Here is a 72,089-nt window from a genome sequence, read left to right on the forward strand (position 1 = left end):
ATAAAATTATAAAAAAAATGAATTTATTGTAATTAAGTGTAATTTACTTAGATGTGATTAAAAAATAATTGAATACTATGTACAGCAAAAAATTAATATTATTGAAGGATAAAATTAAAATTTATTTCTATGTATTGTTTTTGCCCCAACGTTTTCGTCCTATTTAAGTTCCTAACGTTTAAAATCGCCTCAATTTTGTCTCGTCGTCAATTCTATTAACGGATCCCTAATGGTAGGACAACATTAAACCAATTTTAAAACGTTAGAAATTTAAATAGGACAATTAAAATATTAGGAACAACTTTATTTAAAACTTACCCCAAATATTGAGAATAAAAACGATAGTTTACTCCATATATATAATTATATTTGCAATATAGATCTTTACGATCGAGGATATAGTTCTCAATCCCACTCTATATTTCCTCACAGAGAGATCTTTGTACTTATTTCACATTCTCACAGGAAAATATTTCGCACCATTCCTATTCCCCTCTTAAAATATTTTCACGAATATCTACGTCTTCAATCACCTGGAGACATCAGGCAAGCACACAGCAAAAACAAAATACACGCATAGAAGATAAGAGAAGACCATATCTAAGTTAAAAGATTAAGGAATTAAACAAAAAAATAAAATATTAAAAATAAGACATAAAGAATAAGAACATAAAAATTAGTATTTTTGTATTTTATTTGGTGATAAGTTAAAATAAATTATAAGAATTTAATTTATTTTTTTAATTTAAAAAATTAAAAAAATAATAAAAAATTAACAAAAATAATAATAAAAAAAAGTTATATTTCTTATTAGTATCTTTATATTTTGTTAGAATAGATATAAAATATACTAATTTAATATCTTTATATATAATATCTTTGTTTATGTCTCTGTTAAACATGATTTTATGTCTCAATATTCTGACAAACCCAACCTAAGTTTACATATAATCAACTTAAGTTAACCAAATAAACAATGCAGCAATTCATTGGTCAGCGACAAACTCTTAAATAGAGCTCAGTATCGCGACGGATTAGTTCTTGACCTACCGAATTGGGAGATACCGTGAGAAACCAAAAAAACAATTTATATACCTATTTAAACAAATATCAAAAGTTTAAAAAAATTTTAGGCCTCTCAAAAATTTTTCCTAGGTAGGCACAAGAACTAAATGATGAGTACATTTGGGCCAAGCCCACTTATGTAAGGTCAGAATGGGCCACTAACAACTGCATTAGATATGGCCTCATTAAAAGTAACTCAGAAACGGAGCCCAAAAAGAAATGCAGCAAAAACAAAAAAGCAACGTCATGATCTTTGTTGGTGGCGAAGTAGAATTGAATCGATAGAGATACCACAATCGAACGTTCCGTTTGTGATCGAAACTCTGTTTTCCGATCACTGCCTCAAATCCAAATTCGTAAGTCACATCTTTCGCTCTGATTTCTAATTCGCACGCATCATCGCATCAAAATGCTTCATGATGATTCTTTTGGCCAGTAGCGGTTTTTGTTAAGGAGATTTTTAAGATGTTCAATCCATCTGAATTGCGATCTAGGGTTTTTTTTGTTTGGTTTAATTTTTATTTTTTGATGGGGTTTTTGTTCTTTTCGATTTATCTTAGGAATCATATTTTTGGTTGTGGTCATCAGTGTTTTGCTTGCTTCATTACAAGTATAATAACCCGGAAGTGATTTGCCATTGTCATGATTCTGATTTTTAGTGTGTTCTTAAGGATAGTCGGTAAGGGATCAATTGTTGTTGAAAATCATGCCTTTAATTATGTCTGTTTCTGTACTCCGTGTGTGGATAATTAGTAGCTGGCACCTTTCTAGTTAGAGATTTATCTTTTTGGATAAATGTAATTATTGAGAAGAAAATAGGTGGAAATTTTCATGAAGAAAGGACAAGAACAAAATCTAGCTAGAAGGGGGAAAAAATGAAGCATAGCTTTCCAGTCTCTCAATATGAGACAGGAAATTTTCCATGAAAACACTGTGTGCTCTACATTAAATAGCTATCATATAATGCTATTCCAAAAGTTTCTTGTCTAAAAAGCTATCATATTTTAATGGTGGAGAATCTGTTTGAATCATGTTGATTTATCATTTATGGTTGGATTTCTTGTGGTCTGACTATGATTTGTTTCACAATATTGGCAGGTTTTAATTGTAGCTTTCTGTTTAGTCAAGTGGTGAAATTTTAATTTAGGTTTCAACTCCATAAAGCCATGAGTTTTGTATTCCGGGGAACAAGAGCGGACATAGAAAATGGATTTCCAGGATTTATGCCTGAGCGACGTGCATTGGTATGTAACTTCTATACCAATTATCTGCATATGGATGTCAGTGAAGCTGACTATTGTGATGATTTTTTGCGTCTTTGTTTTTTGAATAAAGGGCTGTCTCATTTTTTATAAAACATTAACTGAAACCAAATATTAATTCCATTTTTTCTTCAGCGTGTTCATCCAGCACGTCCTAGTAATTCCAATTCACTCACTTTCCTCGTCACAGGTACTAAACTTCTGTCATATTATGCACATGTTTTTCTTTTTTCCCTTTAATTATCTGTGTACTGTGTCCTCATTATCCTATTCTGATCATATTGCCTACATTATTCAGTTCTCTTGTTGTTCATGATACTTAACTCGCACCAGATGTCACCAAATTTTCTGGTATGATCTTCTAGAATCTAGATGATAAATACAAATGTTTTCCATGTAAACTCTGATTTTAAATGATTAAAGTGATTTATGCCGTCTTCTATTAATTTCTGTCTGCAGCTCTGGCTGGTGCTTGGTGTTTTCTTAATGGCTACAATGTTGAGGATGTATGCAACATGTCAACAGCTTCAAGCACAGGCTCAAGCTCATGCAGCAGCAGCTAGTGGGCTTTTAGGCCACACTGAGCTGCGGTTGCATATGCCGCCATCAATTGCCCTTGCCACCAGAGGACGCCTACAAGGCCTCAGACTTCAACTTGCACTTCTTGATCGGGAGTTTGATGAGCTAGGTCGTGAAATTTTATTCATTTTTCCACTTAGCTGTTTAGAACCTTTTGAATCTAATTCTGCGGAACTTTATCAAGGTGTATATTTCACATGTACTAGAGTTATGTAGAATGTTTTATTCATGTAATTTTTTTTTTTACTTTGTACAGATTATGAAACACTAAGGGCTCTTGATTCTGATAATGTTCCTACTGCACCTTCCATGACCGAGGAAGAGATAAATGCACTTCCTGTACACAAATACAAGGTTTCTGGTCCACAAAAGTAAGTAACGGTCAGATTAATTCTATCTCTAAGAGTAATTCTAATTAGATGAGAACCCCAGTTGTGATAACGAATTATTATTTATTGCATTCTTCAAAACTGCACCAATTGTTTTCAAAAAAAAAATTTCTTCTAATCTTTATATTTTTATTATTCACCAATTTAAAGGAGCCTGTGACATGATTTTGCAAGATTCTATATACGCTTCTTAGAAATTATAAATTTATAATTCTGGTTTCTTGACAAGAAGCTGCATTTGCTTACAGCAGTGGCACTGGTTCCTCAATGCAACAGGGGTCATCTTCCACTCCTGCGGAGGTAGCAACTACATCTTTGGTTATTTTGTTTTATTTTGGCTAATTGGCTTAAACAAGTGACATATATTGCATCCGTTGACAATTCCACTTTTTTCTAGGAGTGTTCATACTTAATATTAGTGCTTGCCTTTCCTGTGCTTTGACTATATTGCATTACCATTATGAACACATCAATATCCTCACATTTGTCATTATTGACAACTTTATTTGCCAATTTCTTTAGATAGGTAGTATTTCGTGTATATAAAGTTATTAGGGAATGAAAATCCACTGCCTGTATTGTGTATCAGTCTATATGATGCAATATGTTTTGTTCTCTTAAGCAGATCTCTTGTTTGATAGATGTTTTTATATTTTTTATGGGGAGCTGATAACAAAAGCTTCTGATCACATGCTTTTCTAGCAAATCTCTATGGTCTGAGCTTAGTGTAGAGTGACAGATTGAAATAACTTATTGCTTCATTTTATTTGTGGCAGAAGAAGCAAGACAATTCAAATGTAGCTGGAAGCATGAAAGCCGCTGATGATGAGCTGACTTGCAGTGTATGTTTGGAGCAAGTTAACATTGGGGATGTACTTCGTAGCTTGCCCTGCTTGCATCAGGTTTATACAATCATCCCATATCTTTAGTTTTTATTTGCATAGAAAATTTTTTGTTTTCAATTGTAAGTGTGTGAGTTTCCAAGAGACAGAGAAAATGAGCAATCGGTCAAGGAGAGAAAATTCTGATCAACTGAAGCTGGTACTTCAAAAATCTTGTTAAGAGTAAAGACTTAGTATGACAGGTTGCATTATTTAGAAGTGGAAGCTCACTCATCAATGGCATCATTGTAAACGGTCTCTCTGTAGACATGATACATGACAGAGCACAATGGCGTCATTTGATTCATGTAGCCGACCCCACTTAGTGGGACAAGGCTTTGTTGTTGTTGGAAGCTCACTCATCAATTCTATATTACAACCTGAGCTACTCCTAACTCCAAAGTAGCTACTATACTAGACTAGGTGTTATGTACAGCTGGTGTAGAATGGATACTTAACTAACTATAACAGAATACAACTGCTACTTTGGCTTCTGATCCTATGTTGCAGGCATAATAATGCTGAATAGTATGAGTTCCAAGACCCTGAGTCTATAAACCAAACAACAGCCTTGAGTCTGCTTTAATTTAGTTAACTCCAACCAGTCACCTTGACCTTTATAAGTTGCTAGAATAGGCTTTACATGTGGCCAACAATTATAATTGAGATTGAAAGTATATCTGATCTTACCGATGGTTGAAATTGGATATCTTGAATTATGTTGCTGGCATGACCCTTGTTATATTGCTGAGTTTTTTCAATTTGAGCTGGGCCATTTAGATCGAGACATGGATGCAATTAGGTTAGCACCATATTTATATTGCTGGCATCTGGGCATGTTACTTGCCTTACTTAGATTTGATGTCCAATTTGTCTTGAGAGTTATTTTACTAGGAAGAAAAATCATTTATGCAAAATTTCATTGAAGTTTATAATCTTTATATATATCTGAGGCAATCTGACTGATGCAAAGCTTGTTTTTGAAGTTTCATGCGAATTGCATTGATCCCTGGCTGCGACAACAAGGAACATGCCCCGTCTGCAAATTCAGAGCGGGATCTGGGTGGAATGAAAGTGGAGCTAATGATATTGCAGATATGGTTTGATGTCCTACTCTAATTTTTTTTTGTGAATGAGGTTCTGATTGTTTTAAACAGCTGTAACTAACGTGAATGCATCAAAACAAGTGGCTTTATGACTAGTAGTTTTGTAATTACAATAGTAGGGATTTGAGGGTTAGCATGTAACAACTATATAATATGAATCTTATGCTTGCCACTGAAATTACCAAGTTTCTTGGCCTGCTTTTGTACAGCATATTTTTTACAGTTATTTTTTTCTTCACCTTCCTGGGATCTCTTTTTACGGTTGTTCGGTTAGAAAATTGAAATATACTGATGTGGGACACAAATATGCTTAGGCTATGGAGACTTGTTTTATCTTTTGTGTCTCTAAAAAGTGAAGACAGTTATGACAATATATATACCGTAATATCATGCCATACTGTTGACATCAGCAAGGTTTTGAGCCGCTGATGACTCTCTCTATCTTGTGAGAGTTTTCTTTATATAAATAAATAAATCTCAGTTTAAGTATTCCTAACTTTACAAACTTATTTTTATTTAAACAGAACGTTCAGTACTTTCATATTTTATAATATCAAACACTCTTTATGTATGATTAGTAAATTTAATTACAGTTGTGTGATGCTAAATATTTGTGCAAAAAAAAATAGAAATTTAGGTTTAAATTTTCACTCGTTCGTCATATGCATATTTGTTTTATGAACTTTTACATTATATTTTTTATTAATTTTTGTAATAATATAAGGTTAGATCAGGTTTTTTTTTTTTTGTTAGGAAAATTTTAGGAAGAAATTTTTTATAAACAATAGTGATAATACATCTTTATATTCTCTTCAACTTTTGTTTGTGGCAAAAGCTTATTAGAAAACGTAGAAAAACTGTTTATTTTTTCTGCCCTTTTTTCAGAAACTTTTTTTTTTTTTTGGTTTAAAGAAACACTTATTTTATTCTAAAAACACAAACAACTGAGGTCATTATGCATTTTCTTACTAGTAATTATTTGACTCACATCTTCCATTCTTTCAAAAGTTTTGCAAATAATAAATACGATTAATTGTTTAAAATAAAATCATTTTAACAAATTAAACTTTAAAGAAATACAACCAAGATGGAAATGGAAAAACCAAAATACCAACTTCATTCCTTTGTTGTACCTAAATTCATAGTATACAAAGAAAGATATTATATGCTTAACCGACTGGATAATCAACTCAGCAACAGAGCAAGGAAAATTATGCTATAGGATCTTTTAGAATACTATTGCAATAAGAAAACACGTCATTTAATGATGATTATTGTTTTTGTTCATTCTAAAGTACCAAAACCTATAATATTTTGTATCATTAATGTGGCATTTGATTCCTACATTGTTCAGTATAGACTCATGGGTAAGGGATAAAAGACACTAGTAGCTATTTGATTAACACCCTACTTTCCTTTCCCTTTGCCCTTTCCTTTCTTGGATTCTAACTTGGCCTGCACACGAGCAGCAGCCGCCGCCTTTGCTTCTTCTCTCTTCTTCTTCTCTTCCTCCTTCGCAGCAGCCGCCATTTCTCTTTGCTTCTTTATCTCTCTTTCATTTTCATGTCAAATAATAGACACACCAAATTACTTTCCAAGAAAAACTAGCATACATCCTAGCAAAAATAGAAAGAAAGAAAAACAACCCTAAACTTTTGAGAAGTTCAGATGCAATAAAATGGTTGGTGTAACATGTGCTACTTACTCTAGCCTAGCCCTCTCCTCTGAAACACTTCCGAGGCTTGATCCCTTACGAGGTCGACAGGAAACTAGCTCAACTTCGAAGATGAGTGTCGCACTGCGATGCAATAAAAATAAATCATAAATTTGCATTCACAGTTAGGTGCAACTTCTCATGATAATCAAATTTAGATGAAAAACCAAGCTGTAAGAAATAACCAACTTTCTCTTGAATCATTGCAGCTTTTTCATTTCTGAGTTAAATATTTCGTTAAAGAAAATATGTAACAATAATTATGTACGGGAGCAAAAACAATTTAAGCATAAAATGAGGTTAGTACCCAGGGGGAATATCCGGTGGCGCTCCTGCACTGCCATACGCATACTCTGGCTTGCATGTTATTTTTGCAATTTCTCCAACCTAGTAAAAACCAGCAAAAATCATAAGATGATGAAAAGTTTTTATTTAAAGGTTACACCTCATGAAAAGTGTGTTTGGTTTAACCTTCATGGTTCTCACAGCAATGTCCCAAGCCCTGATAACACTGGCACTTCCAATCTCAAAAGTGAAGATAGAGTTATCCTCATGTGTTGTGTCAAATACTTCACCAGTATCAGCAAGTGTGCCTTCATAATGCACTGGCATGGAAAACAATATTACAAAGGTGCTCTAATAATTTTACACTCGACAATCCGATAGAATAGAACAAGTTATAAAAGTACATTGCCAAAACTGCTTCTAAGGATGACAATTATAGAAATAGAGAATAATCTCATCCACAGAAGCACATTAACCATGAGATATGTCTAGACCAATTATTTAGAGTAACATTATTAATCATCAATCATCCAATATTGTAGTTGATAAAGTATAAAAGACAGAAAATCACTCATTCATCACTTGATGAGTGGAACAAGGCTATGAATCAAGTATTAACATAACATTAACAGGCACAAGCATTACCATCAACAAGAGGAAAATCTTCTGTTGGAGACACAGCATCTAGCTTGCTTTTTATCAGAATGGTTTTAGTGACTCCTCCATCACCAGTCAAATCAATTGCATCACCCATGGTTTACACACTATTAAGATCACAAGAAAAAGAATAAAATAAGATAACAACAACGCATGGATAAGTTATGCACTCTCTTGCCCCTTACAAGAATTACAAGAATTACAAGAATTTCATCCCAAAAGGTAAGCTCAAAGAGGGAGGGTTATCCCTATCACACTAAGCACAAATCACTGGGAATCATGCAAGAAAAAACAAAGGAAGAAACAAATGGAGAATCTCAGAGACAAGGGGATGAAACTTATCTACAGCATAGCAATTTTAACCATATAAGAATATCCCTAATTCCCAATGAACTACATTCATAATACAACTAAACTGCGCCACGCAATTAACTCTAAATAATAATAAAAACAAGAACATCATGCAATTGCAATCCCTCACAAGACAAATTAAAACTAATAGACATTAAACCTGTATTCCTATTCCTATTCCTATTCTAATATTATATTCTCCACCAAGATTACGCAACTTTCGATTCCCAAATTTCAAAATTGAACACGAATTTCACCATTCATACACTAAAACGATTCAATCTTTGCAGCATACCAGAGCCATTCTCGCAAAGGGTAAAACCAAACAATTCTCAAGAACCATTAATAAAATATGACAAGAATTTAGCAGAGTGGCGAAGAGTCAACGATACCGAGAGTGATGAACCCCTTCTTCAGCTGAAGGAACAAGAAGAAAAAGAAGGAAACGAAGAAGCCTCTGAAAGGAACCGGGTTACCGAATCGACGTTGAGTGATGAAACTGAAGAGTTTTGGAGAAGTTGTGTGGCCATATGCGTTCTTTGAAGCTATATACGAAAATGGAGCAAGGATGCCGTTAAATACCGCATTGGGAATCAGGGAATCTAGATTCCTCACGCGCATCATCGGCGCGTGAAAAAACAGAAATAGAAAATACATTTTATTTTTATTTTTTTTTATAAAATCTTTAAGATATTAAATGTGAAAGTGATATTCTTCAACTAACGAAATAGTGAGAAATAGTGAGACAGGAAGAGCATACATTATTTTTCTATAATTTTAAGAGAATACAAAATAATAATAATAATAATAATAATACACAATTATTTTGCATCTCTATTACTAATTTAACAATTAAACAAAAGTAAGTGGCTGAATTTAGAAGTTAATTTTTTTGGATATTGAATAAAAATTGGTATAATTTTTTAATATTGGAAGTTATGGTGTTTTACAAAATTATGGAGGTTATAGAATTCGCAGAGTGCGAATTGTCGGATCAAAATTTTTTTAATTTATAAAGACAATATGCATATTGCGTATTGTATTATTTTAATATTAAATTACAATAAACAGTTTGCGTATTGTAAAAACACAGATTGTGTATTGTCAGTGCAATACGTATTCTGCGTATTATGCTTACACAGAACAGCGCTTCCAAAACACTGTAAAACTCTATTTTTTGTAATATTAACGTAAAACTCTATTCACTCTTCCCTATTAAAATAAAAAATCTGAATTTAGAAGGACAAAATAGAAAAAATTTTTACGTTATTTATGTAATAATTTTCAACGGTTATCAATAAAATTTTTGTTAAAATGATTTTTCGAACACAAAATAATTATTGAATATATTTTAAAGTTTCTAATTACAATTATTTATGTAAAAATTTACTTGAGACCTTTTTGATAATTGTTGAGAATTTAAAAAATAAAATTAGTTTGATGGACTATGAATATAAAATAATTATATATATTTAATTATATAATATTATATTAATAAAAATAATTATTTAAAAGAATAAATATATAAAACGCTTTACTCTTAAAAATTATTTATGAACTCTTCTTTATAATTTAAAAATAATTTCTATTTTCTAGTAATAACTTAAAATGAGAAATACAATAAACAATGAGGTATTATACTATTATTGCTTCCAGTATATTTCTTTTTCTGTAAATTATATTCACATTGGTTGGATCCCATAAAAATCGTTTAACACATTTCAACAAGTAATAGTATAGCTTTGAAAATAAAAACAATGAGCACCGTTTAAGTAACCCATGATCCATGGAAATGGCAAGATTGTGAGAATCGAATGGGTCATTAAATTAGTCAAGTGACTAATTGAATAATTTAATTGGAATCAAATTGTAGTTAAACTGATTTAATTAAATATATAATAAAATTATAATAAATTTTAATATATAATTTTAAATATTTAAATTTAGTAATTTTTAAATTAATAAAATTTAAAATTTGATAATTTTACACAATAAATTTTTTATAATTTATGTTAAAATTTCATAAATAACTTTAAATATTAAAGTTTATAACTAAAAAAAAAATCAAAATCCATATAAATGTTTGAAATTTTTGAATGACATTATCTTGTAATTGTTGATCACTCTATACTTGTTCCATCTAAATTACATACAAATTACAAATTACATACAGCAGGCATTATAATAATTTCAGCAAAATCTAAAATTATAGAATGATTAACCAAATAAAAAAATTAACTGAATTCAAATCAGTGGACTAAATTAAAAAAATAGAATTATTGAATAGCAGAAGAATCCTACATCAATTCATATAATTAACCAAATAAAAAAATCAATTGAGTTCAAATCAGCGGACTAAATTAAGAAAACACAGAATTACTAAAAAATAGAAAAATTCTGCATCAATTCATATAATTAATCAAATAAAAAAATTAACTGAATTCAAATCAATGAACAAAATTCTTTACTGCAGCAACCAGCAATTCATATAGTTAATTAACAAAATAAAAAAATTAATTGAAAAACCATTACAACTCATCGCGACAGAAAGCAGAGAAGGCATCTAGGTCACGACGGTAGAACAGATGTCTGATGACATTGACAGAGAATCTTCAAACGACCAGACAACGCCGACCAGGGAAGCTTCGTAGTTCAGACGAGCAGACAACGACGCCGCTGACAGCAGCTTCGATCCGCAACGGTGAGTTCTTTCTGCCCGTTGGAGTTCCTTCTGCCCGGTGACAACAACTTCGATCCAGCATCGATTATGGTAGGGACAGTGGCCTTCGTTTGAGTTGGAGAAAGACTGGAAGAGGAAATTAGGTAGTGTTTGTTTTGAGGTATTGAGACAGAGATTGGGAGATTGAGACTCAGTATCATGATTGTTGGTTCAGAGATTGGTACTAAAACTGTCTCTGTCTCCAAAATTTCAGTATTTCAGTACCTCCAAAAAGTGGGGATACAGGGGACTAAAATTTTTAGAAATGGAGACTGAAACTTTAATAACATTTTATACCTAAAATACCCTCATTTCAATTAATTAATTATAATTTTACCCTTTGTGCAAATTAAATTAGAGTTTCATTTTTATTTCAATTTCTATCTCCCATTTTACACCAAACAGAATATTGAGATTTATTTCAATCTCTGTCTCTTAGTCTCTGTCTCTCTGTCTCAATCTTTCTGTCTCTATCTCTCCACCAAATGCTATCTTAAAGTTGAGGTGTGATGAGAGCTCTTCGCAAAAGGGGTTGGATGACTTGGGTCAGCTATGTGGGTTCCGAAATGGGTTTTCTTTTTTCTTTTTTTTCTCGCATTAAAATAACACTGTTTTGGAGCAATAATAAAAGACCGATACTTTTAAAAATTTGTCCGATTTATTGATTAATTATCGGTTCAATTGATTTTTTATTATTTTTTTACAACATAATTTTGGAGTCAACTGAATTAATCAAATGATCATATTTAATTAATCTAATTAAATCGATCGATCCAATCCAATTTTTAGAACCTTAGTAATAAGATTAGCTATTCTCTGTGTAAGCATTTAAATGCACGCTTTGTAAACCACGAACGAGGAACGAAGCATCGTTATATCAAGTTATCAGGAATTATATTCATGTTAAATGCTTGATATTTTATATTTAAACTTTTTATAGTCTGATAAAATAATCACTTTTACTATATTTCAAAAACCGAGATTCTTTTTTCTTATAAAAAAAATTTTGTTTTTATTTTAATCAATTGATGTTTTTTTTTTCTTTTGCCTCTAGGAGTTATTCGAATAAAATTTGTAAAGAAAGTAGGTTTGAAATACGAAATTATCATCATTTTTCTATTCTGAATCAATGTATTGTGTTTATTATTTTTACAGTAAGAATTGTACCTGAAAAAATTTCAACGCTCAAATTAGTACAGATCATGAGAGGTATTAAGCTAAAAATCATATCTGAGTGTATATATTTAAAATAATACATATTTCACGAGGTTATATCTTATAATATTACGAGTTCATCTCTTTATATCATTCTGATATTATGAATTACTTTTTAGATTTAGTTGATTTAGAAGAATGAGTTATCTTTTCATAGGTTGCTTGATGTTTTGTTGGGTATCATATGAGTCACATACATTTCTGTAAGTGTATATATAATCAATATTGTAACATTGTTTTAAGAGGGAAATAATAGATATAACGTAGCCATTAAACTCATAAAATAAATTATTAGGTATTATGTCAATTGATGAAGAATTACCATCATCCTTGTATCATCTTCTATGTAATCTTCTTAGAATATGAGATAATAATCGAAAATGATTTCTTAAGACTTTATATACTCTTGAACTCGATTCTTAGTAATAATTGACTTAAAAAAACATTTTAGAACAAACTCCCAGATTTAGTATGTCTTTCTTTTAAGAAAGGCTTTTTGAGTTTCAGATCTCAATCAAAACGTCTCATTCTTTAAAGTGAAATTTTTTATTTTGCTCATTTTTCTTATAAAGTTCGAACTCTAACGGTTACTTCTATCAATCATAGGTTACTACTTCAATTTATGAATTTAGGAGTTGGATTTTGAATCAAATTTTGCAAAGGGTTATTATAATTACTTTTTTCGTCCCTAACGTCTTGGGTCAAAATCAAAATCTTCCCCCACTTTTTTTTATTATTAAAATTATCCTCAATGTTATTGAATGTTTTAAAATCATCCTTTTGAACATAATAATTTTTGAAATAACATAAATACCCTTTTCTTATTATCACTACTCAGTACTCACCCCACCCAACCATTCTCCCATCCCTTCCCAGTTCCCACCTAAAACAGAAAAACCAAAATGAAGAAAGGAACAAAAGAGGGAGAAGAAAGAAAAGGAAAGAAAGAAGATGGAGGTGACGGTAGGAAAGAGGGCGGGGATCTTCCAACGTCGGCGCTGGCTTCTCTCTCCCTTTCTTGCCTTGCCAGCTGCACCTTCCGACGTTGGCGCTAGCTTCTCGGCACTACCGTACGACGTGATGGCGAAAATAGCGGCGTCGTTTGATGACCCAACCCTGAAGGTAGCGTCGGTGGTGTGCCGGTCGTGGTGGGAGGCATTACGGCCACTGAGGGAGGCAATGATGCTGCTCTGATAGGGGAAGAAGTTCAAGCACGGAAGCCACAGGGGAAGCAGAACGTAGAAAAGGCACTAGAGTCGTTCGAGAAGGCAGCGTCGCGTGGGTTTTCACTTGCCATGGTGGACGCTGGGCGCATGTATTGGGGAGAGGAGAAAAGCAAAGACCCCTTGATTTGTTCCTGAAATCTGCAAAACTCAGAAACTATGCTGCAGAGTGCAATGTAGGGATTTTGTATTTACAAGGTATTTCTTTTTTAAACTAATTTTAAGGTTGAGTTTCTAATTGTGGATGGATATTGGATAAAGAATATTTGTGTTGTTCATAGTGTGTTGACTTTAACTCAAACTAGATTAGTTCATATTTAATAACTTAAAATACAATAGAAAAAACATGGGAATAAACGCGGAAAGATTGGAAATTAATTGCATTGTTTATAGACTTGGGTGCATTATCATTACCATTTTAGGCTTTTGCTGTGGAACAAACTAATGAACACGTAATTTAGCTCACAGGTGCCTTTGTTTCCTTAACCAACAGGTGGTTCAACTGTTCAAGCCTTGGTCAGATATGCAGCTATGTTAAAACTTAAAAGGCGAGGCCGGTACCAATAGAGGAAGAGTTGAGGTTACTGATGGAGAGGGAGAAGAAGGTGGAGAAGGAGGCGGAGGCAAAAGTAGTGGGGTGGCAGAAAGGGAGAGAAGAGAAAGACCAAAAGAGAGTGAAGAGATACGGGAGGGTAGGGGAGTGTTTGTTTTGTTTTTTAATATATTTTTTAATATTTTTATTTTTCTGAAAGGGTGAAATTGTCTGAAAATTATTATTTATGAATAAAATGATGATTTTATAACGTTTTGTAACATTAAGGATGATTTTAATAAGATAAAAAAGTCAAGAACGATTTCGATTTTGACTCAAGTTGTTAAGGACGAAAAAGGTACTTAACTCTTTTACATATTATGATTCTAAGATTAAGAGTTAACGTTTTTATTCCTTGAATTTCAGATTGAATTTTTTTTTATTCTTCGATTTTACAAATTTTTCGTAATGAGTACCCCCAACTCGTAATTTGTAGACTCAAGTGTTTAAGTTTTCAAAATTTTAATGGACACATATAAAAAAAATTCAAGTTGTTAGAATTAATAATTAATAAATTTATTATGCATAAAATAGTAACTTAATTGCAGAATTTGAGTTTAAGATAAAGAAATTATGTTCTCTTATAGACAATTGTATATGAATTTTATTCATTTAAATGCAATTTATCTAAATAATTTTTTCTATCAAAAGCAACTACGTAAATAATTATTGAATTATGAAAATTTTCAATTTAGATTAGTTGTTGATTCATGAATTTTTCTCAATAAAAAATTATCCAAAAATTATTTCTTTACTTCTACGATTGTACCACAAATTTTTATATATATATTTTTTAAATAATAATATGCTTAAAAATATTTTATGCAAATTTAATTAAAATAAATCGAGATAATACTCAATTTGGTCCCTAAACTTACACGCGAGTCTCAATTTAGTCTCTGAAGTTTCAATTGTCTCTATTTAGTCCCCAAACTTTGTGAACATAACTCATGTTAGTTCTTGAAACAATTTTCAACGTACAAACGTTAACGGAATACTGTCGTGACAGCCGGATGCCACACTAAACTTTATAAAATGATGTCGTTTTGGTTTTGGCACTCAAATAACCTAAAAACATCTTAAATGATGTTTATTAAAATTTTACCTAACAAAATAAGTAACACGATGCCATTTTTGAGCTATTTAAATGTCAAAACCAAAACTGTATCATTTTACAAGTTTTAACGTGACATGTGATAGTCTACAACAGCGCTCTATTAACGTTTTTATACTAAAAATGGTCTCATGGACTAATATGAGGCACATTTATAAATTTCGAGGACTAAATAGAGGCAATTAAAATCTTAAGAGACTAAATTGAAACTCATGTATAAGATCAGGGATCAAATTGAATATTATCTCAAATAAATCATATCTTTACGTGTTTAAGTATAAATGTGGTTCGTCTTTAAAATGTTTAATTAAGATTTTTGACGTTATTCTTTATTGGTAGAGAAAGTTTTTATCTTTTTACTTTATAAGCTTCAATCTCTTGGTGTCAAGTAATATATTTTGGAGAATTCATCCTCTCAATTTTTTTTCAATTATTTGATAAATTATAATCTCTCATCTTACATTCTTTTAATGAGATAAAAAAAATTATAAAAAAAGATATTAAATAATAAAAAAGTATACCTTATTAAATAATTAAAAAAAATTGAAAGAAATTCTTCGTAGTAAATGTGCAAAAAAATCTTTTTGATCGATTATTTATCAGTCTAGTAATTAGAAGCCTTTGACGTATACAGTAGTCATATAATCACAAATTTAAATTTATAAACCCTTTTACTTTTTTAATAAAATTTTTGTATCATGTACTTTAATGTTTACCTTTTTATGACCATGCATTTTTTGTTTTTTATTAACTTCCTTGTTGTCATAATTTATTTTGAGCTGTTATCATTTGCATTTAATCTACTACTTACGAATAATTTTTAGCATTCAAATGTATTTTCACTATTTTGAAATCTTCCCATAATGCATTTTTATTACTAAATACAAAGCTGAGATAATAATAAATGTCAATAATTCAAAAATATAACAAAATAATCAATTAGTTTAACAGCTACCCTTCATATATTTTAAGGGTTTTTTTTTATTATATAACTTTAAGACATATATTAAATTTATAAATTAAAAATTTGTTTATTAAAAATATAAAAAATTTAAATTTTTAATATATTTATTTTGCTTTTATCAAATAAAAATATTTAAAATTTTTTACACCCTAATATATGTTAGTTAAATTTATATTTTAATGGTGACATTATAGGTTTAAACTTTAAAACCTTCTTACACCTACACCTTCTAGAAAGCAATATTAAATAAAGAGTAATTACTCAAATCAGCCCAAGGATTTTAGAATCAAACATTTTAGTCCCTAAGAAAAATTAATACACAGATCAATCCCAAGGTCTTACTCCGGCAGATAAATCAGTCCCCAGTTCATTTTTCGGCAGAATAATTACCCAGATTAGTCCCCAAAGATTTTAAAAACGGACATTTTAGTCTCCAAGAAAAACTAATGTACAAATCAATCCTCAACGTTTCTCTCTATTAGACATAATAGTCCTCCGTCCAAAAATAAAATAATTATTATTATTAATTGCACAATAATATTGTACTATATTTTTTGTATTTTTTGGATAAAAATAATGATAAATTTATTCATTAAATTCTTTTATATATATATATAATATAGTCACTTAATAATAATAATAATAATAATAATAATAATAATAATAATAATAATAATGATAAAATTATTAGAAATTATTTTACAAGAAATTTAAGGTTAATTAAAACATTTGATATTTTTGTATTTAATATAATCAAAAGATGTCCTATGTAAAAAAAAAATATATGTTTGTATTAAAAAATATGTATTAAAAGAAAATATTTTAATTTGTACTTATATTAAATACATATTTTTTAAAATAGTACATCTTTTTATTATATTAAATACAAAAATATCAAATAATTTTAACTTTGAATTTCTTGTAAAATAATCTCTATTATTATTATTATTATTATTATTATTATTATTATTATTATTATTATTGAGTGACTATATATATATATATATATATATATATATATATATATATATATATATCTAATGAATAAATTTATCATTATTTTTATTTAGAAAATATAAAAAATCATGGTATAATATTATTATGTAATTAATAATAATAATAATAATAATAATAATAATAAATAAATAAAATTATTAGAGATTATTTTACAAGAAATTTAAAGTTAAAATCATTTGATATTTTTGTATTTAATATAATCAAAAGATACCTATATAAAAATTTAATGAATAAATTTATCATTATTTTTAGGGTAAAAAACCTAAACAAGCCAAAGGGATATCAAATTTACACAAATAAGCCAAAGCAAAATCTGATTCATCAATCAACCAAAGGACATTTCTATATAGTTCGAACCAAATAGATTCGAACTCACTTTCCAAGTAATTCGAACCAAATAGGTTCGATTTACACGTAAATTAATTCGAACCAGCTTGGTTCGAATTACACAGACCATATTTCGTACTAGCATGGTTCGAATTAGTGAGGAGGAGAGCTGTATATATATGGTGTGAAGGTGAGTTGCTATCATTAGAGTGGGGTTACATGGCTAGTGAGGAGAGTTTCGCTGTGTTGGTTCACCACAGAGGATCCATTAAGAAGAAAACTCGTTCCGGTGTGAAGTTCACTGATAAGGATCCTCTCTGTATTATCGTCATGCCTACGACGAGGTATGAGGACCTTGTTAGCTCTGTACTGCTGAAACTCGGTCTGGAAGGTGTGAAACGGGTTAAGAAGTTTTTTTTATCGATTTCCAATCACGGTGCTCCAGAACACCGTAAAGTACGATTGTTTCACGATCGGGAGTGATGAGGACTTGCAGGTCATGTTTCCTTATTGCCGTCAGTTTCCAGAGGTTAGGACACCAGAACTGTTGGCAAAGTTGGTTGACGCGGTGTCCAGCTCGGGGGTTCGAACCGGAATACCACCACTTTAGCCACGGTAGCCGGTTCTAGCTCCAGACCTGCCGTTGCATCTTCCTCCGTCCCTGCGTACGAGCCACCCGTCCAACCTGTCGCCTCCCCTTCGTTCGTTGTTGATCTCATCGGCAGTGTAGGCGACGAGGTCGGTAAAGGTGGGTATCTGCCGACATCTTTACAGTGTGCTGCACCGGCTGGGGTTGGAGATGGATTCTTGGATGATCCAGAGGACGATGATGTCGAGCTGGATATGATTGTTGATGACAGTGGCGATGATGTTGGAGCAAGTGAGCCTGCTGGGCCGGACGGTGGTTCTAGCTCTGGCACGCAGCAGTACCCTCCATATTTTTCCTCTTTGGACTTGGATGCCATGAGGCAGGAGGGGGTTGCTGGGTAGCCGGCTGGATTTGGCGCTAGAGATGCTGAAGGGTCTGCAGGTCTGACAGAGTTTCAGGTTGGTCAGCGATTTTCGGATAAAGAAGAGGCCCTGTTAAGTGTCAAGACTTACAGCATCCGGCGAGGGGTACAGTACAAGGTCGTGGAGTCTGACAATCGCTGGTATGTGGGCAAGTATTCTGAGTTCGGCAATGGTGCACATGGTTGATTCGGCTCAGTCTCCGACAGCGCAAGGGGATTTGGGAGGTCAAACGTTACAACGGACCGCATACTTGTCTCGCCACCTCCATTTTCAACGACCACAGGAGTTTGAATTACCATGTCATATCGGCATTCATTATGCCAATGGTGAGGGCTGATGCATTTGTCAGTATCAAAGTGCTCATAAATGCCACCGCCGCACACTTTGGGTTTAGGTCGACTTACAGGAGGGTCTGGTTGGCGAAGCAGAAGGCGGTTGCCCTCATCTATGGTGACTGGGATGATTCGTACAACGAGCTCCCAAGGTGGGTGTTAGGAGTGCAGTTAACGATGCCTGGTACTGTTGCAGTGCTAAGGACGAGCCCTGTTCGTGTCGGTGGACAGTTGGACGCGTCTCGAGCTTATTTTCACAGACTATTCTGGACCTTTCCACCATGTATCGAGGCATTCCGTCATTGCAAGTCCCTAGTTAGTATTGACGGCACCCATCTGTATGGCAAGTATGGGGGAACGTTGCTTGTCGCGATTGCACAGGACGGGAACTCCAACATACTCCCTGTTGCATTCGCATTAGTCGAGGGTGAGAATGCTGAGTCGTGGTCCTTCTTTCTCTCCCACCTGCGTGAGCATGTGACACCGCAGCCGGATATGCTGGTTATCTCGGACAGGCATAACGGCATCAAGGCCGCCCTTGAGGCTCCTGATGGAGGCTGGTTACCTCCGTCTGCATACCGGGCATTATGCATTCGACATGTTGCGGCAAATTTCGCCCTCACCTTCAAGGGCAAAGACACAAGGAGGCTACTTGTGAATGCGGCGTACGCTAAGACCGAGGTAGAGTTCCAGTACTGGTTTGATATTCTTAGGACCGAAGACCCGACGATGTGTGGCTGGGCTAATCGGATTGAGTATTCCTTGTAGACACAACATTGTGATGAGGGGCGTAGATTCGGACACATGACGACGAATATATCTGAGTGTGTGAACTCGATCCTCAAGGGTGTCAGAAACCTTCCTGTGTGCTCGCTAGTCAAGGCAACATACGGAAGGTTGGCCGAATTATTTGTTCGCAAAGGGAAGGAGGCTGAGGCGCAGATGGGTACCGGACAACAATTTAGTCAGCACTTGGTGAAGTGTATAGAGGCCAACTTGAAGACGGCTAGGTGCTTCACGGTAACTGTGTACGACAGGGATAACTCCGAGTTCACCGTCGCAGAGACAATTCCGACTGGTTCTTTCTCACTGGGTACCTACAGAGTCTCGCTTGCATCTCACACATGTGACTGCGGATACTTCCAGGCACTTCATTTCCCGTGTCCCCACGCACTGGCATGCTGTGCCTACTCACGGCTTCCATGGGAGCCTTACGTCCACCAGGTGTATCGTCTTAGTTCGGTCTTCAGTGTGTATCAGATGAGTTTCACACCTCCCATTCCGGAGGGTTTCTGGCCACCATATGACGGGCCGACTGTCATCCCTGACCCCAATAAGAGGCGTGCGAGAGAGGGTCGTCCCAGGTCCACTCGGATACGGACCAATATAGACGAGGCAGATCCGAACCGGCCAAAGAGATGTGGGCTTTGTCGGCAGCCCGGCCACACACGTCGGAGTTGCCCACAGCTCGGAGGAGCAGAGCACACACGGGAACATGATTAGGTGTATTGGTGGCTTTGGTACTTTTGTTATTTCAATTTCGCGTTTAGATTCCACTATTATCGGTTTTCTTGCTTGTAGTTGGTGACTGATAGAATTTATTAACGTTAGTGTGATGTACTTTGAATGGGATTTTAGTTAATGAATATGTTCTGTCACCGCAGTTTTAAACGAAATGTATGTCTAATGCACACCGGCAAAAATAACTTTACGAGTTTTATTAAGACATGATGCGGAAACTATGTTCGTAACTTAAATTGCTTGCTGGAACGAATTCTGAGTAATTCGAACCAAGCTGGTTCGAATTACTTTGTAAATATTTCTTCAGTGTAAATCGAACCTATTAGGTTCGAATTATCAAGTTAGGGTTCGAACCAATTTGGTTCGAATTATGTTGCTTTGTTCTATACGTGTAATTCGAACATATTTGGTTCGAATTACTTGGAAAGTGAGTTCGAACCTATTTGGTTCGAACTATATAGAAATGTCCTTTGGTTGATTGATGAATCAGATTTTGTTTTGGCTTATCTGTGTAAAATTGATCTCCCTTTGGCTTGTTTAGGTTTTTTACCCTTATTTTTATCTAGAAAATATAAAAAATTATGGTATAATATTATTATGTAAATAATAATAATAATAATAATAATAATAATAATAATAATAATAATAATAATAATAATCAATAAAATTATTAGAGATTATTTTACAAGAAATTCAAAGTTAAAACCATTTGATATTTTTGTATTTAATATAATCAAAAGATGTACTATTTTTAAAAATATGTTTGCATTAAAAAAAATATGTATTTAATATAAATCCAAATTAAAATATTTTTTAATACATATTTTTTAATACAAACATATATATATTTTTTTTACATAGGACATCTTTTGATTATATTAAATACAAAAATATCAAATGGTTTTAAGTTTGAATTTCTTATAAAATAATTTCTAATAATTTTATTATTATTATTATTATTGAGTGAATATATATATATATATATATATATATATATATATATATATATAAGAATTTAATGAATAAATTTATCATTATTTTTGTCCAAAAATACAAAAAATATAGTACAATATTATTTTGTAATTAATAATAATAATTATTTTATTTTATTTTATTTTTGGACGGAGGACTATTATGTCTAACAGAGAGAAATATTGGGGATTGATTTGTACATTAATTTTTTTTGGGGCTAAAATATCCGTTTTTAGAATCTTTGGGGACTGATTTGAGTAATTACTTTGCCGGGAAATGAACTGGGGACTAATTTGTCTGCCGGAGTAAAACGTTGGAAATTGATCTTTATATTAATTTTTTTTAGGGACTAAAATGTCCAATTCTAAAATCTTGAGGAACTGATTTGGTAATTACTCTTAAATAAATAATAATAAGAGTCGTTCAATTAGTTTCAGTCAACATATTATTAACGTAGACAAGCCATCACACTTTTAGAAATATCAAGTGTTAAATTTTGTTTAATTCTCTTTTTTCAAAAAAAAATTCCATGAATTATCAAGGTCTTTTTTAATGATGATGAAATCATAATTATTTTCTGATTTGTTTTTATTTAAATAATCAATGTTCTTTTTTACTTTATTTATATTAGGTACATGAGTTTTTTTTTTTTTTTTTTTTTTTGTTCAGAGCACCGATCATTGTAGTTCTCGAGTTTCTAAATACTTGAATCCTGTATGAGTTCACAACCTCGGCAATGGCAATAAGTTTTTATCTGCGGAACGGAGAGTAAAATAAATACACAATAGCAGCAAAGACCAAAAAAAAAAAGTATTGCAATTTTTTAAGGTTGATTCAACCATACTTTTTTTTTATATTTTTTATATTTAAGTATATTATTCATCTTATAAATATGTGTTGTGTAAACTCATTTGTAATGAGATATAATAATATAATATAATTTTTTAATATAATTAAAATTATTTTGAGAAATTGATCTTGTTTGTTTTTTATGAATTTTTTAAATTTTTAATAAAAGATAAAAAATAAAAATTAATTTTATATTCAAACTAAGTAATTTAGATGTTTGAAAATTATAATTTTCAAACTTTGGAATAGAACTCAAAATAAAAAAATTGTGACAAGTGAGGTGACGCATTTCGAGAGACGGTGCTATTTACATGAAAAAAATTTGTAGAAAAATTGGGTTAGAGATATGAAATTGTCATTATTCTCCTACTTCAAATTTTCAATGTCTCGAGTTCGTCATTTCTATGGTGGAGGTTATATCTACAAAAATTCCAATGCTTAAGTTAGGTACAAATTTATTTCTATTTTTATTGTCCTATTTTTATTTTTTTTTCTTTCTTACGTAAATTCAGTTTGGATAGGTATATAAGTAATTTTTTTTTTTAACTTATGAAAAATTACAATATTAATATTTGATATAATTTTTAAAACTAGCTTGTGATTTTCTAAAAATCGTTTAAAGTGTTTATGGAAAAGTAAAAAAAAAATATTTTTTTTAATAAAAAACTTTTTATCATTTTCTTTTTAAAATAAGCAATTTTATAAGTAAAAAATCAAACACAAAATAATTTATTTATAAGTTATTTTTTGTTCGCAAATTACCTTAAACGATGGAATCCACATTCCGGCAAGATTGTGAGCTTCATGGTCTCCATCCGATTAAGTGAATGGTGGAGGGTGACCTGCAAAGATACTACTCCGATGCAAAGACAAGTTTCGAGTTCTTGGATTAGAAAGGAACAAATTGAGTTCGAGAATCATTGAACCACTAAAACCAAAATCTGAATTCCTAACACTTTTAATATAAATCTTTATATTTTAAGTTATTTTAAAAAAAAAACTTAATTAAATTATTTATTTAAACTACCCCTTAATTTTTTCAGTTTAATGACCAAGAGATTATTCTATAAATAAGAAATTTTTACTCCACGAAAAAAAGTTCTCTCTTTAAAAATCAATAACAATGGCTGAAATAACACAAATACAATAACCGATATTTAAATGCAAACTAAGTGCATATACTTCACACCATCTCAAGTTCTTGTACGCAAGGCATTACAATTGTAATAAGTGTATAACTAATTTGAGTTATCCAGTAGTCATTTTATTTGTTTTCTTTAAACAAGTTAAGAATTTAAATTATTTTTTATATATGTAATAATTAATTGATAAATAATAATAAATAAAAATTTAATTTATAATAAATTAATTCTTCATTTATCAAATTAGTGAATATCATAAAAAACAAAATTTTTGTTTTTATAAATAATAATTATGTTAAAGTAGTTGTTTACATAAAAATAAATTTATATAAAAATAATAGTTCATATGTAAATAATTAAATATATATTATGTTAAGTAATTTAGTTAAATATATCAAATTATTTAATTAATAGTTCGTAATTATCATTTTTATGTAAAAATTATGAGAGTAGTTATGTTAAATAATTATTATATATATATTGAAATCTCTTTTATTCCAATAAAACATTTCCTTTAAATATTTTTTAAACAATAGTAGTAGGTAGTATTGTAACGGTTAAAAACAAATACATAAAACACATTTAATTAGCTAGGTGTTGGTCAATACCCGACCATCCAAATCTCTTGTGGATGCAGTCATCCATGGTCGTTGCATTTGAATGCACGCCAAATGCACCATATAAATATCACTATTCATAAAAAATTAATTACTAAATTAATTATTATATATTTATATATAAATAAAAATTTTATTAACTATATTTATTAAAAAAATTTATAAATAATTATATATATTATTTTATATATTTTTAATATATTTTTTATTTTAATATTTGTATTTATAATTTAATAACTAATTTTTTTATATATATACGTAATATGTTTATTGTGTATTAATGAATGGAAAACAAATATCCAGCCTTCTTTTAGGTCAATATCCGACCGGCCATATATAGTAAAAAATATATAGTAAAATATATTTTAGACGAAACATTTCTTTGACAAAGAATTTTTAAATAAATTAGAAAAAGGCCCCAAAAACTTTCATTTTGCCAAACTCAAGTGTTTGGAGTAATATATTATCATCATTTTTTTTAGTTAAACGAGTTGCTAGCTATATTATTATTTGTGAGAATAGTTATTCGATATTCTAGCTTGTGAAACTTTTCTTGGAATAATCTAAAATTAAATCAATTTTATTCTTAAAAAAAGGATGAATTTTCTTTATTTTTTTAGTGTAATAACAATTATTTAGATTATATAAAAGTCAATAAAAAAGAATTGTAAAGAAATAAAAACTCACTCTTCTATAATAAAAAAAACTTATATTCATTGTAAGTTCTCAGTAATGGTAGAGTAAGTATAAGAGGTGAGTTGCATAAAAATGTAGCTTAAAAAGTGAGTTAGAAGGAGCTGAGTCAGCAGAAAAGTCTCTAGAAGAAGATGAATCAGTAGAGTTAGTTATAGGAAGTTAAGTTCTGTTATGCAAGTGTAATATGTATGACTTCTGTTATTGAAGTGTGATAAGTGTGATTTGTAGTATTAGAAAACTCTATAAATAAGTTGGTGTATTAAGATAGTGTTAATCTTTGTAATGTTCAGTTAGAAATGCATACACAGTAACAATGCTCTTAGTTCTTTTTCTACTATCTCAGTTTTATCTTCCAACTCTCTTCTCTCTGCACCTGTATCTGATACTGTCATGGTATCAGAGCTCTGTGTCTGAAAGAGTTTGAAAGATCAAGAGTTCGATCTTTGATAAACTTCAAAAGTGAAAAAATAGCATAAGACAAACAAAGAAAAAAAAAAGCCTTTGAAAAAATCAAACAGACCTAAAAGAGACTCTTGTTTGAGGGGGAATGTTAGAGATATAACCATTAAGAACATGAATAAACAAGCTGTCACAAGCACAGAAAATAAACCACAATAACGGCCACTACTAAAACAAAGAACATGAAGCAGAACCTACCTCTTTGTAGGGTTGCTCCTAGCGAAGAATGGAGAGGCGATGATGCGACTTGAACACCCTTACACTTGATTCGACAATGTCTCTCGTCTCGTCAGGTTCTTCTTCGCGCCAAACTTCCAGAGCAACGTCTCTTCCTCTCAACGTGACCTTTCAGTTTTACTAGTAGTGACACACTAAGTCACAGTAACTCAGTAACTAATAACAGCAGTTGCTAATTGGATTTTAGGGCAAAATTAAATTAGGACAAAAATTAAATTGAATGAGGTTAATTTTCAGGTAGGCTAATGAAATTATTAATTACAAATTTCAACTCAAATAAACCTTCTCTTGTCAGCAAAAATCGGTGTCCACATAAGCATCGTAGTCACCGGAGCTATGGTCCAGCAAGCACGAACACACGCTTGGCAAATTTTTAAAACATTTAAGTACCTTTTTGTCAATAACAATAATCAGGTACCAAAATGTCAGCATTTAAATCTTTCAGGTACTGTCCGTCATTTATATATATCATTATTTGGTTATACCTTGAGGCACGTATATATTTTATGAGGCGGTCTTTTAGTTTGGCAGAATTTTTATTTTTTTTAATAAGTAATAAATTTATTTATTTTAAAATATTAATGGAGTATTGCTAAATTTTGATTGTCTAAAAATTTTAAATTGTGTGTACCATTAATTTGGTGTAAAATTAATTGATTATCTTTTTGGGATATAAGGATTATTATGTATATGTCACTTATACGAATATTGATCTATCCAAAGAAAGATCTATATTTGTCTAAGTTATATGTACACATTAATAATATTTGAGTAATAGAAAATAATGTTATTATTTAATTATTACATAAAGAAACTAGTAACAATTTGGATTATTATACCCACCTATTTTATAACGATTTAGTTTTGGAATAAATTGATTGAACATTATGTTGCAAAAGTAGCATTTTTTGTGAAAATTGATTTATTTAAAACATAAGAAATATGGTGATATATAATTCATGCGAATATTGGTCAGCCCAAAGAAAAATTTATATTTGGCCGAATTATATACACATATTGATGGTAAATACATGTTTGGGTAACTAATTAAGAATAAAGTAATGCTTATTATTTATGTGGACAATAATCGACCCAAAAGAAGTTTATTGTTTGGCCAAATAATAAGCATTGTACACTTTTGTTCATTTTCTATTAATTATGCGGTCAATAATCGGCACAAAGGAAGGTTATTGTTTAGCCAGTTAATAGAAAATATATACGGTAATAAATAGGTTGCGAAGTTTAAGTTTCCATGTGCGCATTAAGTCGGTGCAAAGAAAGGGTTAATGTGTGACATGAATTTTGACAATATTGATTACTGCAATGAGAGTATCACTTAGTTAATTTTCTATCCAAAAATTAAAAATTAATGTTGTTCTAGATATCTCAATATAGATTTTTTTCCATTATTTAACTAATGTTTACTGCATGTTCTTTTTGTTCTAATCCAGAAACTATGGCTTCAGCTACCAATGTTTTTGCACAAATTAACAGTATTCTTATGCTGAATGGTTCAAACTTTGTGATCTGGAAGGATACTGTGGAGATTGTCCTTAGTTGTATGGATCTGGATATAGCTCTTTGAGAGGAGAAACCCACTTCCACTCCAAAAAATCTCAATGAGGTTAAAATAGAGAAGTGAGAGAGATCCAATCGAATGAGCATTATGATCATGAAACGCTCAATTCCTGAGGAATTTCGGGGCTCAATTACTGAGGATAAAGATGCCAAACAGTTCCTGAAAGATGTTGAAAAATTCTTTGCTAATAATGAAAAGGCGGAGACAAGTAGCCTTTTGAGCAAACTTGTTTCCATGAGGTATAAAGGTAAAGGGAATATAAAGGAGTACATTATGGAAATGTCTCATCTTCAAAATTGAAAGCACTAAAGTTAGAGTTGTCTGAAGACTTACTCGTGCATTTCATTTTGATCTCCCTTCCTGCACACTTTGGGCAATTCAAAGTGAGTTATAATACTCTGAAGGACACTTGGTCCTTAAATGAGCTTATATCTCACTGTGTGCAAGAAGAAGAGAGGTTACAACAAGATAAGACTGAAAGTGCTCACATGACTTCATCTTCTCAGTATAAAAGAAAGTGTGATACTACTACAGATGTGCATTCTCAGCAGAAAAAGACTAAGAAATAGGATCAAGTTTCAACATGTTTCTTCTGTAAGAAAATGGGACATATGAAGAAAGATTATACCAAATATGCCACTTGGCGTGTAAAAAAGGGTATAATTCTTATTTTGATTTGTTCTAAGACTAGTTTAAGTTATGCACCTGGTGGGTAGATTCTGCTGCTACTACTCATGTAAGTGTTACTATGCAGGGTTGCCTATGGAGCCGACCGCCAAGTGATGCTGAAAGATACATCTATGTGACAGACGACAATATAGTTGCAGTCGAAACTATAGGAACCTTTAGATTATGTTCTACGAGTGGATTTTACTTGGATTTATTAGAGACATTTTATGTACTGTCATTTAGACGAAATTTGATTTCTGTTTTTCGTTTGAACAAATCAGGTTATTTTTGTTCGTTCGAAAACAATAAAGTCAGTCTCTTTTATAATTCGAATAATACCTCGTATAGAATGTATTTAGCTTTAGAAACTAAAATATTTTTTTAAAATTAAGATTATCTAATATGAATTAGAAATTTGGTTTTCAAAAATTTAATTGCAATATTTTTTTTCACCAAAAAAATTCTTCTTTTTTTTTTTGTCATTACACTATCCACACTTTGAGGTTTTCTAAACCTCATCCCAGTCTCAGCTAGGATTTAAATTTGGTGCAGCTTGATTAAGGGGCAATGTCATTATCAATAATCATTTGGTTTAGGGCCTCTGCTGCAGAAATTCTCCTTATAATTTATACTATTTCTGACCAAAAAAAAAAATAATTTATACTATTTGGGGGCTTTTCTTGTCAATGGGCTTATCTATTCTCAATTTATGACAAAATCTTAAATGTTTCAGCTGAAGTTTTATGCAAGGCCCAGTTAACTGCACATTAGGAATTGAGGTGACAAAAAGAATACTCTTCATCAAAGGAAAGTACGTCTTTAACACCAATAAAAGAAGTACATCTAACCAACTTGGATTGGTCGAGTGGTCAGCTCACTCGTCTGCTTAAGTAAGTGTTGGGAGTTTGAATCCCACCTTGTGCATGCAGCAACCCATTGGCCAATGACAGATCCTTAAATGAAACTCAGATCCGCGACGGTTTAGTCATTGACCTGTCGGGTTGGAGAATACCGTAGACAATAAAAAAAAAAGTACATCTTTTTTAAAATTAAAATTAAATATGACACTTCTAGTCCAAAATAATAGTAAAATAAATATCACACTTCGAATAAATTACTTAAACTTACTTCACTCTACAGATATAACCCAAAGAGAATCTAATTCCTCTTTAAGTTCAATTGCCGTATTGTCTCATTTATTATTATGAAGAATAAGAAAACCAACTAACCAAGTATGTTTTCTTTTTCCTTTTCTTTTGTGGAGGAGAAAGTCTGAAAAATGAGTTTGTTGTCTACATTTCTGTTGACTAGAAATTGTTTGTCGCCTAAACATTTTCACTCGATCAATAGCAATTTCTTACGCATATATATAAGACTTATATATATAAGGGTATTTTAGAAAATAAAAAATGTGTACAAATCTCTTTCAAAATCTTCGCTATATAGGATAAATTATATAGTAAATAATAATAATATAATAGAAGTAGATATAGTAGAAGAAATATTACTTTGACAAATAATTTTTAAATAAATTAGAAAGGGACTCCAAAAATTTATATTTTGCCAAACTCAAGTGATATATCTATTATCATAAATAATTTTTTTTAGCTAAATGAGTTGCATATTATTCTTTGTGAGAGTATTTATTTGATATTCTTGCATTGCGGCACTCTTCTTGAAATAATAAAAAGTGAGATCAAATTTAGGCTCAGTTTGGGTAACTAACTTAATTAAGCTCCTTTTGATAAAATAACTTAAATAATAAATGACTCTGTTAAAAGTAACTTATAAATAAGTTATTTTGTGTTTGGATTTTTATCTCTAAAAGTGCTTATTTTAAAGAAATGTAATGAAAAGTAGAAGTATTATGAGAGAAGTCATTTTTTTTAACTTCTCTATAAGCTCCAAAATAGCTTCTTAAAAAGTTGCAATTTGGTTTTGAAAATTGCACTCGACATTAATGCTACTACTTTTCATAAGTCAAAAGTTAAAAAAAGCTACTTCTAGAGTTTTCCAAACAGACCCTTATTCCTATAAAGAATGACTTCTCTGCTTCTTTAATTATACGAGGAATGTTAGGGTCAGTAATTTTGGTATTTTGTAACCATTAATTAACCATGAATAATATTTTTAATGGTGTAAGATTATATCTAATGGTAGAAGATCACTCACTTTTGTTTTGATGGTTAAATACTGGCCAGAAAATACAAAAATTACTGACTTCCTAGACTTTTTCTTTTTTTAATGTAATAATAATTATCATAAAAATTATATATAAATAAATAAAGTTGCAAAGAAATAACAACTCACCCTTCTATATAATCAAGAAATTAATTATATTCACTAATAATTATTAGAATCTTATAATTAGGCTAATGGGTAATGTTCAATATATCTTTTTTATTTTTTTATTAGAAAAAATAAAGAAAAGAAAAAACACAGCTAAGCAGAAACTAAACACCATCTCCATTATCGTACCGTCAACCTTGTTCAGTGTTTGACTGTTTTTAACTTTTTATTCACAGCCAGCTTGATCGTGCGTGTCGCTCACATTGTCTTATTATTTGACGGCCTTTAATTTAAGAAAAACCCACTTCATTCGGTTAACGAATAAAATTATTTATTGAAATCAAGAATATATATATTGTTTAGTTAGTATAATAATAATAATAATAATAATAATAATAATAATAATAATAATAATAATAATAATAAAAGAATTATTAATTAGAATGAAAGTTTGTCAATGAGTTATAACTTAAATGACATAGTCTCTTTATACTCATTTAAGAGGTTGTGAGTTTTAATTTTCTTATTAGAAAAAAAAATAGAATGAAAGTTTCTGGTTATCGCTCAAATGACCATAATAAAAAGATGAAACGTATAATTCCTCTTTTTAATACCGAAAATGGGAAGTATGAAAAAAAAAAGAATAAAGTATATTTTTTATTTTTAAAGTTTGTTAAAAATTTTAAAAATATTTTTAAGTTTTATTTTATTTTAGTTTTATCCTAAAAATTTTTAATTTGCATCATGATGACTCTTAACAGCTAAATTTTTGGAAAGTATAAAACTAATCCAACAACAATATATGATAACTATGTTTGATTTGCTTATGTTAAATGTTATTTTTGCGAAATTATTGCTGAATTTGTCCTAAATTTTTTGAAAAATTAACTGTCAAGGATATATTTGATGCAAATCGAAAATTTTTAAAACAAAATTGAAACAAAATAAAATTTAGATATTTTTAAAATTTTTTACAAATGTTAGATATAAAAAATATACTTTATCCAAATAAAAATAATTGATAAGGTGCACTTATATATATATATATATAATATTTCTCAATTCAACAGGACAAGAACTAAGTTATTATTAATCTAAATTCTATTTAAAAATTTATCACTAATTGTTCTTGCGCGAATAACCTGGACGTGACTTCGGCTATGAGAATCGATGCCGAGCTTTAGCCTTCAACGCCAAGCTATAAGCTAGGATGATCCGAGCTCTTTGTCCAGGGAGATGTCACGTCACGGAGAGTATGAACAAAGGGGGAGTGTACTTGCAAAAGACACTCCGATGCTTAAGTTAGTACTGAAAATTCAGTGTATTCGTTAAGGATAAGATGCCATACCTTTATAGGTGGAGTATAATAGGTCGGTTACATTATTGTTGATCATCTGAATTGAAGAGCAGTTATTAGGTTTTAATAAGTAGTAATGTCTGGTCGGTCGTTTTTATTCTCGGGTGTAACGTATGCGTGAATTGCCGAGTTATGGTGCATAAATTCGAGTTATGACATCAGATTTGTAACAGCCATATCATAGCCCCTAAGCTTGGCTTGAGAATATGTTTAATGAAGCAGGTTGAGCTTTTAATGAATCATAAATCGGCCATTAAATGGGTGCATAACTCGGCAAATGACTTGGCCTTGGAGCCCCTAGTTCAAGTTGCTTCATTAAGCAGTTATTTAATTAATATAAGTAGGAGAGAGAAACTAAATTTAATGCTCATTAATGACGTGCGTGTTCCCAATGCACATTATTTCTTCTTAGGTCACTGAAGTGATGGGTTAGTGGATTTCAAAAACAGGTTTAAAGTTTTAATTAAAAACTTTGGAATCCAAAGGGGTGGCACAAAGTTTTGTAGATATGAGAGGCATTTGAAGGATCACGAGCAAAAGAGGAATGCTTTTGTCTTCCTTGTAGCTTGTGCAACCACTGTCTGTAATTTCTGTATTTCATCTTCCTTAGCTTGCTTTCTGATGGGGTTTGAGAGGAAGAAAAAGGGAAAAATTGATTGGTCTTATGATTGGGTAAATGAGGACGTGAGGAAGCATCCGTCTTTGTTTCTGGATGAGGATGCTGTGAAAGAGATAGATAAGAGTAAGATTGTGAGGGGTGGTTCTGGGGTTCGGTTAGAGTTACTTCCATGTTCTGACAGTGACCGAGTATTTCAAAGGGGGGAGGACTTTGAGTATTTTTACATGTATAGTTGTGTATTGGAGGAGTTGAGGGTAAAACTCCCTTTTACAGATTTTCAATGTTAGGTTCTTAAGCAGTTAAACTGTGCACCATCTCAACTTCACCCTAATGGCTGGGCATTTTTTCGTGGTTTTGAGATTCTGATGGAGTTCTTGGAAGAGATAGCTTCAGTGGAGTTATTTTTCTCCCTGTTTCAAGCTAAAGGTGTTTGGAAAGGTGGTTAGGTGAATTTGAATAGTTCATCGAGGTTTGCTATCTTTAAACTGTATAACTCGTCCTTTAAAAATTTTAAGGAAATGTATGTGAAGGTTAGTAATGCAGAGGGATATTTTCCTTTTTATGTGGACGAGCATTTGGGGGAAAAGTTTTCCCTTTGGTGGTGCTCGGAGCCTCAAAATATTCTCGGCCCTGAAACTATAAGTGGAAGGGATGAACGTATAATCGAGTATTTAGTTGAGGGTGTTGATAGGAAGGAGTTGATTTCTGTTTTTGATCTACTACAGTGGGACGAGAATATGCAGGCAGTGATAGATTACTTAGGTGAGTTATTTTTTAAACATTGTTGTTTTGAATGAAACTAAAATATAGTGGTAACTGTTTGATCTTGTTACTGTCAGGTGAAAAATATCCTAGGATTTCCGCGGCGACCCTTAGAGCTCGGGTAAAGAGTAAAAACTTGGATAAGGAGGGGTCGACGTCAAAGGTCGAGAAAATTGTTGGTGCTGGCGAGTTGAATCAGCCCAAGCCGAGAAGAGTAAAAGTGATTTTGAAGAAAAGGAAACATGATGTGGTGGATTTATCTGAGGGATCTGAGGATGTTAGGGATGAGGTCCCCATGGAGAAAATTCAAGGGTTTTTTGAAAACCAGAAGAAATTGTATGACGTTGCCGATCAGAGTGATGGCTCATATATGTGGGGGAAGGATTTTCCCTATATGGTTGTTGCCGACGAAGTTTTCCAGACATTGGCGGATGTGACTCTGGTGGAAGAAGTTGGTGACGTTGCTATTGATCAATATATGCAGGTATTGTATTGTTGTTTGTTTGTGGGTTTTTTATTTTATTTTTTTATAGATAGATATAGATTTTATTTGTTTTTGTTTTTTGTTGAAGGTGATTGGTCTTCGACTTGCCAGTTTGGGGCGTAGCCAGGAAAAGAAACATCGTAAAGTGGCCGAGCAAAAACAAGATCCAAAATTAAAGGAGGAGCTGGAGTTAAAAAATAATAGGGTTACCGAATTGGAAACTAGGCTGTCTGAGGTTGAGAAAGAGCTAAAGCTGACCAAGGAGAATTATACGAAGGAGGTGGAGGATGTGAAGAAGAAGGAAGCTGGCCTTTCCAATATGAGTGTTCGGGTAATTGAGGCGACTACAAAGTTGAAAGAGGTGGAGAAACAGAAGGGAGCAGATATCCTTGATTCTTTTGTTAAAGGATTTGAACGTGCTTCTCTTCAGGCCAAGTTCCTGGCTCCTGAGGTCGATTTCTCCTAGATGTATATGGGGAAGATCACCCGAGATGGATTTTTGGTGGACAATGATGGAGATGCCGAAGAGGAGGATGAAAATGTTGAACAGTAATGTTTGGTAGTATTTGTACATTTGCTTTGATCGTACTATGTTTTCGTTTGAGATATGTAATGGTAGTTGTTGGTAAACTGATTTGCTCCTATGTGAGCTGCTGACTGTTGTTGCCTATGCTTTTTTGAAAAAGAAAAGGCAATATATTTGATTATAGTTAGGTAATATTGCGTTTGAGCATGTATGGATTATTTGTTAGCAGTTATTTTGGATCAGTTGTGTGAATTGTACAACTGTGATGTTTGCTTGGTTAGTCATCTCTACAGAGATGTTGTTTGAATCTGTAGGTTTGGAACCTAAGTTGATTTTGTAGGAGGGATTAATAATCCATAGGTTTGTGAATTTTGATAAGGATAAATAATGATTTTGCTGTTTTGCAAAAGTTGCAAGTAATGCAGATAGTAGATGTATTTGTATAATGTTGATTGACCTGAGTCATTAGTTGTTTGATGGTTATATCTGATAAAGATATAATTTACAGGATGGGAGTGTCTAGTATAGATCGGAAATTTTGTTTGATATAGATGGCTAGTTGTTTATCCAATTTGTTTAATTATAGATCAGCAATTGGTTTATCTGATTTGTTTGATTTCGGATATAGTTCGGCAGAGTAATCATTTTGAATTCGGAAAGAAATTAAATATGCTCAAAGGAGGATAGAGTGAAAATATAAGATGCTCTATGTATTTATGGACCTTTGGTTACAAAGGTGTAGGTAGGCAAGCCTCGTTAAAACCTCTCCGAGCAAAACCCTTGTGGAAAAAATCTCGTGAGTAGGAAAAAGAGTACTCGCCTGTCCCTGTCTTTTAACTGTAATACAACTTTAAATATGATGTATGCTAACTTTTTTACAGGATGTGCCCAAGGTTGGCATGTGTTTTGGAACCATTGAAGATGCAAATCAATTTTATCAGAATTATGCCAAGCGCGTTGGTTTTGTTACTAAGATAAGGTTTACCCGAAGAGTTGGTAAAGATAAGGTTCCTAAGAATCAAATGATCACTTGCAATAGGGAGGGGAAACGCAAGTCTAGAGTTTCACCAATAGAAAAGACCAACCCTAGAACCAACTACAATTGCCCCGCAAGGATTTCTATTAGGTTGAATAAGGAGGGTCTTTGGATTATATTGAAGGTGTGTTTGGATCATTCACATCCTTGTGATCCAGAGATGGCAAAACTGTTGACACATAATAGAGAGATGACTATGCACATGTGTCGAGTCATTGAGAGGAATGATGAAGCAGGTGTGAGACCAAGCAAAACATATCAAGTATTGGTGGGTGAAGCGGGGGGTTTTTCTAAGATAAACTTAATGGAAAAAGATGTTAGGAACTATCTCAGCAGAAAGGTACGCAATGTTACGGAAGAAATGGATGCTAGGAAGATGTTGAAGTATTTTACACGGATGAAGGATATGAACTTTGATTTTTATTTTGATGTTGAACTTGATCAAAACAAGCGTCTCAAAACTATATTTTGGGCTGATGCTCGAAGTAGAGCAGCATATGAGTACTTTGGTGATGTAGCTTCGTTTGATACTACTTATAAAACCAATCGTTACGATATGCCATTTGGTTCCTTTGTGGGGGTTAATCACCATGGTAACTCAGTGCTTCTTGGGTGTAGTTTGTTGACTAAGGAAAATTCAGGCTCGTTTACTTGGTTATTTAATGCTTGGCTTACATGTATGCATGGAAAGGCTCCTAAAGGCATTATAACAGACCAATGCCTCGGAATACGAGCTGGAATTGAGAATATGATGCCAGAGACACGTCATAGGTTATGCATTTGGCACATTACGAAAAAGATTCCAGAAAAATTCAAAAGACACAAGAGATATGAAGAGTTACAAAGTGATTTAAATAATATTGTTTGGGAGTCCATTTCAGAAGATGATTTTCAAAATCAATGGAAAGATTTTCTGATTGAATATGGTCTAGAAGATAACAAGTGGCTATCAGGTACTTCTCTAAACATGAATTTTTATATTTTGCACATAGGAATTAGCATATTGGTATTTAAAAAGTATCAAGTGGCAATCATATTCTATTTGCTAGAATTCTAACACGTGTTTGAATATGCCTCTAGTACAATCTTCTTATTCTAATATTTTTTAAGCTTCATTGCATTATTGACATGTTTATGACAACATTTGCATCCACTTTTGTTAAGTTTGCTCACAAATTTTTTTTATGTATATTTGTTTACTATGATACATAGATATCTATGAAGAAAGACATTGTTGGGTTCCAATTTTTTTTTGACAACTTTTTTTGGGCTGGTATGAGATCCACACAACGAAGTGAGAGCATGCATTCATATTTTGACAAATTTATAAATAACAAGAGCTTGTTGATTCAATTTATCAAACAATATGATAATTGCCTTGGATAGAAAGAGCAACAAGAAAGGGAGGCTGATGTTGAAGACTATAAATCAATAATACCTTGTGCCACTAATTCCTTAATAGAGAAGCAATTTCAAGGTGCCTATACTAATGCAAAGTTTAAGGAAGTACAAAAACAATTTAGAAAGAAAGCAAATTGTATTTTGCACCTTATGAAAGCAGTTTCTACATCTAAAGTCTATTCTATTTTGGAGGATGTATCTACTTCTAAAGAGAGGGTTTATGAAGTTAACTACAATGCGGAAACGAAGGATATTACATGCATGTGTCAAATGTTTGAATCAAGAGGCATATTATGCCGTCATAGCTTGGTTGTCCTAGGGCATGAACGCGTGAGAGAAATTCCAAGAAGATACATTTTGGACTGCTGGAGCAAACTTGTGAAGCAAAGACATAGTGATATTAAGAGCAGCCATGATCCAAGTTTGTTGAATCCAAAAACAGAGAGGTTTGATGATTTATGCTCCCATTCGAACAGTGTTGCTCAATTTGCATCCCAAACAAAGGAAACAAGTGATATCTTACATCGTTATCTTGATATGGCTATGGCGGAGTGTCAAAATCATGTTGCTAACTCATCATCTAATGCCAATGAGTTAGATAATTGATGAGCGGATAATTTATACGCTTTTTGGCACTGTTTTTAGTATGTTTTTAGTATATTTTAGTTAGTTTTTATTATATTTTTATTAGTTTTTATTTAAAATTCACTTTTCTGGACTTTACAATGAGTTTGTGTATTTTTCTATGATTTCAGGTATTTTCTGGCTGAAATTGAGGGACCTGAGCAAAAATCTGATTCAGAGGCTGAAAAAGGACTGCAGATGCTGTTGGATTCTGATCTCCCTGCACTCGAAGTGAATTTTCTGGAGCTACAGAAGCCCAATTGGCGTGCTCTCAATTGTGTTGGAAAGTCTACATCCTGGGATTTCCAGAAATATATAATAGTCCATACTTTGCCTAAGATTTGATGGCCCAAACCGGTGTTCCAAGTCAGCTTAAGAATTCTGGCGTTTAACGCCAGAACTGGCATAAAAGCTGGAGTTAAACGCCCAAACTGGCACAAAAGCTGGCGTTTAACTCCAAGAAAAGTCTCTACACATGAAAGCTTCAATGCTCAGCCCAAGCACACACCAAGTGAGCCCCAGAAGTGGATTTTTACACTAAACACCCTAGCTTACTCATTTTCTGTAACCCTAGGTCACTAGTTTACTATAAAAACTACTTTTAGTGATTCATCTTGTACCTCATGACACTTTACATGTTTCATATTGTATATTCTATGACATGAGTCTCTAAACCCCATTGTTGGGGGTGAGGAACTCTGCTGTTCTTCATGAATTAATGCAATTACTACTGTTTTCCATTCTATCACGCTTGCTTCTATTCTAAGATATTCATTCGCACTTCAACCTGATGAATGTGATGATCTGTGACAATCATCATCATTCTCACCTATGAACGCGTACCTGACAACCACCTCCGTTCTACATGCAATCAAGCGTGAATGTGTATCTCTTGGGTTTCTAATCTAAGATTGGAACCTTCGTGGTATAGGCTAGAATTATTGGCGGCCATTCCTGAGATCCGGAACGTCTAAACCTTGTCTGTGGTATTCTGAGTAGGATCTGGGAAGGGATGACTGTGACGAGCTTCAAACTCGCGAGTGTTGGGCGTAGTGACAGACGCAAAAGGATCAATGGATCCTATTCCGACATGATCGAGAACTGACAGATGATTAGCCGTGCGGTGACAGCGCATTTGGAATATTTTCACTGAGAGGACGGGAAGTAGCCATTGACAACGGTGATGTCCAACATAAAGCTTGCCATGGAAGGGGCCTTGCGTGCATGAAGAAGAAGACAGTAGGAAAGCAGAGATTCAGAAGACAAAGCATCTCCAAAACCTCAACCTATTCTTCATTACTGCATAACAAGTATTTATTTCATGTTCTTTTACTTTTTACAATTAAATCTGAGAATTATTGATATCCTGACTAAGAGTTACAAGATAACCATAGCTTGCTTCAAGCCGACAATCTCCGTGGGATCGACCCTTACTCACGTAAGGTATTACTTGGACGACCCAGTGCACTTGCTGGTTAGTTGTGCAGAATTGCAACAGTGTGATTGTGATTTCGTGCACCAAGTTTTTGGCGCCGTTGCCGGAAAATTGTTCGAGTTTAGACAACTGACGGTTTATCTTGTTGCTTAGATTAGGAATATTTTATTTTTGTTAGTTTAGAGTCTTTTATTTGAGTTAGTTTCATATTTTAAGTTTGGTGTCGATTGCATGCTTTTACTTTCTTTTAATTTTTCGAATTTACATGTTCTTAGTTTTTTCTTGATCTTTAAAAGTTCTAAGTTTGGTGTCTTCTTTGTGTTTTCCCTTTAAATTTTCGAAAATTTGTGTTTGATTTTCTAAAAATTTTAAGTTTGGTGTTTTTATGCTTTTATTTACTTAAAAAATTTTCAAAAAAGTGTTCTTGGTGTTCATCTTGACATTCTAAGTTTTCTTGTTTGTTCTCTTTGTTTTGATCTAAAATTTCTAAGTTTAGTGTCGTTTTGTTGTTTTTCTCTTTCCTCATTAAAATTTAAAAATAAAAAAATATCTTTTCCTTATTTTACTCATAATTTTCGAAATTTAACATTAAAGTAGTCAAAGATTTTCAAAATCATATCTCTTCTTTTTAATCAAGTCAAAATTCTAATTTCAAAAATTGATCTTTTCAAATCTTTTTAAAAAAAAAATCAAATCTTTTTAATTTCTTCAATCATATCTTTTCAATCATATCTTTTTTTTATAAATTGCAATCATATCTTCTCAATCATATCTTTTTCAAAATAATTTTCAATCATATCTTTTTTATTGCTAATTTCAAAATCTTTTTAATTAATTAATTAATTTAGTTTTCAATTTGCTTTTATTTTGTTTTCTTTTTGTTTTCGAAACTTTATTTTATTTTCCATTTATTTTACTTTATTTTATTCGGTTACTTTTAATTAAATAAAATAAAATAAAATAAAAACAAAAATATATTTTATTTGCAATCCACATCATCTCCCTTTCTCCATCATGGACCTAAGTGGAGGTGAATAGTCCAGAAGGACTCTGGGGTCATATGCTAACCCCATTACAGCTGCATATGGGAGTAGCATCTGTATACCTCCCATCAAAGCAAGCAGTTTTGAGCTAAATCCTCAACTCATTATCATGGTGCAGCCAAATTGCCAGTATTCTGGTCTTTCACAGGAAGAACCTACTGAGTTTCTGGCACAGTTCTTACAAATTGCTAACACAGTACGTGATAAAGAAGTGGATCAGGATGTCTACAGATTATTACTATTTTCATTTGCTATAAAAGATCAAGCTAAGAGGTGGTTAAATAACCAACCCACAGCAAGCATAAAAATATGGAGACAGTTATCAGACAAATTCCTGAATCAATTTTACCCTCCAAAAAAGATGACACAGTTGAGACTGGACATCCAAGGCTTTAAACAAGAGGATCATGAATCTCTTTATAATGCTTGGGAGAGGTACAGAGGGATGCTAAGGAAATGCCCCTCTGAAATGTTTTCAGAGTGGGTACAGCTAGACATCTTCTACTATGGGCTTACAGAAAGAGCTCAAATATCTCTAGATCACTCGGCTGGTGGATTTATACACATGAGAAAAACAATTGAAGAGGCTCAAGAACTCATAGATACAGTTGTTAGAAATCAACATCTGTACTCAAACAGTGAGTCCTCCATAAAAGAAAAGGCTATGGCAGTAACTACTGATCCTAATCCTCAAGAACAGATTGTTGAACTTAATCAGCAATTACTCCTTATGACAAAACAATTAATAGAATTTAAAGAGATGCTCCAAGACACTAAAAATGCTAACAAGAATATAGAAGCACAATTAAATCAGACAAGACAGCAGCTATCTAAACAGATAACAGAAGAATGCCAAGCTGTTCAACTAAGGAGCGGGAAGACATTGAATAATTCAGCTCAAAATAGTAAAAAGCCAAGAAAGGAACAACTGACAGAGGATGACCAAACCACTGCACAAAATCCCTCTGAGGACAGCAAGAGCCCAGAGAGGAATAATTCTGGCGTTCAAACGCCAGAAAAAGGGTGGGAAGCTGGCGTTAAACGCCCATTCCTTACCCAGTTCTGGCGTTCAAACGCCAATGAGGGATCAGACACCTGCAAGTGCTGATAGTAACCCCTCTAAGAAGGCTTCTGCAACCACTTCTGTAGGGAATAAACCTGCAGCAACTAAGGTTGAAGAATATAAAGCCAAGATGCCTTATCCTCAGAAACTCCGCCAAGCGGAACAGGATAAACAATTTGCCCGCATTGCAGACTATCTCAGGACTCTTGAAATAAAGATCCTGTTTGCAGAGGCACTTGAGCAAATACCCTCTTATGCTAAGTTCATGAAAGAAATCTTAAGTCATAAGAAGGATTGGAGAGAAACTGAAAGAGTGTTTCTCACTGAAGAATGCAGTGCAGTCATTCTGAAAAGCTTACCAGAAAAGCTTCAAGATCCAGGAAGCTTTATGATACCATGCATATTAGAGGGTTCTTGTACCAAGACAGCTCTATGTGACCTTGGAGCAAGTATCAACCTAATACCTGCATCCACTATCAGAAAGCTTGGGTTGACTGAAGAAGTCAAACCAACCCGGATATGTCTTCAACTTGCTGATGGCTCCATTAAATATCTATCAGGAATCATTGAGGACATGATTGTCAAGGTTGGGCCATTTGTCTTTCCCACTGACTTTGTAGTGCTGGAAATGGAGGAGCATAAGAGTGCAACTCTCATTCTAGGAAGACATTTCCTAGCAACTGGACGAACTCTCATTGATGTCCAAAAAGGGGAAGTGACCCTGAGAGTCAATGAGGATGAGTTCAAGTTAAATGCTGTCAAAGTTATGTAGCATCCAGACACATCAATTGACTGCATGAGCGCTGATATTATTGACTCTTTGGTGGAAGAGATCAATATGACTGAGAGTCTTGAATCAGAGCTAGAGGACATCTTTAAGGATGTTCAGCCTGATCTGGAGGAACCAGAGGAAATAAAAGAACCTCTAAAAATCCCCCAGGAAGAGGAGAAACCTCCTAAACCTGAGCTCAAACCACTACCACCATCCCTGAAATATACATTTCTGGGAGAGAGTGGCACTTTTCAAGTGATCATAAGCTCTGCTTTAAATCCACAGGAAGAGAAAGCACTAATTCAAGTGCTAAGGACACACAAGACAGCTCTTGGGTGGTCCATAAGTGATCTTAAGGGCATTAGCCCAGCAAGATGCATGCACAAGATCCTATTGGAGGATGATGCCAAACCAGTGGTTGGTATGCGAAATTGTGATCATCAACAATGGCGCCAAAGGACTTGGAGCTCTTAAACGTGAATCACACTTTGTCACAATTCCGCACAACTAACCAGCAAGTGCACTGGGTCGTCCAAGTAATACCTTACGTGAGTAAGGGTCGATCCCACGGAGACTGTCGGCTTGAAGCAAGCTATGGTCACCTTGTAAATCTCAGTCAGGCGAATTCAGATGGTGATAGAGAATTGATAATTAAAAGATAAATAAAACATAAAATAAAGATAGAGATACTTATGTAATTCTTTGGTTGGAATTTCAGATAAGCGTATGAAGATGCTTTGTTCCTCCTGAACCTCTGCTTTCCTATTGCCTTCTTCCAATCATTCATACTCTTTTCCATGGCAAGCTTTATGTTGGACATCACCGTTGTCAATGGCTACTTCCCGTCCTCTCAGTGAAAACGTTCCAAATGTGCTGTCACCACATGGCTAATCATCTGTCGGTTCTTGATCATGCTGGAATAGGATCCGTTGATCCTTTTGCGTCTGTCACACGCCCAACAATCGCGAGTTTGAAGCTCGTCACAGTCATCCCTTCCTAGATCCTACTCAGAATACCACAGACAAGGTTTAGACGTTCCGGATCTCAGGAATGGCCACCAATAATTCTAGCCTATACCACGAAAGTTCCAATCTTAGATTAGAAACCCAAGAGATACGCATTCAAGTCATTGCTAGTAGAACAGAGGTGGTTGTCAGGCACATGTTCATAGGTGAGAATGATGATGAGTGTCACAGATCATCACATTCATCAAGTTGAAGAACGAATAAATATCTTAGAGAAGAAGTAGGCATGAATTGAATAGAAGAACAATAGTACTTTGTATTAATTCATGAAGAACAACAGAGCTCCACACCTTAATCTATGGTGTGTAGAAACTCCACCATTGAAAATACATAAGAACAAAAGGTCTAGGCATGGCCAAATGGCTAGCCCCCAAACATGAAAAGGTCTATCAAAAGTATGGGTAAAAGATAGATAATACAATAGCAAAAGGTCCTATTTATAAAAAACTAGTAGCCTAGGGTTACAGAAATAGGTAATTAATGCAGAAATCTTCTTCCGGGTCCACTTGGTATGTGCTTGGGCTGAGCATTGAAGCTTTCATGTGTAGAGACTTTTCTTGGAGTTAAGCGCCAGCTTTTGTGCCAGTTTGGGCGTTTAACTCCAGCTTTTATGCCAGTTCTGGAGTTAAACGCCAGAATTCTTGAGCTGACTTGGAACATCGGTTTGGGCCATCAAATCTTAGGCAAAGTATGGACTATTATATATTGCTGGAAAGCCCAGGATGTCTACTTTCCAACGCAATTAAGAACGCGCCAATTGGGCTTCTGTAGCTCCAGAAAATTCACTTCGAGTGCAGGGAGGTCAGAATCCAACAGCATCTGCAGTCCTTTTTCAGCCTCTGAATCAGATTTTTGCTCAGGTCCCTCAATTTCAGCCAGAAAATACTTGAAATCACAGAAAAATACCCAAACTCATAGTAAAGTCCAGAAGAATGGTTTTTAAATAAAAACTAATAAAAATATAATAAAAACTAACTAAAATATACTAAAAACATACTAAAAACAATGCCAAAAAGCGTATAAATTATCCGCTCATCAGTGGTTCAATCACAGAGGCGGCTAAATCCAGCCATGAAGGAGGTGGTGCAGAAAGAGGTCACTAAGTTACTAGAGGCTGGGATTATTTATCCTATTTCTGATAGCCCCTGGGTGAGCCCTGTCCAAGTTGTCCACAAGAAGGGAGGCATGACAATGGTTCATAATGAAAAGAATGAACTGGTTCCCACAAGAACAGTTATAGGATGGCGCATGTGTATTGACTACAGAAGGCTCAATACAGCCACCAGAAAGGATCATTTTCCTTTACCATTCATAGACCAGATGCTAGAGAGACTAGCAGGCCATGAATACTACTGCTTTTTAGATGGCTATTCAGGCTACAACCAAATTGCAGTGGATCCTCAAGACCAAGAGAAAATAGCATTCACATGTCCATCTGGAGTATTTGCTTACAGAAGAATACCTTTTGGTCTGTGCAATGCACCTGCAACCTTTCAGAGGTGCATGCTTTCTATCTTCTCTGATATGGTAGAGAAGTTCCTGGAAGTCTTCATGGATGACTTCTCAGTATTTGGAGACTCATTCAACTCCTGTCTTGACCATCTAGCACTTGTCCTGAAAAGGTGCCAAGAGACTAACCTGGTCTTAAACTGGGAAAATGTCACTTTATGGTGACTGAAGAAATTGTCCTTGGGCATAAAATTTCAAGCAAGGGAATAGAGGTGGATCAAGTCAAGGTAGAGGTGATTGAAAAATTACCACCACCTGCCAATGTTAAGGCAATCAGAAGCTTTCTGGGGCATGCAGGATTCTATAGGAAGTTCATAAAGGATTTTTCAAAAATTGCAAAACCTCTGAGCAACCTGCTAGCTGCTGACACGCCATTTGTGTTTGACACAGAGTGTCTGCAGGCGTTTGAGACCCTGAAAGCTAAGCTGGTTACAGCACCAGTCATCTCTGCACCAGACTGGACATTACCATTCGAACTAATGTGTGATGCCAGTGACCATGCCATTAGTGTAGTGTTGGGACAGAGGCATAACAAGCTTCTACACGTCATTTACTATGCCAGCCGTGTTTTAAATGATACCCAGAAGAATTACACAACCACAGAAAAAGAGCTACTTACAGTGGTTTATGCCATTGACAAGTTTAGATCCTATTTAGTAGGTTCAAAAGTGATAGTGTATACTGACCATGCTGCTCTTAAATATCTACTCACAAAGCAGGATTCAAAACCCAGGCTCATAAGATGGGTGTTGCTTCTGCAAGAGTTTGATATAGAAATAAGAGACAGAAAATGGACAGAGAACCAGGTAGCTGATCACCTGTCCCGGATAGAACCAGTAGCAGGGGCGTCCCTCCCTCCTACTGAAATCTCTGAGACCTTTCCGGATGAGCAACTTTTTGCCATTCAGGAAGCACCATGGTTTGCAGACATTGCAAATTATAAAGCTGTGAGGTTCATACCCCAGGAGTATAGCGGGGTGCAAAAGAAAAAACTAATTTCAGATGCAAAGTACTCTGCCTATGGGATGAGCCATACCTCTTTAAGAGATGTGTAGACGGAATGATCCGCAGATGCGTACCTAGAGAGGAGGCACAAAAGATCCTATGGCATTGCCACGGATCACAGTATGGAGGACATTTCGAAGGTGAGCGAACAGCCACTAAGGTCCTCCAATGTGGCTTCTACTGGCCTACTATCTATAGAGATGCCCGAGAGTTTGTGCGTAACTGTGATAGTTGCCAAAGAGCTGGCAACTTACCTCATGGTTACGCCATGCCTTAACAAGGGATCTTAGAGATTGAGTTGTTTGATGTATGGGGTATTGACTTCATGGGTCCTTTCCCACCATCATACTCAAACACTTACATTCTGGTGGCAGTAGACTACGTATCTAAATGGGTGGAAGCAATTGCCACACCCACTAATGATACCAAGACTGTGCTGAAGTTCCTCTAGAAATATATTTTCAGTAGATTTGGTGTTCCCAGAGTATTAATCAATGATGGGGGCACTCATTTTTGCAATAAACAGCTTTACTCTGCTATGGTCCGATATGGAATTAGCCACAAAGTGGCAACTCCGTATCATCCACAGACAAATGAGCAGGCTGAAGTCTCTAATAGAGAACTAAAAAGAATTCTAGAATGGACTGTAATTGTCCGTAGAAAGGATTGGGCAAAGAGCTTGGATGATGCTCTGTGGGCATACAGAACAGCATTCAAGACTCCTATAGGAACCTCTCCATACCAGCTTGTGTATGGTAAGGCCTGTCATCTGCCCGTGAAACTGGAACATAAAGCCTACTGGGCGACCAGATTCCTAAACCTGGATGCTAAGTTAGCTGGTGAGAAAAGATTGCTCCAGCTAAATGAGCTAGAGGAGTTTAGACTCAATGCTTTTGAAAATGCAAAAATTTATAAGGAAAAAGCAAAAAAATGGCATGATAAGAAATTGTCATCTAGAGTCTTTGAGCCAGGATAAAAAGTTCTGCTGTTCAACTCTAGGCTCAGATTATTTCCCGGAAAATTAAAATCCCGGTGGAGGGGACCATATGTGATTACAGAAGTGTCACCATATTCATATGTTGAGCTTCAAGATATTGATTCTGACAAAAAGTTCATTGTTAATGGACAGAGAATCAAACATTATCTTGAAAACAATTTTGAGCAAGAATGCTCAAAACTGAGGCTTCAATGAAGCTCAGTAAAAGTCCAGCTAAAGACAATAAAGTAGCGCTTACTGGGAGGCAACCCAGCCATTAGCAGGTTATTTGTTTTAATTAATACTTGTAGAAGTTTGATATACATTTTCTTCAAAGGTTAATCATCAAAACCGAAGGAATTCACAGAGTTACAGAAGGATTCAGTGCAAAAAGAAGAGAAAAGGAGCTTGCTGACAAGAAAACGCCAGTAAAGGGCATTTTGGGCGTTAAACGCCAGAATGGGTACCATTCTGGGTGTTTAACGCCAGAATTGCAGCATCTTGGGCATTCAGCAAAACGCCCAGTGATAAAGGGGTTTTTGGCGTTTAACATCAGCCAGGGTACCTGGCTGGGCGTTAAACGCCCATAATGGCCAACAATTGGGCGTTAAACGCCAGAATGGATACCATTCTGAGCGTTTAACGCCAGAAAGGCAGGGGGAGGAGATTTTGTTTCCAACTTCAAATTTTTTCAAATTTTCATGTTTTGACTCATAATTTTCTGCATAAACATGTTTCAAACTTTCATCATTCACCCTCAATTTTCAAAAATTCAAAAATTTTCTAAATCTCTTTTCAATTTTCTTTCAAATCCTTCCCAAATCTTCTTCAAAAACTCAATTATCTTCTTAATTTCTTTCCAAATCTTTCTCAACTCATCATATCATCTCTTAATTCTTAGATGTATAACCAAATTTTCAGATTTAACATCTTTATATCTTTTTCAATTAAAAAAATCTCATCTTTTTCATATCATGATTTTATTTTCTTCCATCAATCATATCTCTATATCATATCTCTTTCAAGTTTTTCAAAATCCCTCCCCTCCTCCTATAAATACACATTTGGCCAACCCCTCCTCTCCACCATTCGAATTTGCCTTTTCTCCTCTCTCTCCCCTTTCCTTTCTTTTGCTTGAGGGCAAGCAAACCTCTAAGTTTGGTGTGTTTTTCCGTGATCACTGAGCTAAGACTCATCAAGATCATGGCACCTAAGGGAAAACAAACCAAATCAAGAGGCAAGAAAGAGAATACTCCAAAGAGTCTTTGGAATCAAGAGAGGTTCCTAACCAAAGAACATGCAGACCATTACCACAAAATAATGGGTCTGAGGTCAGTGATTCCAGAAGTTAAATTCAATCTGAAAGAAGATGAATATCCGGAGATCCAAGAGCAAATTCGAAACATAGGATGGGAAATTCTAGCTAATCCTGAAACAAAGGTTGGAAGAAACATGGTTCAGGAATTCTACTTAAATCTGTGGCTAACAGATAGAGAATAACTGGAACCGCCTTCCACACCTACCGAACTATGGTCAGAGGAAGGCTTATTTACTTCCATCTGGACAAAATAAGAGAGGTCTTCAACCTGCCTCAACTACAAGATGATCCAGAATCCTTTAATAGGGGAATGGTGAGAGTAGATAAGGGGTTGGATCAAGTTCTAGAAGACATATGCCTCCCTGGAACTAAGTGGATAACCAATTCAAAAGGTGTCCCAAACCAACTCAAGAGGGGAGATCTCAAACCAGTTGCAAGAGGCTGGTTGGACTTCATTGGGCATTCTATATTGCCTACTAGCAACCGCTCTGAGGTCACTGTCAAAAGAGCAGTGATGATTCATTGTATTATGCTTGGAAAAGAAGTGGAGATTCATCATCTGATTTCTTGTGAGATTTACACAATTGCAAACAAGAACTCCACTGAAGCCGAACTGGCCTACCCAAGCTTAATTTCTCTGTTATGTAAAGATGCTGGGGTGAGGATGGGAGTAGATGAATTCATCCCAATTGAACACCCAATCACCAAGAAGTCAATGGAAAGACAAGTGCAAGACAACTCCATAAAAAGGAGGGCACAGGAGTTCCTCCCAGAAATTCCTAAAATTGACTACTGGACCCGCCTAGAAGCATCTGTTACCAAGCTGCAAGAAGCTATGGAACAACTTAAGGAAGAACAGCAGAATCAAAACTGCATGCTATGCAAACTGCTGAAGGAACAGGAGAAGCAGGGGCGTGAGCTACAGGAGCTGAAGCGTCAGAAGCTCTCCCTTGAAGGACCAAGCACCCCACAGATTGAGGGAGCATCCACTTCTCAAAATCAAGGTTGTTGAGTCCTAACTCTGTGATAACCTTTATTATTAAGAGTCATTTATTTTTTTGTTTTTTTTTTTCGTCTTCTATTATTATTAGAGTGCTCTTATATTTATTTTTGAGTCTTATTGTCATTCCATGATTAATAAAATTTAAAGTTTATGTCTTAAAGTTATGAATGTCCTATGAATCCATCACCTTTCTTAATTAAAAAGTATTTTTAATTGAAAAAGAAAAAAGAAGTACATAAATTTCAAATTTTAGAACAGTTTAATTATTTTGATGTGGTGGCAATACTCTTGTTTTCTGAATGAATGCTTGAACAGTACATATGTTTGAATTTGTTGTTTCTGAATGTTAAAATTGTTGGCTCTTGAAAGAATGATGGAAAAGGAAAAATGTTATTGATAATCTGAAAAATAAAAAAAATTGATTCTTGAAGCAAAAAAAAGCAGTGAATAAAAAAAAAGAAAGAAAAAGAGGATGATATGCGAAAAAAAAAGAGAGAGAAAAAGAAAGAAAAAGCAAGCAGAAGAAGCCAGTAGCCCTTTAAACCAAAAGGCAAGGGTAATAAAAAGGATCCAATACTTTGAGCATCAGTGGATAGGAGGGCCCTCAGGAATGAAATCCTGGCCTAAGCGGCTAAACCAAGCTGTCCCTAACCATGTGCTTGTGGCGTGAAGGTGTCAAGTGAAAACTTGAGACTGAGCGGTTAAAGTCGTGGTCCAAAGCAAAAAGAGTGTGCTTAAGAGCTCTGGACACCTCTAATTGGGGACTCTAGCAAAGCTGAGTCACAATCTGAAAAGGTTCACCCAGTTATGTGTCTGTGGCATTTATGTATCCGGTAGTAATACTGGAAAACAAAATGCTTAGGGTCACGGCCAAGACTCATAAAGTAGCTGTGTTCAAGAATCAACATACTTAACTAGGAGAATCAATAACACTATCTGGATTCTGAAGTCCTATAGAAGCCAATCATTCTGAACTTCAAAGGATAAAGTGAGATGCCAAAACTGTTCAGAGGCAAAAAGCTAAAAGCCCCGCTCATCTAATTAATACTGATCTTCATAGATATTTTTGGAATTCATTGTATATTCTTTTCTTTTTATCCTATTTGATTTTCAGTTGCTTGGGGACAAGCACCAATTTAAGTTTGGTGTTGTAATGAGCGGATAATTTATACGTTTTTTGGCACTATTTTTAGTATGTTTTTAGTATATTTTAGTTAGTTTTTATTATATTTTTATTAGTTTTTATTTAAAATTCACTTTTCTGGACTTTAATATGAGTTTGTGTATTTTTCTGTGATTTCAGGTATTTTCTGGCTGAAATTGAGGGACCTGAGCAAAAATCTGATTCAGAGGCTGAAAAAGGACTGCAGATGCTGTTGGATTTTGACATCTCTGCACTCGAAGTGGATTTTCTGGAGATAAAGAAGCCCAATTGGCGCGCTCTCAATTGCGTTGAAAAGTAGACATCCTGGGCTTTCCAGCAATATATAATAGTCGATACTTTGCCCAAGATTTGATGGCCCAAACTGGCGTTCCAATTCAGCTTAAGAATTCTGGCATTTAACGCCAGAACTGGCATAAAAGCTGGAGTTAAACGCCCAAACTGGCACAAAAGCTGGCGTTTAACTCCAAGAAAAGTCTCTACACATGAAAGCTTCAATGCTCAGCCCAAGCACACACCAAGTGGGCACCGGAAGTGGATTTTTACACTAAACACCCTAGCTTACTCATTTTCTGTAACCCTAGGTCACTAGTTTACTATAAAAACTACTTTTAGTGATTCATCTTGTACCTCATGACACTTTACACGTTTCATATTGTATCTTCTACGACATGAGTCTCTAAACCCCATTGTTGGGGGTGAGGAGCTCTGCTGTTCTTCATGAATTAATGCAATTACTACTATTTTTCATTCTATCACGCTTGCTTCTATTCTAAGATATTCATTCGCACTTCAACCTGATGAATGTGATGATTCGTGACAATCATCATCATTCTCACCTATGAACGCGTGCTTGATAACCACCTCCGTTCTACATGCAATCAAGCTTGAATGTGTATCTCTTGGGTTTCTAATCTAAGATTGGAACCTTCGTGGTATAGGCTAGAATTATTGGCGGCTATTCCTGAGATCCGGAACGTCTAAACCTTGTCTGTGGTATTCTGAGTAGGATCTGGGAAGGGATGACTGTGACGAGCTTCAAACTCGCGAGTGTTGGGCGTAGTGACAGACGCAAAAGGATCAATTAATCCTATTCCGACATGATCGAGAACCGACAGATGATTAGCCATGCGGTGACAGCACATTTGGAACATTTTCACTGAGAGATGGGAAGTATCCATTGACAACGGTGATGCCCAACATAAAGCTTTCCATGGAAGGGGCCTTGCGTGCATGAAGAAGAAGACAGTAGGAAAGTAGAGATTCAGAAGACAAAGCATCTCCAAAACCTCAACCTATTCTTTATTACTGCATAACAAGTATTTATTTCATGTTCTTTTACTTTTTATAATTAAATCTGAGAATTATTGATATCCTGACTAAGAGTTACAAGATAACCATAGCTTGCTTCAAGCCGACAATTTCCGTGGGATCGACCCTTACTCACGTAAGTTATTACTTGAACGACCCAGTGCACTTGCTGGTTAGTTGTGCGGAATTGCAACAGTGTGATTGTGATTTCGTGCACCAATAATTTGCTTACATTAGAAGATGGTGGTAAAGATGGTGGTAAAGATGCACTGTCCATTTTTGTAGGAGGCTGTATAATAAGCATTCAAGATATTAAAAGCCCTCCTTATGTGTCCACTAAGGGTCGTCCAACAAATAGGCTAGGATCTGAAAAAGACAAGATGATAAAAAAGAAGACCGAGGCAAAGAAGAGGAAAAGTGAGATAACTGAAAAAGAGGTAAAACATTATTTTATTTTTGTTACCCATGCTGTTTTTTTACAATAAATAGACTTTAGATGTAGAAACTACTTCCTTAAGGTATATATAAAGGATAATCAGTTGTACTTTATAGCCATGCTGTTATTACTTAGTACTTACACTTGAGTGATAGCTTTTTCTATTGTATATAAAGGATAATAAACATATTGGAGATAGTCAAAGTCTCCCTTTCAACGAACAGGTTCATCCAATAGTTTGTGATTTTTGTGATTTATAAACATATGAATTTTATACATGTGATCTAATATATTTGTTTTTTCTTTTAAATTGTTTCAGCTTCAAGATGCTGGGATTTGAATCTGATTCAACGGGAGGATCAATGGGAGGATTCATGTCCTTATTGAATTCAATCCATTCATACCAATTCTCAAATGTCGATTGATAACAAAATAATGTCGAACGAAAAAGAATTTTATTTGGCAATACATTAAAGAGTTCAATTAGCTAATGATTCATGAGACAATTATTATTTTGGACAAGAAATAATAAAATTGATTAGTTTCAAACTCCAATACAGCACCTTGCTGCTCCTGTTATTCCATTTATCAGTAATAATAATTAATGTGTTTATATAACTATATTAACTAGTACCAAATTTATAGCTTGCTAACTTACTCAATTAAAACAAGTACCAGTTACAATAATAATAATAATAATAATAATAATAATAATAATAATAATAATAATAATAATAATAATAATAATAATAATATATTAAGAACGAGATGATGGAGAAATTTGTAAGCAAAATAACTATGGATATATGCATATATGCTTCATTAGAATGGGTGTAAATTAAATTAGTTTGTAACTAGTATTAAACAAAATTAAATAATAAAATTTTTAGTTATTATTTTCAAATGAAAAAGTTTAATTTTTTTACTTAATTTTAACATTCGTTATCTAAAAATAAAAATAATATTTTTTTCTACATGATAAATTAAACTATCATGTGTGCAAACTATCTCATTCATGTGTGTGCAAAATTTCAATAAGGTGAGTGTAAATTATTTGAGTGAGGTGTGCAAAATCTCATTAAGACAGGTGCAAATTGTGTCTTCATAAGGTGTGCAAAATCTCATTAAGATGGGAGCAAATTATACTTAAGACGGGTGCAAATTGTGCTTCATAAGGTGTGCAAAATCTCATTAAAACGGGTGCAAATTGTGCTTCGACGGGTGCAAATTGTGCTTCATAAGGTGTGCAAAATTCTGTTAAAATGAATGCAAATTGTCTGATTTATGTGTGCAAAATCTCATTATAATAGGTGCAAATTAAACTTATTTATAGATACAAAATTAGTTTGTAATATAACCCCACTCATGCTTTCTGATATGAGAATGAGATCATGGGACATAACAACTACTCCAATTTATATATAAGATCATATAGGATTCATACATAGCTAAAAAAGGAATTATTCATTCATTTAAAACTGAAAAGTCTCTCTTGTGTTTGCTTACGTTACATGCTACAGTGTAACTCTTTCTTTCCTAAAAGAAGCAACACACAATGGAAAATGTGCAAAGTAGCATGCACTTGGTTCTCGTAACTGATGCCAAAGCCAAGGCTCAAATGGACTTCTGAACTTCCCCAAAGATTCATCGAGGCAATTAATCAGCTTGGAGGTTCAGAAAGTGAGTGCATACTATATAGTAAAAACTATAAAACAATACCTTTCTACAAAACAAGTATATCTAATGATCCCTTGAACTCTGTTATATACAAAATAAGTATATCCAATAACCCCTAAAAAGAGATGGTAACTCTAAGTCTTGAATTTCAGTTTTTGCGCTTCTTAACGAGAGCTTTCTTTCTAAAGCCCTTCCCAGCCGAACCAAGGCATTGGATCATCAATTCATCAGTATTACATACTATATAAGGACTTGATTGAGCTGGAGTTGGCTTTACCACTCTATATTTCTCTGATTTATTTATAACATCCTTAAGAAGGGCATTTGAAGGTGATGTAAGTATTTGGATGACCGATTGCTTCCTTAGATTAACGCACTCAAACTACAATAATAATGTTCACAAAGATCATAAATTATAAAAAAACATGAACATCAAAAGCAAAAATTAAAACTCTACAAAAAAACAATTACTTCCTCCCATTCTGGCATGTTGGACACATTAATCTCGATACTACTAGGATTCCACATTTCTACCCATTTTATTACAAATAATCCGCAATCATAGCTGAAAAAATTATTGAATTAGAATTTGGTTAGTCTTATCATGTACATTTATATTATTTATAATATAACATAATTAATATTATGCTTACTTATTTGATTGTCTAGGGAGATTCAAATAAATTGGGATCGGATCATTCTTTGGTAGCTCATAGTTTGGCACAGCTATCGAGACCATTTGTTGAATCAATTTGCTCTGGAAAAAGGTTCATTGTTAATAAATAAAACTATTAAACCACATAATATAATATCATGTGAGCAAAACGAAATTATACCGCATATATGTCTAACTGCACCCTATTTCCTTTGGCCTCTTTATACAAGGAATCCAAGACAAAAAGTCTCTTTTCATAGATGTCATAAGCATATAGCCACCAGTGATAGTCATAGCAGCACGGCACCAATAACTGCATTATATCATATTTTCTTATTAGAAGTGAAAGTCTTGACCAACAAATCGATTTATAATTTAACAAAGTAATGATGAAATTGTCCAAAACCATAAGTACCAAAGGATACAGAAATACTTCTCATGAGGATAGCAGATTCAAATGAGACAAAAGGAGTCATCACTAACTTTAATATATAAACAAAGAGAAGCTCCAATGCCATATATCAAGTATAGATTCAAAAACAGAGGATAGCATTAAGTAATATATTCATGTCTATAACTTTATATGGCCAATTATTGTTATTAGTCCAAAAACAGAGGATAGCATTTCTGTTTCATTTCTGTTCTATTATAAATATTTAATAGCATTGAAATGAAAAAAATTAACACAAGGTAACAGTGACAGGGTATGTGGATAGAAACAGGGTTCTGAAGAAAGTGCAGAGCACAGGGAATAGACACATCCAGAATTAAATAAAGGTAAATATTTTGGAATTTCCTTTTGCTTAAAGAAGCTGTCACCATTCTTTCCAAAATCATCGGGAAGAAGTACATAACTTTTTTTTCTTTCTTTTGACCAAGTGTCCCCAATGTGAGAACATCTCTCCCTATATATAAAGAAATAGTTAGATTATAAAGTTTAAACTCTCCAATTATAAAACTGAAAAAGTAGTTTGTAACTTTGTATACACACCAAAACAAAAATATTTATGCAATAGACATCAAAGTTAGGTGGCCTTAATTTGTTGAAAAAAAGACCATATAGTTCAGAACCTGCATTTTACAATGTAATGTTAGTTCCAAAACATAATACACATAAAAATATAAAAAAAAATAGAAACATGTCACAGTCAAGAAATCTAACCATATTGTTTATCTGATGTCTTGGCAACATTGACATGATATCCTCCCTAACAAGCATTACTCTAGATATGTCTTTTAAGATGCACATAGTCTCATCCTTGTTCAACCTATCGTCTGTTGCCCAAAAGTATATCTTATCCTTATCTACTTCTGTTAACTTATTGTCCTCTATCACCTTTTCTTCTTCCCCTATTTTATTTTTCTCATCTATCACCTTTTTTTCTTCTCCTATTTTGTTTTCCTTATGTATCATTAGGGAGAATGATGGAATTGATGGTCGCACATGTTCTTGTGTCTTCTTGATTGGAGAAGGTGTATAAATATCACAGTCTTCTATTTCTAAGAATGCTTGGACTACACTTTGCACAATTTCTCTCCATTCAGGTTTTATTGCATCATCTAAAACAGAACATATACACAAAAATGAGATTTAAAATAGAGAGAAAGTGGAATATAAATAATAGGAATGTGAGTGCAAACTATGATTCATGTGTGCAAAATATCATTAAGGTGGGTGCAGAACATCAAATTCATGTGTGCAAAATCTCATTAAAGCGGGTGCAAATTATCAGATTCAGGTGTGCAAAATATCATTAAGGTGGGTGCAAAATATCAAATTCATGTGTGCAAAATCTCATTAAAGCGGATGCAAACTTGCTGATTCATGTGTGCAAAATCTCATTAAAGCGGGTGCAAATTATCAGATTCATGTGTGCAAAAAATCATTAAGGTGGGTGCAAAACATCAAATTCATGTGTGCAAAATCTCATTAAAGTGGATGCAAATTATGAGATTCATGTGTGCAAAATATCATTAAGGTGGGTGCAATTTATCATATTTATGTGTGCAAAATATCATTAAGGTGGGTGCAAAATATTAAATTCATGTGTGCAAAAATTTATTATATAGGGTGCAAACTTGATGATTCATGTGTGCAAAATATCATTAAGGTGGGTGCAAAACATCAAATTCATATGTGCAAAAATTCATTACATAGGGTGCAAACTTGCTGATTCATGTGTGCAAAATTACATAACAAAAATCTCATATATATTCACATAATACATAATGTAAAACAACAAACACTAAGAACTATAATTTATACCCATATTGCTAGGCGATCGCATTGGCGATCTCATGTTGTTTTCATCTTTTTTGTCTTCCCATTAAATCAATAAAAACAATAAATAAAAATTTGTAGAACAATAAATAAAAAAAATCATAACTATAAAAAAGCACATACACTATTTTTACCTTGTTTTGAGCTCCTTCTCCTCATTTTGCTTTGCATCACTATAAAGAAGAATACACTATATTTTACTTTACATTCTCTTTTATTATAAAAGATAAATCAAAACTAATTTTTACCTTTCTTTATCTTTTTGCTCATCTGATACATTATCATCTTCTTTTGACATTTTGTTGTCATTATTTTGTTCATCAAATCTATAAACAAGAAATTTAATTAGTGATAAAGAGTGTTTGTAATACTCATAAGCTTCAGTCCTTTCATTTATAACATCCCAAAACTTTATTTTTTTTAACCTTTCTTTCTTTCTTTTCCTTCATTGTGTTATCTTTATTAAGCTCCTTCGCCCCCCTTTTCTTAACCAAATTAGTTGGTGCTCTTGTTGTGTTCTTTGCAAATTTAGCATCAACACCACCTTGCTTAACTAAAAGGGTAACAATACCCTACAATAATAGTCACACAGATTATATTATACACTCATCATATTATGCAAAACAGAAAAAAATCCAAAAAAGGTTCAGTTCACTAGAAATTAATATTTAGGTTATAATGCTTTCCATTCGCCAACGGAGAAGAGTTGTAGCATAACTAGCATCCATGAATTAAAAATTGAAAATAAAAAACAGAGATCACATATTAAATCCAGTTTAGCTTCAACTTTGTTATTTACTATTGTAATTGTATTCTCTGCAGTTTGCACCAAACTTGCCACTATTTTTCTTTTATCACACTACATTCAATCTTTAGAGCAAATAACTACACACTAATTCACTAATAAGCACACCACAAAACAGCACAATTATACTCACTAATCCACATCTGCACTCAACAACCTTGGGATGTCATTTTACTAACTTCTAGCTAATAGTGATTCAGAAGCCAAATGAACCACAAGGAAACTATATGTGTGTGTGTGTGTGTGTGTGTTAGAAACCGATCAAACTGTGTGTCTTGTTGATCATCACACACCAAAGAGATCAGAACTTGCTTGCTTGTACAGAGAGCAAAGAGTATTCTGTTACTTTCTCAGAGTAGTGTGCAGTGAAAATTAAAGAAAAATGAAATAAATGAAAATTTACAATTTAAACAATAATTTTAATTAAATTAAACATTAGCTACTTATTAACATATATATATATATACCTTGCCTTACTTAATTATATTAGTCCTATGTCCCACCTCATAAAAACAAAGGAAGGTTCAAGGAAAAAAAGGCTTCATATGCAAGAATTAAATAGAGATAGTCGCAGAACAAAAAAAAAAAATATGCAATTAAAAGTGATTATTCAATTCGTTTGCTCCTTCATGCAATTTTGCTCCTATCCTTCATATTATAAGGTGAAGATATACAATTTTGCTCTTTTTAAATTTCCCTTGTCATTCTCTACATTGTTAATTAAAACTTTTTATATAAAAATAAATAACATTGAAAACATAACATACTGTTATTTTGTTCAGCTAAAGTAGCTACATTAAGCATAACCTTTTTCTTCTTGTTCAAACTTATTTTTTAGAAAACCTTTTTCTAAAACACGGCATGCAAATATAAGACTTGGAATAAAATTGAGGCACTATCATAACTATAACTATGCCATTTGAGCATTCTATATAGATAGCAGGATTTCAACAATTAGAAATTCAGCATAGTTGTATGTATCTTAAACAACACACACATCACACATCACACAAGAATACATAAAGGATCAAACTTAATTAATATATTTCCTCTTGGATAAACAAAATGTAGCTGATAACTAGAAGTGAAAAGAATTCAACTTAGAAATGTGCATTAAGGGTTCATTAATCGAAAGAATTCTGGATATTATAACCAATCATCAATTTAAAAAAAAAAAGAAGCGAATTAACAAGATAAAATAAATAAAACAAACCGTTGGCCTTTGCTTTGATGACTCCTGTGTCAACTTCTTTGCAAGTTTTTCTTTATCCCAATAAGCAATCCATGGTGGTGGAGGCCCCATATAATTTTCCTTATCTTCGAATGTGTCTTTGTGGTAATAGATAATCTACAAGCAAAATAATAAATGTAATGATTATCATCAAAAAAGAAATCAAAAAAGAAAAAAGGATAAGTACATTAGACTAATTACCATCAAAACATAAAGACAACCATCAATACTTAAGGTATTTTTTTTCTTGAATTTTTGAACCCCTTTCATAAGCTCATCATGCACAAATCTTGCCCAATTATATCTTGTGATATTCTCTATATCAACAATGGCACGTAAGTGCTTTGGGGATGTGACAGCGCTACTTGTTGGTGCCAAAAATGAGCTAATAATGAACATTGTAAATGCTCTCCTAAAATAATCTCTCCCTTTGGATGTTGAAACATTATATTCTCTTGAATGTAATACTTCTTGTAACCATGGGCTTGTCACAGACTTGAACGAGGCAACTAATCTTTTTTGCTCTGAAGTCCAATCTTCTTCTTCTGGAAAATTTTTACCAATTGAAGGTAATCCTAGAGCTAACCCAATTTTGTCTGTTGTCACATCGATATCCCCCACCACTAATTTCAGTTTGCTTGTTGTTGTGTTATATGCTTTAGAAAGTGCGAGGAATAACCGCCTATCAATTTTTCAATCTTGAATAGCCTTCATGGATGAGAATTTCATTTTATCAACTTCAAGTTTTTGCTCTTTTGTAAGGGAATTTATTGTTGTGAAAACCAAAACGGGAGAACAACGACATTCTATCACTTTCTGCAAACATAAAGTAAAAAATCTTATTAAACTGAGTGCAAACTATGCTAAGTGATATGTGGAAAATTTTATTAAACTGGGTGCAAACTGTGCAAGTAAGGTGTGCAAAACTTGACTAAAGTGGGTGCAAATTGTCAAATTGATGTGTGCAAAATCCAATTAAGGTGGGTGCAAACTGTCCGAAAAATGTGTGCAAAAAATAATTATATTGAGTGCAAATTATGCTGAATAAAGTGTGCAAATTCTCATTAAAGTGGGTGCAAACTATCTGATTCATGTGTGCAAAATTTCATTCAGATGGGTGCAAAGTGTCCTGAGTAAAGTGTGCAAAATCACCTTTTAAATTGGTTCATACCCGAGATTCTAGTTCTTCAAGAGTTTTCTGCTGCACTTTCCTTCTAGTTCCTGTTTCAGATTTCTTTGTAGTTGTACTTCTTCGCGGCATCTTAATATCTGGATCTTTTTCCATTTTCAAATAATCACTGCATATTATTAAGAAACATACTATTAACAAAGTTAGTAATCAATTATGCAGTAGCCATTATCAAAGCTCTACCAAAATAAAGCTGTACTAACAAATGAGATAATAACTTAATGAATTTTTTCAAAGATTTATAAATTAAAAGTTCCAACAATATTACTATTATGATTCATCTGCATTCAATGTCATATGTTTATAGATTCAAAAACAGAGGATAATAACTTTAATGTATAAACAAAAAGAAGCTCCAATGCCCCAGAAAAATAATAATAAAGGTAGAAGAAGATAAGAGTTAAGGGTTGTCGGAGGGACAAGTTCTTTTGCATTTGCTCGTGGCGTTGCGATAATTTCTCAAACAGGTGGTGGGCAATCTATTCATGAAAATGGTGTTGCTGCGTCTTATCATGTTAAACTTCAGCTTTAATTTCCAAAGCTCTACCACAACAAACCTCTACTAACAACTGAGATAATAATTTAATCAAAATCAAAATCAAAATCAAAAGAAATTTTATTATAGAGTACTTAAAGATTTTTCATGAATAGACAGGAAACATTGAGTAATATTTTTGGGTGTTATTATGAATTTTTCGTTGCATGTTTTGAATGGATACAGAATGATGGACACCAAGAAGGTAAGAGTTGAAGAAAGCAATAAATGAACAAAAATAAGAATTCATTAACCTTCACATTAATCTTGAAGAAGCATCACGCATTACTAGAAACGAAGGAGAATGGATAGAGAGCTGAGAGATGCTGTTGCAGAGAGTAACGCCGCTGCTATTGGAGACGCTACTTGAGATGAACAGCGAGCTCAAGAACGCTGATTCGTGTTGAGCGTGCTCCAGCATTGAGAGGAACAAAGATGGTGTGCAAGAATGTAGAGGAAAGACTGTAAAATTTTGGGGGAGAAGAAGAGAATGTGATAAAGGAGCGTGAGTACACGCTCTTTTTATGGATTTGGGCTTTATTTTGTTTGAGGTATAAAATTATTATTGCTGGTTGTTTGCTGGCCCAAAAGTTAAAAAACTACTAACTCTCTAGCGGTGCTCTTATTATTATTATTATTATTATTATTATTATTATTATTATTATTATTATTAACGTTTAAAAGAAAGAAAGAAAAAAGAAGAATACTTGGCCGAAGCCAGGGGGAACAAAGGCAAAAGAAAGATTGGTAATATTATGTATACTATGCATGCATTAACATAACAATGACACACACACACATATATATATATCCATTTCCTTTGATAAATATTATGACACCTAACCACCATTGCCTTGCCAAATCATCATCAACTCATTTAAGCATTTTCTCTAATTCATTCAGTAATCACCGAACTTGCATTTCAAAATGAAGAGAGAGTAACCGAATTGTATGGTGAAACCGTGATCTCCTCGCATTTCTTTCCTCTTCGATTTCTTTTAATCCGTAATTCCAATAAAAAATTTAATCCGATAAAAGTGTTCGTATCCTCCTTCTCTATACGTTGGCATCATTTTTTTCCGATAAAAGTTGACGATAACGTAGCTCCTCTTTCCTTTGAGTTCGGCCAATTGGAGTTTTAGGAGGCACAGACGACTTCTAACGTTTTCTTTTTCAGCAGTTCGATTAGAAAGCTTCTCCAGAATTTTCGTTAATTCTGATTTCGTACGAAGGTAGGGGGTTTTATTTTAAAATTAATAGTTTTCAATTTAAGAATGTCCAAAGTATAGTAAATAATTACAAATATGTTAGTAATTATAATGTTATTGAGTTTGGATTTTTAGCTGTGAATGATTGGCTGTGTTTATGATTGAGTTTTTGGTTATGAAAGTTAATGGAAATTGATTTTTAACTAGAAGTAGTAATTTTGAGAGTTTATGAATGATTTTACTAGAATTGGAATCATATGTCGATTATTGAGAAAAGATTTTTGTTTTAAGTTATAATTGAGTTCGGTTTCCATAGAAAAAAGGGTTTTTATTAAGCATTATGAAGTTTGATTACCTAAAAACTAATTTAAGGGTATGATAGATGAGTAGATAGATGGTGATGCATAGGTATGTGTAATTAAGCGGTGATGCGGAGGGACATTTAATAAAGTAGGTGATGCGGAGGTATGGACATGTAATTGGTGATGTGGAGGAATAATAAAAAGAAAGGAAATGAGAAATAATGAAGGAAATAGATACTTAAGAGAAAAGAAGTGAGAAAGAATGACTATGATAGATACTTGAAAAGTGTATGTTAAATGAACCTTTATGCCAAAGTGCTAATGCGAAAGTGTCCGCCTAACTGATAGTCTAAGGTTGCTAATGCGGGAATGTCCGCTTAATGGATAGCCTACGGTTGCTAATGCGAAAGTGCCTGCCTAACTGATAGCCTATGGTTACTAATGCGGGAAGGTTCGCCTAATTGATAGCCTGTTCTTACCGTGATGCCAAGATATCCTGACTGACATGGGTTCGCCCATGATGATAATTGTGCCTGACTGACATGGTAAAGGAACCATATTCGGGGTTCTCCTCGAGTAACGTCGGGTTGCGGGTAGACAACCGACGCATGAGCTCATGACCTGCTTAGAACAGACATGCATCATATTGTTTGCGCATTTACATTTGATTGTGGTTGCTTATCTTGTTTACTTGTGATTGTGCTGTTGTCTTGGTGACTTGCTTGTGTACCTGACTAGACATTCTACTTGTGCTTTGGACTTAGTGTGTGTTTGGATTTAGATTGGACAAACTGGAGTTTGAATGAAAGTGATTTTGTAGAATTGATTTTGAGTAGAAGTGAGTTTGTGCCAATATGATTTATGTTTGGCAATTTTTTACTAAAATTGATTTTGATTATTTGGATAATATTAGTTAAAATCACTTCTAGATAAATAATTAATTAATTACTAAAAAAATATAATATTAAATTATAATATTATTTTTTTAAGTATATTTATTTTTTTATATTTTTTTAGTATTTTTTATATAGTATTTTTTTATAGTACTCTATTTTAGTATATTATAATTTTTTATTATTATAATAAAAATTAATAACTTTTTAAATATTTTTTTATAGTAAAAATTAATATTTATTTATTAAATTAAAAAATATATAAAATAAAATATTTTAGTACTCTTTTTAAATACTCTTAATAATCTTATTTTTATTATTATTTTAGGTTCTAATTTTTTAAAAGTTATATTTTTATTATTATTTATAATTAATTTTTTATTTAATTATCATTTTTAATAGGAACAATAATACATATTATAAAAAATTAAAATAGTAAACAGTGCACATAAATTAGAATAATTGTATTCTCAGTATTTATTTAGAAAAAATTATGAAAAAACCAATAATAACTAGTAACAAACCTAAACGTAAGTTGAGTAAACGCAGAAGCTATAATTTTTTGCTTCTAGTAAATCAGCTTTTGGGATGCAGAATCACGTTGGCGTTCAGAGAAGAAAAATTGCCAAACATTAAAGAACAGCGTTCAAAGCATTGAAACGCACTTTTATCCTCTCCAACGTGTTTTCCAAACACACCCTTAATAATGTGGTGGGAGCTGATGTTTGTGGATTGGGTTTAGGTATATTATTTGCAATGCTGGCTTATTTAGATATTGCGGCAATTGAGGAATATTGTTTAGGGATGAGGAATTGCTATTGTAATGGAGATTTTGTTTAAGTAATGTGGTTTAAGGAAAGGGGTTTACCCGACTTTAGATAAGACTTAGGAAGGATTTCAAGGGTTCAATAAAGAAAACTGTTTTTGGGTTATGAGTTAACTATTTGTATATTATTCTGTATATTTTTACGGCATTCGTTATCCTTACTGAGAACATGCGAGGACGACGTTCTCACCCCCTACAGATCTTCTGTTTCAACAACAGGTTCAGGAACCCTTGACGCGGAGCCGCGACTAAACTACCAAGTTTTGCGTACATATGTATTTGCATTTTCCGTATTTGGTTTATTCTTAGGTTTTATTTTTCCATCGCCCTTGGTATTTTAAAGTGTTATATTTTTACAGAGGGGTAGGTTTATATTTGAGTCTTGCATGAATAGTTATTATGTATTAATAGTAATTATGTGACTATATGTGTATCGGACATGGTTGAGATTAAGGTATCTATCAAGATAAAAGGAATTTCGTTTTTCTTAAAAACTATCGACAAATTAACGTGTAAAGACTCAATATTAAATAAATATAGTAGGAAACTAAAGAAATAGAAGTAAGTAGCGCTCAAACTTTTAGTATGGTCATGAGGTGCTAGAAGTTAGGGTGTTACACCATTTTACTAATTGGCCAGCTATTTTTGGTTTTTGAAGGACTTGTCGTAAGGGTTGGTCTGTGCGAACATAGATCACATGGCTTTGGAAATATGACCGGAGTCTTATTGCAGCGTCTTGCTAGTAAAATAGATTGGCAGTTGCTATTTTTGTCTTTCTGCAATAAGAACAGAGCTTATAGCCCAGTCAGTGATATATAAATAAAAATAGAGTGGTTCCCCTTGAAGGGGTCTTTGTAAAATAGGTGGTTTTGAAAGAGTTTCTTTTATATTTGTGAAAACTTATTCACATTCATCAGTTCAATGAAAAGCTTTTTTCTTTTTTAATATTTGGAAAAAACAGAAAGACTTTGAAACTAGGCAAGGTAAGAATCTGGAGAGTGTTGCAAGTTTCCTTGTTAATTGTTGGACTTCCTTGATGGTTTGCGGGCTTGTCATATCCAACACAGCTCGTCATTTTTCCGGATTGGATTTGATTCCTCGGTTGTGAGCATGAGGCCGAGGAATTTGCCCCCTTGTACACTGAAGGCACACTTCTCGGGGTATAGCCGTATGTTATATTTTCGAATTTGATTGAATATTTCTTCAAGGCCATCAAGGTGGTTGTTGCCGAGCTTTGTTTTTGCTACCACGTCGTCAACGTAAACTTCGAGGTTTTTGCCGATCTGTGTGGCAAATAATTTGCCCATTAGGCGTTGATACGTTGCACCTACATTCTTAAGACCAAATGGCATAACTTTATAATAGTAATTTCCGTACTCAGTAATAAAAGCAGTCTTACTCTGATCGGATGGGTGCATTAGAATCTGGTTATAACCAAAATATGCATCCATGAAACATAAGGTTTTATAACCTGAAGCATTATCTACTAAGGAATCAATAGATGGTAAAGGGTAGGAATCTTTTGGGCATGCTTTGTTGAGATCGGTGAAATTGACACACATGCGCCATTTACCGTTATGTTTCTTTACCATGACGACATTTGCCAACCATGTTGTGAATCTGATCTCTTGTGTGAAGCCGACATTGATTAACTTCTTGGTTTCCTTCAGAGAGGCTTGCTTTCGTTCAAGGCCGAGGTTTCTCTTCTTCTGTGCTATAGGTCGGACAGATGGGTCTAATGGTAGCTTATGAGAAATTACAGAAGGGTCAATGCCTGACATATCTGCAGGGGTCCAAGCAAATAAATCGGCATTTTGTTTTAAAAAATTTTGAAATGAGGTTTTTTCTTCCGAGCTTAGTGTAGATCCGACGTAAGTGAATTTTTTCGACCTATCTGCAAAAAAGATTTTTTGTAAGTTCTCCGTAGGGGTTGGTCGTTCGAGAACGTTTGCCCTTGGGTCAAGGTCGGCCAAGACTGGAAACTCGTCTTGATTGCTAATGGTGTGGACAGTTGCATGTATACTACGGTTGAGCCTTTTGAGGCTATTGTTGTAACATTGTTTGGCCTCACGAGTGTCGCTGTGAATTGTTGCAATGGTATCATCCTGCAAAGGAAACATAACACAAAGATGGACCGTAGAAACAATAGCACCGAACTTATTCAAAAAAGGTCGGCCAAGTATCATATTATAAGGGCTAAAACAATCAACTACTAAATATTGAACATCTAAAGTTTTTGATAAAGGAACCTGATCGAGTGTGATTTGTAACCACACAGATCCCAATACCAGGACTCTTTCACCTGAAAAGCCGACCATATCTCCAGTGGAAGGCTGGAGAATGTTGTCGCTTAATTTCATCTTCTGGAAAGTGGAATAGAAAAGAACGTCGGCCCTGCTTCCCAGATCAAGTAGTACATTTTTTACTAGGAGATCTCCAAGTTGAATGGAGATTACCACAGGGTCATCCAGATTTGTTGTAGCTGCACTGAAGTCGGAGGCCTGGAATGTCATCTGGGGGAAGTGTGGAAGCGTTTGAGGATTCTTCGGACTGGCTTCAATTGAAATAGCTCGGTAAGATCGTTTTCTTGCCGAGTTTGTGCTGCCTCCACCTGCAAAACCTCCAGAAATACAGTTAATAACTCCTCTTGGTTGTTCAGGATGACTTGTGCTCGCCTTTTCTCTTTCTCGGTTATGTTTTCCTGATGAGTTGTGGTCACCAGTGGGAGGGACACGTCGTTGCATATGGCCTTCAATGTATTTATCGAGGTGGCCTTGCCGAGCTAGTTGCTCCAACAGGTCTTTAACGATGACACACTCATCAGTGGTGTGTCCATGTTTCTGGAGGAAGATGTAACTCTTTGATTTGTCCACACCCTTCGGTTCTGGATAGTTGTCGGCCTTTCGAGGTGGCTTGATCAATTTGGAATTTAAGATCTCCTTGATGATGTCGTCGCGCTTGGTATTGAACTGGGTATAAGATTCATAACAGGGGTGGGTTTGAAAGTCTTCTTATTGTCTTGGGTTTTTTCGTCTTCCTTGTATTGTGGTTTGTCTACTTTCTGAGCTTGTCGGAGTTCTTCGATGTCAATTTGGCCTTTCACATTTTCTCGGAATTCGGCCAGAGCTTTTGGTTTGGCGACAACAATAGTCTCATGGAATTTTCCTGGTCAGAGTCCACTTTTAATGGCGTGTAGATGCACCTCGGGGTGGAGGTCGGGGATGCTCATGCCCACCTTTGAGGCTTTCGTTCTGACCTTGTTTGATTGTATTCAGGTAGTCGGAATTGTGGTAGGTAGATAGCTGATCCAGCAAAATGCTCCTCGAACAGCATTGATAGATCTCGGAAATGAGAAATAGAATCTTTAGGCAAAGAACAAAACCAATCAAGTGCAGGACCGTCTAGATAAGATGGAAAACAACGACATAAACCTTTATTGGATGCACCGTTTACTATCATTATGGAGGTAAATTTTTTTGATATATTTCTTCGGATCGCCTAACCTGTCGTATGGGGTTAAGGTAGTTGGTAGGGTGAACTTTCTGGGCAACACAAAGTTCATCACCCCGGGCGTGAATAGTCCAGGCGAGTTATCTGGCTCGCCATCCTCATTTTCTGGCCAAGCTTCTTCATTGTATTCAGGTTGGGCTTCTTCTCGCCGAGCAGTTTCGGAGACATATGTTGGTCCAGATTGATGCTCGGCTTCTTCTGTAGGCTCTTAGCGTCCATCATTATTTTCAATCCGAGCATTAGTTAGCTCGGCAAATTGATTCGCCATTCTTTGATTTTCCTCCGCCATGCGCTGGTTGGCTTGTTGCAACTCAATCACCATCCAAAGGAGCTCGGATGGTGTAGGTGGAAGTTTGTCAGCCATGATTGGAGGTGAAAATGTTGAAGCCGATAAAAAGAAAGGAATTATATTTTCGGCCCCACAGTGGGCGCCAATTATTCTTACGCGAATAACCTGGACGTGACCTCGGCTAGGGGAGTCGACGCCGAGCTTTAGCCTTCAACGCCGAGCTATAAGCTAGGATGATCCGAGCTCTTTGTCCAGGAAGATGTCACATCACGGAGAGTATGAACAAAGGGGGAGTGTACCTGCAAAAGGCACTCCGATGTTTAAGTTAGTACTGAGAATTCAGTGTATCTGTTAAGGATAAGATGACATACTTTTAGAGGTGGAGTATAATAGGTCGGTTACGTTATTGTTGATCATCTGAATTGAAGAGAAGTTATTAGGTATTAATAAGTTGTAATGTCTGGTCGGTCGTTTTTATTCCCAGGTGTAACATATAACGCCGAGTTATGGTGTGAATTGCTGAGTTATGGTGCATAAATCCGAGTTATGACATCGGATTTGTAACAGCCATATAACTAATAAATAAGTTACTGCATGCACAAGATGATATTCGAACGCTTACACCAATCCAAATTGGTGAGTTAATACTCAAAATGGTTCCTAAAATTTGACTCCCGACTCAATTATCCATCGAATTTTCAATTGACCCAAAATGTATTCTGAAATTTTAACGCGTGTCTCAAGTTGGTCCTTCCGTCCATTTCCATCACCGTAAAGTTTACCTGGCATATTTCTTGACACCTGGCAAAAACGAAATGACGTCATTTTTAGATTCGTGCCTAAATTAAACCAAAACGATGTCTTATGATACTAGAAGAGTTAAAGTAAACTCGATGTCACTATTCCCTCGTTACATTAACCTCAATATACACTTATTCTTCTTCCTTCTCTTGTCGATGCTGGATTCGGGAAGAATCAATGGTGTCTCAGTAGGCCAACTTGAAAGCTTTCCACGCTTGTCTCGTTTGCTTGTAGTGAAAAGGAAGACCCTGCCAACCAGCAGTTATTCAAGAACAGGCCAGTATCAAAATCGTTATTCTCAACCTTCAATGCGCTGTTTTCATAACCGTTGTTGGGTGAAGGTTGTTGTTCATTATTTTGTACTATTAGTTGGGTTATTTATGATAGTTGATAGTGTTAGGATTCTTCTATTAGGGTTTAAATTTTTTAAATAAATTTTCACTATGATCAAGTGTGACTGATGTGTCTAGTACAAGGATGTTACCAGTGACGCTATTTTTTAAAAATTTTTTAGTTGGTTTTGGGTAATATATTTTTTTTGAAGCAGTTTATTAGGAGTTAGAATACACAGAGGATTTAACTTAATATTTTCCATTTTTAAAGAGTTTGATGATGCATGATTTAAAAAAGGATTAAACTTAGTGTAGTTGTTAACCATTCTGTGTTTTTGAATCTTATTTGCAGATGGATGATGGTATAACAATTGTGTATCATCATGGAGGTAGTTTTGTGACCAAGTCAGATGGCAGCGTGGTTTATGAGACCGATCACATTGATGAGTTGACTGAGATGGATAAAAATGTACTAGATGTATTTTCACTAAAGAATTATTACAATATGTTAGTCTATGATAACATGGTAGAGTGTTGGTGGCTTGTTTCTAGTAGACCTATGAAGAGTGGACTGAGAGTACTAAACAATGACAAAGAGTTGCTAGAGATGTGCTCGGTATAGTTTACTTACAGACTATGCGGAGACTTTGCTTAAGAGTAATCCAGGCTCAACTGTGAATATTGGTACATATATTGAAGGGGAGGATGTTATTTTTCAAAAAATGTATGTGTGCCTAGATGGATGTAAGAAGGGCTTTAAGGCTAGATGCTGCCCACTAATTAGACTCGACGGCGCCTTCCTAAAAAGACTCGATTTGGGGGACAAATACTCTCAGCAGTGGTTCAAGACGCCAACAATCATATCTATCCAATTGTGTGGGCAATTGTTGATGTCGAGAACAAAGAAAATTGGAGTTGGTTTTTAGACCTGCTACTGAATGACTTGGATGGCTACATGCATAATAGATGGGCGTTTATGTCAGACATACAGAAAATAAGTTGTTTGATTTGCATATCTTAATTTGGTTTTTGTTTATTAGCTAAAGTTTATATGTTCTGTACAATTTAATAGTGTTTTTATTTTTGCTTTTATAATGACTCAAGTTGTTTGAATTAAGCAAGATGGTTTTATATTTGCTTATGAAAGAAATGAAATTATTTTTGTTGCTGCTACTTGGATTTACATAGTGGTTCATTCATTTGTTGTTGAAGTTACTATGAGATTGGTGTAGGCTGACTTGTGCTTCTAGAGACATTGGCTGGAACTTTGTTTGTTTTATTATGATCTTTGTTTGAATGAGGTGAAGCAAACAATTAATTGACGTATAGCATCTCAGATATATTTTTGAAATATTTGATGATATTCTAAATTTGAGGTGTAGTATATCACAGTAGTTACTGTCATTGCTACTTATTATGATGACAATGAATAATTAGTATGAATTATTAAATCGATCTCATTTTTCATAAATTATATTGTAATACAGCTTTGTTCATTTTATATTTTGTTCATGGCATCCTAGTTTTAAATAGCTTTCACAATATACATTATTGTCTAAAATACATAATTTTCATTTCTTATTTGTCATCAACTTCCAACTCTAGGGCAAAAAAATAAACAATTAAAAGCATAACAATATTTTATTCACATAATTTTTATCAGATTTACATATATTTTATCCCACTAAATCCATGACCTATAATCACAAACTCAAAAATGATAACAACCATAGACAGAATAATATTCCATATTCTTTTACATTCTAATTTCAGTTTGAATTGCACTAATTCTCCATCCCAAAGTTATTTTTCAATAGTTTTCACTAACTAGAGTTTCATTTCTCCCAACTATGACTTCTTCTTCTTCAATATTTGCACAGACAAAAAAATCACACCATCTCTTATCAGCAGTTTATAATACCAAAAATCCAGAAATAACATAAGAGGAAGAACAATTACAAAACCGAAAAAAATTGAACAAATAAGATACAAAATTAAGTTGCAATCATTCAACCAGCTCACATTATATAATTAAAGCATCCATAAAATTGTCTCTTTGGATTAGAATCCGTCCCAGACCATCAAAGAGCAGGTCGCATCCCATAACCACACCAATGAGGAACCTTCCCACCTCTGCCACGATGTGCGTTCTTCACTCAGTCACCATGCGAACAAGCTCTACTAGAAGTGCCCAAGACTTCGCTGCTGCTCCTTAACATTCTCCCCTACTCACCAGAAGCTACGACGATTTGAGAAAATTGAGACTGTTAGGTTTTATCTTCAAATTATTGGGGGCTAAATTAATGCCTACAAGAATTTGGCCACATTATATAACTATTAAAGTGTTAGGTGTCAACGAAATGTGCTAGGCCAATTTTTGTGACAAAAATAAATAAAAAAACTAACTTAAGGCATGCGTTAAAATTTTATGGTATATTTTAGATTATTTAAAAATTTAAAAACTAAATTAAATCAAAAATTAAATTTCAAGAACCAATTCTGAGTATTAATTTCCAAATTAGTTGATGCATGCATGCATTTATAAGATGGAAAATAATGCATAATGATTTTAAAAGCAGGCGAAGGAGGGTGATGTGACAATTGACCATACGTGGACCTAAGTAAGGTACAATAGGGTAGGTAAGGCCCAACAAACATTGCACCTTCTCATGCTATTCTAATGGCTCCACCCACCCGTTATCCATGGATTATTCTTCTTTCATCATTTCTTTTTTTTTTTTTTTTAATCAACTAAGATAAATAGTAATTCCTACAAAGAACAAATGAGGAACTCACAAGCTATATAATGAATAAAAACTTATTTGAAACATATTTAAGAATAACTTGTGAATGTAGAGTAGAATGATAATGAGAAATTTGTTTTCTATTTTAAAATTTTTTTTGTTGAGCTGAGAAAATAAATACTACGTCAAAAAGAAAAAAAAGTAACTCAAGTAAGTAAATGTAGGGAATTCTATACTTTTATATCTTATTTTTTAAAAATTGGGTACATAATTATAGAGAGGTTTTTTTTACAATATCTTTTAGTTTGGTATATTAAAATCTTATTTGTTGTGAATTTAAATTTTATTTAATAATTTATCGTTAATGAATAAATTGCTGTATAAACAAAACGAAATTTAAACTTTTAATATTTATTACGAGTAAACTAACTACTCGATTAACTGAAGTTAAATTAGGAAGAGGATTTAAGTCGAGGTAGGAAACTTCTTTATTTCACGGTATTCTTCAATTCGACAGGTCAAGAATTAATCTGTTGTAAATCGGAGTTTTATTTTTAAGGATTTGACGTTGACCAATAAAATGTTGTGTTACATGCATAGGATGGGATTTTAACTCTCAATATTTATTTAAACGAACTAATAAACTAACTATTAGACCAATCCGACTTGGTTAAGTAGAGGAAACTTCTCTAGTATTCTTCTGTATTAGAAATTTGCTTAGAGACTTGAGCCCACCTTATGTTGGGTTTTTTTTTTTCTTTCTCAGAGATCCGGTGAAAGATAAGCCCACCAAATAAAATAAGTGAAGGAAGAGTTACCTCTTTACCTCCTATGCTCTATTAGCCAATAGCCATAACGGTATCTATCTTTTGGCTTCTTTTTAATATTACTAGTACTAATTAATCAAATTTATCTACGATTTTCTTCCTTTTTTTTTTTTGGGTAGATGGGGGAAAGCACAAGAAGACTATACCTAATCTTAAATAATATTTGAGTATTGTGATCAAATATTTTACTATGTCATTTCCATTGTTTATATGTAAACTTTATATGATATGTGTAATTATTGTTTCGATTTTCAATGAGACAAAGTAAGGCAAATGAATAGGGATTTTTTATTTTTATAAATTAAATAAATGTAATAATTACCGAAATAAATAATTTAAAAAATATTTTGAAATAAATATTCTTCTTTTATCTCGTCTACATTGTAAACGATATAATTTTGCATATATCTCGTTTACAGTGTAAACAAGATAAGAGAGGTGAATGCGACACGTGTATATCTCGTTTACAGTGTAAACGAGATACATGTGTTTTTTAAAAAAAATTTAAAATAATAAAAAATATTAATAATATCAATAATCCAAACTTTTAGCATGTAATTAGTACATAAAAAGGTGGGTAAAAAGATTAAAATAGATATGTTTGTTCATAGCGGTGTTTGCGATGCGGTTTGGTTCGGTTATTTGAGAAAAAGTCATCCGATCCAATTTTATATTTATTCTTCGGTTCGGTTTGGTTCGATTTTTTATCAACACCAACCAAATCAAACCAAACCAATTAAAACCGGTTTGGTTCGGTTCGATTTTTTTGGTTTTTCAAATAATTCAAAAAAATATCCTGTTCTAAACTTCTATCCATCCATATCCTAAAATCAAACACCAGAGCAGAACTCAAATCAAGAACAAATAATAAAAAATCAAAATAACAGATGATCAGTAATCACAACCAAAGAAGAAGTAATCAGATCCAAAATCCTAAGCAAAACTCAGAACAGAACATACAATCAAAATAAAGAAGTAATCAGATCCAAAACCCTAAACAAAACTCACAACCAAGAACAATTAACCAGTAATCAAAGCTAAAAATCAAAATAACAAATCAGAACGTATACAAGATCAGAATCCAAAAACAAAACAACAACAAATAGTCAGATCCAACAAATTTAGAACTGCGAATCAGAGATGTGAAGCGCCAGTGAAGTATGAAGACCACGACTCTGCGAACTGCAGAGAAGAAAACGACGGCATGGAGGAGGACGCTAGGAGGAAGACGATGGGAGGAGATGCCGGCTTCTGTGCATGGAGGAGATGGCGGCTTTTGTGCGT

At 33.6% G+C, this 72,089-nt stretch overlaps 4 protein-coding genes across 5 annotated transcripts; 3 read left to right on the forward strand and 1 right to left on the reverse strand.

Annotated features, from left to right (window-relative positions):
* Positions 1 to 1,256: 1,256 nt before the first annotated feature.
* Positions 1,257 to 5,520, forward strand: LOC112765132 (E3 ubiquitin-protein ligase SDIR1). 2 transcript variants are annotated; one of them, XM_025810996.3, is made up of 9 exons: positions 1,257 to 1,421; positions 2,164 to 2,309; positions 2,463 to 2,517; positions 2,626 to 2,678; positions 2,787 to 3,015; positions 3,163 to 3,277; positions 3,544 to 3,595; positions 4,072 to 4,197; positions 5,163 to 5,520. In XM_025810996.3, the coding sequence occupies exons 2-9, from the start codon at positions 2,232 to 2,234 to the stop codon at positions 5,280 to 5,282; spliced, it is 828 nt and encodes a 275-aa protein (XP_025666781.1). In that variant the 5' UTR covers positions 1,257 to 1,421; positions 2,164 to 2,231; the 3' UTR covers positions 5,283 to 5,520. The 2 variants fall into 2 exon arrangements, with proteins under 2 accessions (XP_025666781.1, XP_025666782.1); XM_025810997.3 differs by having other exon boundaries at positions 1,270 to 1,421; positions 3,547 to 3,595.
* An 856-nt stretch (positions 5,521 to 6,376) lies between these two features.
* Positions 6,377 to 8,844, reverse strand: LOC112766416 (peptidyl-prolyl cis-trans isomerase FKBP20-1). Its single transcript, XM_025812311.3, has 6 exons — positions 8,682 to 8,844; positions 7,927 to 8,045; positions 7,468 to 7,601; positions 7,304 to 7,383; positions 6,988 to 7,080; positions 6,377 to 6,834 (listed from the first exon to the last, which is right to left on the reverse strand). The coding sequence occupies exons 2-6, from the start codon at positions 8,033 to 8,035 to the stop codon at positions 6,690 to 6,692; spliced, it is 561 nt and encodes a 186-aa protein (XP_025668096.1). The 5' UTR covers positions 8,036 to 8,045; positions 8,682 to 8,844; the 3' UTR covers positions 6,377 to 6,689.
* Positions 8,845 to 19,607: 10,763 nt separating this feature from the next.
* Positions 19,608 to 20,306, forward strand: LOC114925620 (uncharacterized). Its single transcript, XM_029294239.1, has one exon. It carries the CDS (start codon positions 19,608 to 19,610, stop codon positions 20,304 to 20,306), a length of 699 nt encoding a protein of 232 aa, XP_029150072.1.
* A 13,221-nt stretch (positions 20,307 to 33,527) lies between these two features.
* Positions 33,528 to 36,624, forward strand: LOC112762851 (protein FAR-RED IMPAIRED RESPONSE 1-like). Its single transcript, XM_025808677.1, has 4 exons — positions 33,528 to 33,604; positions 33,825 to 33,891; positions 34,463 to 35,570; positions 36,080 to 36,624. Exons 1-4 carry the CDS (start codon positions 33,528 to 33,530, stop codon positions 36,622 to 36,624), a joined length of 1,797 nt encoding a protein of 598 aa, XP_025664462.1.
* The last annotated feature ends 35,465 nt before the right edge of the window (positions 36,625 to 72,089 follow it).

Source organism: Arachis hypogaea, chromosome 17, assembly GCF_003086295.3.
Source record: "Arachis hypogaea cultivar Tifrunner chromosome 17, arahy.Tifrunner.gnm2.J5K5, whole genome shotgun sequence".
In the NCBI taxonomy this organism is placed as follows: Eukaryota; Viridiplantae; Streptophyta; class Magnoliopsida; order Fabales; family Fabaceae; genus Arachis; species Arachis hypogaea.

Excerpts from the sequence above, each read along its gene's own strand:
- LOC112765132 (XM_025810996.3), top strand. The coding sequence starts at position 2,232 with ATGAGTTTTGTATTCCGGGGAACAAGAGCGGACATAGAAAATGGATTT. Across the intron at positions 3,016-3,162 it reads TCGGGAGTTTGATGAGCTAG|ATTATGAAACACTAAGGGCT; the intron begins GTCGTGAAATTT and ends TACTTTGTACAG. Across the intron at positions 3,278-3,543 it reads AAGGTTTCTGGTCCACAAAA|CAGTGGCACTGGTTCCTCAA; the intron begins GTAAGTAACGGT and ends ATTTGCTTACAG.
- LOC112766416 (XM_025812311.3), bottom strand. The coding sequence starts at position 8,035 with ATGGGTGATGCAATTGATTTGACTGGTGATGGAGGAGTCACTAAAACC. Across the intron at positions 7,602-7,926 it reads AGATTTTCCTCTTGTTGATG|TGCATTATGAAGGCACACTT; the intron begins GTAATGCTTGTG and ends TTTCCATGCCAG. Across the intron at positions 7,081-7,303 it reads CCACCGGATATTCCCCCTGG|TGCGACACTCATCTTCGAAG; the intron begins GTACTAACCTCA and ends ATTGCATCGCAG.
- LOC114925620 (XM_029294239.1), top strand. The coding sequence starts at position 19,608 with ATGACGACGAATATATCTGAGTGTGTGAACTCGATCCTCAAGGGTGTC.
- LOC112762851 (XM_025808677.1), top strand. The coding sequence starts at position 33,528 with ATGGGGAAGATCACCCGAGATGGATTTTTGGTGGACAATGATGGAGAT. Across the intron at positions 33,605-33,824 it reads GAGGATGAAAATGTTGAACA|TTGTGTGAATTGTACAACTG; the intron begins GTAATGTTTGGT and ends ATTTTGGATCAG. Across the intron at positions 35,571-36,079 it reads AGATAACAAGTGGCTATCAG|AGAAGCAATTTCAAGGTGCC; the intron begins GTACTTCTCTAA and ends ATTCCTTAATAG.